The sequence below is a fragment of the Miscanthus floridulus genome, chromosome 3 (genome assembly GCF_019320115.1).
Source record: "Miscanthus floridulus cultivar M001 chromosome 3, ASM1932011v1, whole genome shotgun sequence".
Taxonomy (NCBI): Eukaryota; Viridiplantae; Streptophyta; class Magnoliopsida; order Poales; family Poaceae; genus Miscanthus; species Miscanthus floridulus.
Window position 1 is genome coordinate 41,491,185 of NC_089582.1, and position 72,089 is coordinate 41,563,273.

The 72,089-nt window shown below is 42.5% G+C and overlaps 2 protein-coding genes across 2 annotated transcripts; both read left to right on the forward strand.

Annotated features, from left to right (window-relative positions):
• Window positions 1-19,777: 19,777 nt before the first annotated feature.
• LOC136543606 (agamous-like MADS-box protein AGL29) lies at window positions 19,778-22,346 on the forward strand. Its single transcript, XM_066536001.1, has 2 exons — window positions 19,778-20,078; window positions 21,883-22,346. Exons 1-2 carry the CDS (start codon window positions 19,778-19,780, stop codon window positions 22,344-22,346), a joined length of 765 nt encoding a protein of 254 aa, XP_066392098.1.
• Window positions 22,347-37,472: 15,126 nt separating this feature from the next.
• Window positions 37,473-38,213, forward strand: LOC136543608 (agamous-like MADS-box protein AGL29). Its single transcript, XM_066536002.1, has one exon. The coding sequence runs from the start codon at window positions 37,473-37,475 to the stop codon at window positions 38,211-38,213; it is 741 nt and encodes a 246-aa protein (XP_066392099.1).
• The last annotated feature ends 33,876 nt before the right edge of the window (window positions 38,214-72,089 follow it).

A 72,089-nucleotide genomic window follows, 5' to 3' on the forward strand; every position in this document is an offset into this window, starting at 1 on the left:
CGCCGGCGGCCACGGGTGTTACAGTGGTATCAGAGACGGTCTATCCTCGGCCTCCTTTCTCAATTCTGCTCAACTTCGATCTTCGATTCGTAATTCCGGTCGATGGGTTGATCTCCACCCTGCATCCTTGTGGTGTGGGCGAGAGGTCCCGTAAATCCCTCCTTTGGTTGAATCGGGTCAGCTAGCGGCATTGAATTTGTCTAATCCGAGATCCACAAATTTCCCATCCACCCACCCCACCTCCTCCATAGATACCTGGATCCGCCACAGTTCCTGCCCTTCATCTATGTGGTGGCACTGCAATGGGTTTCTCTTCGTCAACAATCGACTTTGAGCGGGCATCATCACCAGCAGCTCATCGGCGGTTCCATCCTCTATGGCACGATTCTCGACTGGGGGACTACATCAACAAATTTGGTTCGATGGCGTGAACCCTTTGTGAGAATTTCTCCAACTTCTCACTCGATTTCCTTCTAGCACGCTTGAATCAGTGGTGAGGGTTGCGAGGCGCTTGTTCTCGTGTAAAATTCCATAGCCAATTGGTTCAATTGCGATGTGGCGGCGTTCGGAGGGGAAGTGTCCATAGACTTGGGTTGCGGGGCACCTGTTCCCATGTAAAATTCCTTGGTCAAGCCTCACTTCTAGGCGGCGGTGATTAGTTGTTGTGTGGAGCAGACAATAGGGGAGGTGTGATCCAAACCTGTTGCTTCACCAGTTTTAGTCACGGCTCCGTCTAAGCCTTCCAATCCTAAACCATCCAAGCAAACCCAAATTCTATTGGATCAGATGACTAAGAGCGCTGATGATGACCAGTCCAAGTGGGACCAGGTGATGGATCATTTCAATCTCTTGTTAAATCGTATGACGGATATGGGTATTGTCTAGCAGGAGATGAAAACTCAAATTGAGTTGAACAACGCAAAAGTTGACAAGTGTTCTGCAGATCAATAGATCATTGCTCAGCAAGTTAGAGCTAATGGCTAGGTAGTAGCTCAACTGACACTGCGGCAGTTTGAAGAGGATAACAGATCTGTCAGTCATGGTTCATCGTCCCTGGTGTACGAAGATGAAGAAGAACATTTCCAGAACATGTTTGCTAAGGACAAGAGCATTAAGAAACCTGAGCAGTCCAAGTATCACAGGTCCAAAATGGAGCATGACAAGGGAGAAGGGGTACCTCATCATGCTCTGCCTAAAATGCTTTTTTCCAAGTTTGATGGCATTCATCCCAAAATCTGGATTGACAATTGCTGCAATTATTTCTCTATCTATAATGTGCCTATGAGACTTTGGGTGTCTTCTGCCACAATGCATCTAGAGGGCAATGCTACCAAGTGGTACCAGGCCTATAAATAGACACATACTAAGATCTCTTGGGTCACCTTTTGCTTGGCTGTGGAATAGCAATTTGGAGCTGATGATTATAGAAATGCTCTAACTGAGTTGATTGATCTCAAGCAGTCAGGCACTGTGGAGGACTATACTACTAAGTTTGAGCAATTGCAGTTTGATATCACTATGCATAGCTATCATTATGATAACCTTTTCTTCACCTCCCATTATATCAGTGGCCTGAAAGATGAAATTAGGGCAGTGGTTGAGCCTCAGGTACCAACAACTGTACACAGAGCTGCTATTATAGCCAGAATTCAGCAAAAGGTGCTTGATAGAGGGAAACACAAGTACCAGAAGGCTCCTATTCTTCCCAAGCCAAACACACAACACAGAACTAAGACCAAGCCAAACCTAGTTTCTGGTACTCTATGGAGGGATAGGCAGCTGAGGGACTACAGGAAGGCCAATGGGTTGTGCTACACCTATGGGGAGAAATTTGAACCCGGACATACTGAGGTCTGCCCCAAGAGAACCAAACCACACAGCAATGCTCTGGTGGTCAATGACTTGGATAGAGAACTCAGTGATGATGTTCTCAATCAACTAGCTATCGAGGATGCTTTACCAGACCAATTTTGTCAATTGTCCCTCAATGCATTGACCAGCAGTGATACAAGCAACAATATTAAACTGAAAACCAGGTCAAGAATAAGATTATGCTTACTCTATTGGACAGTGGCAGTTCTCATAGCTTTGTAAGTGCCCAGTTCACCCAACTAGCTGGCCTGCCAACTATGCCTATGTCCCCTCGCAGAGTAAAACTTGCAAATGGTGAGTGGATAGTGGCTGATAAAATGGTCAAGCAATTGGAATGGTATTGTCAAGGTCATACACTGGTTGCTGATATGATAGTACTGGATATGCACCCCTATGACGCTATCCTGGGTTTTTATTGGTTGCAGCGCCATAGTCCAATGTAGTGTGATTGGCAACTTAAAACTCTTGAATTCAAGGTGAATGGACAGCCAGTGAAATTGCAAGCCATCAATCCACCACCTCTGCAGCTGACAGCCATATCTACAACTAAAGTCTACAATTCCACCAAAGGCAATGATGTTTGGGACTTTGTATTTGTGGACCAGATCCCACAACACCAGACCCAGCCTACCAATTCCACTATCATTCCATCACCTATACAACATGTGTTGACATAGTATGATGATGTCTTTTCTAACCCACAGACCTTACCACCACAAAGGACTTATGATCACTCCATTCCATTGCTTCCTGGTTCCATTCCTGTGAATTCAAAACCCTATCATTACTCTCCCCACCATAAATCAGAGATAGAAAGGCAGGTTCAACAGTTACTCCAAGCTGGATTAATTTGCCATATCCACAGTCCATTTGCTTCTCCAGTCCTACTTGTCAAGAAGAAAGATGGAACATGGAGGTTTTGTGTAGATTACAGGAAACTCGATGCCCTCACTATAAAGAATAGATTTTCAATGCCTATAATTGAGGAGATATTGGATGAGTTGGTTGGTTCCAAATTCTTCACAAAATTGGATATGAGGTCTGGTTACCATCAGGTCAGAATGCTCTTAGAGGATGAGCACAAGACAACATTTAAGACACATCATGGCCGCTACCAGTTTAAAGTGATGCCTTTTGGACTCACTAATGCACCAGCCTCTTTCCAATGTATCATGAATCAAATACTTCAGCCTTTTCTTAGGGAATTTGTGTTGGTATTTCTAGATGATATATTGATATATATCAACACTTTAGAAGATCATGCTAGTCATCTTGAGCAAGTGTTGGCCACCCTTAGACAGCATCAGTTGTACTTGAAATCTTCTAAATATACTTTTGCTCAAGATAGTCTGGAATATTTGGGTCACATAATCTCTTCTAAAGATGTGGCCACTGATAAAAACAAGATAACTGCTATGCTACATTGGCCAGTACCTACTACAGTCACTGAGCTGAGAGCTTTTCTAGGACTCACTAGATATTATAGGAGGTTTGTTAAACATTATGGACTGCTTACTAAACCTCTTATTCAGTTGCTCAAATATAAGCAGTTTTCCTGGTCTGAAACAGCTCAGAAGGACTTTGATGAGGTCAAAATAACCATGACCAGAACCCCTGTATTGGGTCTTCCAGATTTCACTCATCCATTTACTATAGAAACTGATGCTTGTAATGATGGTATTGGAGCTGTTTTGATACAGCAGGGACAACCCATTGCTTATCTTAGTAAGGCTCTTGGGGAGAAGCACAAATCACTTTCCATTTATGAGAAGGAGTTCTTGGCCTTGATTATGGCAGTTGAGAAATGGAGACCATACTTACAAAAGCAAGAATTCACAATTCTCACAGACCACAAGTCTTTAAGCTTTCTCAATGAACAGAACCTACATTCTGAACTGCAGAGAAAAGCTATGACTAGGCTCATGGGTCTCCACTTTAAGATTGTGTATAAGAAAGGCAAAGAAAATGTAGCTGCAGATGCTTTATCCAGAGTAGCTCACCTCATGGCTGTTCAAGCAGTCTCTACTGTTCAACCAGTTTGGATTCAAGAGGTCTTGAATTCCTACACCACAGATCCCAAAGCTCAACTGCTGTTGAAGCAATTAGCTGTGTCTAGTCCTGATGCTAATGGTTTCAGTCTCGAGCAGGGTCTCATTAGACACAATGGCAACATTTGGATTGGCCAAAATTCATCTTTACAAACGAAGATCATTGCTGCTTTTCATTCAAGTGCTTTGGGAGGCCATTCAGGTATTACACCCACCTACTACAAACTAAGGAAGCATTTTGCTTGGAAGGGTATGAGACAGGATGTCGAGAGTTATATTAAGCAATGTTCAGTCTGTCAACATGCTAAACATCCATTACAACATCTAGCTGGCCTATTGCAACCTTTGCATGTGCCAGGAGTTTGGAGAGATGTTTCTATGGACTTCATAGAAGGTTTACCCAAATCTGATGGGTACAGTGTCATTTTAGTAGTTGTGGACAGGCTGACTAAGTATGCCCATTTTATTCCAGTCAAGCATCCTTAAACTGCCAGCACTATTGCTCAGGCATTCCTGGATAATGTGGTGAAGTTGCATGGCTTACCAAATTCTATTGTCAGTGACAGAGACACAGTGTTTGTCAGTCACTTCTGGACACAACTGTTTAAGTTGTACAAAGTCAATTTAACCTTGAGCACCTATCATCCTCAAATGGATGGACAAACTGAGAGAGTAAATCAATGTTTGGAAATGTTTCTCAGATGTTCAGTGTAAGACTCTTCCAAGGCCTGGAAATCTTGGTTTTCCCTAGCTGAATTGTGGTATAACTCCTATCACAGTTCACTAGGTTGCTCCCCTTTCAATGCTCTTTATGGGTATGAACCAAATGTGGGTGCAGTACCTCAACTACCAGAAAATACTTGCCCATCAGTAGTTGAGGTCATTCAGAACAGGGAACTTCATTTGCAATCCATCAAGCAAAATCTGGCAAGAGCTCAGAATAGGATGAAGTTGCTGGCTGACAGAAAACGCACTGACTGTCATTTCACTGTGGGTGATCAGGTATTGTTGAAATTACAGCCCTACACTCAATCTACAGTGGCCAACCGCCCCTTTCCCAAGCTAGCATACAAGTATTTCGGTCCTTATACAGTTCTGGAATGCATGGGTTCAGTTGCCTATAAATTGGACTTACCGGAGAGCCATATGATTCATCCGAGCCATATGATTCATCCAGTCTTCCACATATCCCAGCTAAAGCCATTTGTGCCAGACTGCACTCCGGTGTTTGATACACTACCAGTCACTATAGACTTGGAAGCTGCAGCAGCTGTACCGGACAAGATCATTGACCGGCGTCTGGTCAAGAATGGAAATACAGCAATTCCTCAAGTCAAGGTTCTCTGGACTGGTCTGCATCAATCCACCGCGACATGGGAGGATTATCATGTTCTGCGGCAACGTTTTCCTGATGCTCCAGCTTTGGGACAAGCTTCATTTTTGGCGGGGGAAGTGTCACAGGTGACACAGCGGGACACTAAGGTGTCTTCCTATTAGCTTGGCGTATTTTTATTGTTTGCTTTGTTACTCAGTGTCTGTCATGTGGGCCCTGGGCCAGTGTCTTTCCGGCATACATATGCCTGAACTTTGTAAGCAAACGCTATCGAAGAAAAAGTGAAACATGAACATGCTAAGGCAGGGGCTTCCCTCGCTGGCATTTCCTCCCCAATCTGTGCCTCTTGTAGTGCTCACGTCGACGGCCTGACACCGGCTGCCACGGGTGTTACAGTGGCTTAGGAGCGGGCGGTGCAGACCCCGCTATCTCCTTCAGCAGACCGGTGTCCCAATCCAGTGACCCTGCACGTGATTCTTTCAGCAAGCTAAACACCGGTGGGGGTCAGTGCCTCAGTGGATCCATCGCTGGAAATCGCAGGTGTCAGTGTTCCTGCTGTCCAGTGGTTTCGATCTCTCTCTCTCTGCGTGATTTTCTCGGTTCGTGCTAGCAGCGTTCACTGCTCCTCCAGCAGAGGCTCTCGCGTTTGAACAGCAGGCAGCTGTTTCTTTGCTCGGCAAATTGTTTGCAGCCACATGAATTATTTTTCCAAATACTGTGTAGTCTCCTTCAAGCTAAGGAAGTAATCATTGCATGCTCATTTAAATCCAGTCATGTGCACGCAACAGAGTTGCTCGTGGCTAAATTTTCAGCAGCTATTTCAGTTCGTCAGTTTGTGTGCTGCTATCTTCGTCTAGGGAATTTCCTGTTCAATGCCATAGAATTTCCGGCCCTACAATTTGTTTCGTCAGTGGTTTGCACGATTGTGATCCGATTTGAGTTCCGTCTTTTGTGTCGGCTTTGTAGTGTCCCACTGTGTTCCTAGGGAACATCTCCCCACTCATTTGAGTCGTGGACATCACATTGGTTGCTTTGCGTGGTTGGTGGTGAATTTGAGACAGCAGTCGAATATTTCGCGAGAAATTTTACGGCTCCCATTCACCTCCTCCCCCCCCCCCCCCCCCCCCCCCCTCTGGTCGCCGTTTTCGGTCATTCTAGTTGTCTCTAGCGAGTCTTAATAATTATGTGGAGCTTCCTGCTGCCGGGGCATGGTGGAATTCTTGTTGCTTGGCGCCGTGGCCTTGGTCTGGCCAATGCAACCATGCTCAACTCTCATTGTGTGTCTGTCCAGTTCCATCTCAGTAATGGACAACTGTAGTGGCTCAGATGTGTATACGGCTCCACATGGGGACACCAACAACAAAGTCCAGTTTTTAGAGGAATTAAGAGAAGTCAGGGCTGTTTGTCAAGGTCCATGGATCATAGGTCATTTCAACCTCATATATACAAGGATGAAGATAAGAACAACTGGAATTTGATCCCTGCTATGATGGGCAGATTTAGTAATGTTGATCAATGATTTATCGTAAATGGAAATACCATTGCATGGTCGCAAAATTCACATGGTCTAATTTGCAAGATTGCCGGACATTGGTTAATCTGGATAGGGTTCTATATTCTGGGAGCATCTTTTCCCAGATTGTCTTTTGCAAAGTGCAGGTTCACATGACTCTGACCATTGTCCTTTGGTTTTTGGTTGCTGGATAATAAAACAGGGAAGCCAAGATTCCACTTTGAATCCTTTTGGCCTAAGAAAGATGATTTCCAGGGGGTTTCTGAGACGTCATGGAATTCCACTCCTGCAACTTGATGCCCCTTCAATAATCTGGCAAGAAAAATCAGGGCCATGGGCAAAGGATTGCAGAGCTGGGAGCAAAAGAAAATTGGTCATGTTAACAATCAGCTGGGGATGGCAAGGGAAATCGTTCATAACACCTAGAAATTCCCCAGGATATTTGTGATTTATCACCCATTGAGACATGGTTGCACATCCAACTAAAGAAGCATTTATCAGCATTGTCGTTTCCTCCACACCCCCCCCCCCCCCCCCCCCCCCACGCCCCACCCTCCCCCACCCACCCCAAAAAAAAAGCATTGTCCTTTCTTCAACGTACAATTGCATGTTGCCATTTCCGGATAGGCTGGCTTGGGGATGGGGATGCCAATACCTCCTTGTTCCATTCTCCATGCTCGTCACCGCAAGCATAAGAATGTCATTGGTCACTCGACTTGGGATCATCAAGTCTTCACAGATCATGATGACAATTGACAAGGCAGCAGTGATTCATCACTTGTACAGTGAGGCAGTGAGCTGATAGGTACAAATATATATAGCTAGATAGAGTGATGGAATTAACCTTGATGAACTGGGAATCGCAACCCATGAACTTGCTGATCTGGATGTCCCTTTCTCTGAAGAAGTGTGGAAGACTATTATCGGTCAATTGCCTAGAGATAAAAGTGAAAGGACTTCTCAAGTTGGACAACATGAAAGCGTTTGACTTCTCATGATGGACACCCTGGGGCACATGGTGTCTTTAGCCTCAAATGAGGGGCTCCTAACCCCTTTCTGCTAAGGCCTTGCAGCATAGGGTTTCTCTATATGAAGATGGCATTGTCCTTTTCCTTCATCCCACCTCTAGTGAGATTGAAATAACCCTGGACATACTCCATTTATTTGGTGAAGCTTCGGATCTCAGAACCAATGTGCAAAAGAGCAATGTGTACCATTATTCAGTGCTTGGTGTAGACACTCTGATTGTGCAAGAGAAGCTACCCTATGAGGGTACTGAATTTCCCCTATAGGTATCTCAGTATCGCTCTCTCATTGAGGAAATTAACTAGTGCCCAAATCCAGCCTATAATTGATAGAATTGCTAACCTATTGCTGGGCTGGAAAGCTGAAATTTTGGCACGTTTTTTTTCTGAAAGAACTGGAGGGGCCGAAGCCCCTACATAGAAAAGCTTATATTAAAACAAGAACAAAGTATAGAAGCAAGTTACAACAGGGGCTAATTTTAGGAGACAAAAAAAAAGAAATAAAGAAAATGAGTATAGTAAGAAAGAAACACTTTAAGCCAGATTTAAGATCCATTGATCAAACAAAGAGCTTAGGCTAGGCTTCACTCTATGGCTAACCATTATGGTTTCCTTGTTGCAGAACGTTCTGCAATCTTGGCTACTCATCTACACACCCTTTTTTTAAAGAACTGGAGGGGCCGAAGCCCCTACAGGAACACTTTATTAACAAAGGGAAAAACAGGAGAGGTTACAGAGAGTTATAAGGAGAACAATAACAGGGTGGAGGAGACAAGCTCAGGAAACAAAGAAAATAAGCAAAGAAAGAACGTCGCACATAGAGCAGATTTGAGATCTATTGCTCAAACAGAAGACTTGAACTGGACTTCACTCTATGGCTTACCATAAGCATCTCCTTGTTGAAGTATAGGTTCTGCACTCTTGAATGCCCATGCTGCAATCTTGGCTACTCATCTACACACCCTCAATGATTACTTTGTTTCTTGCTGTCCAAATTGTCCAGCTCATTAATTCATTGGGATAACAACAACATGACTTGTCGGCCCTTGAAATTCCTTTTACCCAAGAGGAGATCAAAACACTATTGACTCGATGCCAGGGGATAAATCCCCTGGGCCAGATGGATTCACATGAGCCTTTTTTAAGCAGTGCTGGGACATTATTCAACAAATGATCTTACAAGTTCCTTAAATCAGTTATACAACACATGAATAGACAAAATCTCAATCTCCTCAACTCGGCCAACATTATCCTCATCCCAAAAAAACCAGATGCTATTAAAGTAAGCGACTGCAAGTTTGGTGAATGCAGTTTTATTGAGGGCTCACTGATTTGCAATCCATGTGTACTGGCTGATTTTCTCTGTCTTAGTCCAAAATTGACAACATATGCCCCATGTTTTTAGGTGAGGTTTATGCAAGTCTAAAAACACATGACAATAGTAGAGCCTGATGCTAGATTCATCGGCTATTTTGTTCGCAATATTTGTACATCGGTCATTTTTGCTTTAAGGCCAATATATGTATATCAGCCATTTTTGCTCTAAGGGTGATATATGTATATTGACTATTTTAGTTCTTGTTAGCTTTTGTCCTACATCGAAAATTGATGTTGGGGAGCACAACATATAAGGCAGGGACAGTCTTTTGGGTTGAGTTAGGCACAATGCCTTGGTATGTTGAGGGCTCTGATGGACCTGGGCTTGAGGAGCGCTGGCTCGTGGGTATAGCGAGCTGGGTCGATATCCGTTGTGCACTCTAACAAGTGATATCGGAGCCCATGGTCGGAAAAACCTAGAAAATCTTTGGGGTCACATGAATGGTGACATGGGAGCCTGTTAACGTCTCGAAGGTCACACGGATTGTGTGTGATATGAGGCGTTGGACTCAAGGCCTAGATAACGTCTTCCGATGATCACACGGGGTTGTATGATGTGAAGAGTTGGGTCTGATGTGTGACGGGAGAGATTGTTAGCTTTAGTCCTACATCGAAAATTGATGTTGGGGGAGCACAATATATAAGGAGGGGGCAACCCTCACCTATTAGGCTAGTCTTTTGGGTTGAGTTAGGCCCAATGCCTTGGTATGTTGTGGGCTCCAGTGGACCTAGGCCCGAAGAGCGCTGGCTCGTGGGTATAGCGAGCTAGGCCGGTATCTACTATGCACTGTAACAGTTCTAAGGGCAATATGTGTATATCGGTCTTGTTTGGCTTTTCATGCCTCTAGAAAAATACTCGGGAAGTATTCTTCTAGTATATTAAGCGGTCTCGGAAGACGATCACCTTACAAAGTCTCAAACACATAAGAATTCCCATATATAGCTTTAATCACTTTATATGGACCGTCCCAACTTGGAGACCACTTTGCTAAACTTGCTGCTCTTCACCCCAAGTGGTAGAACGTTCATCCAAACCAAATCTCCAACTTGAAACAATTTGCCTTTGACTTTCTTGTTGTATGCCCAAACAACATGAGCTTTGTCTCTTTCTATCTCCCTCAGAGTTTGAATTCTTCTATCAGACACCACATCGTTGTTGTCAATCATTAGCTCATAATACATAGTGGAGGTAATTCATTCTACTTAGCTAACCTATATGCATCCAAATTCACCCCAATGGGCAAATATTTGATCACTGGGAGCAAGCTCCTTGAGCTTTGAAATGTTCTATAGCAAGGTGGCATATTTGATTAGGTCTGCTTCCTTCACTTTCAACAGTTTATCAAGTTTTTAGTTGGAAAAATCTGCCATGGTCCAGCGAGTCAAGTTAAGTTGGTTTGTGACACTTGACATAAAGGGTATGAGTCATCATTTGCCTTACTAAAAGTCACTTGATACTTCTTCTATTTCTTTGGACTTGCATTCCTTGCTGCTCCTAATTCTATTGGCAGGAAAGAAAATACTAGGTTCACTTTATAGATAACTACAATAAATTCAATTAGCTTTATTTAATCTAACACATCTCTAATTTATTTTAGAAATTTTATGGAATCTTGTTGAGAGATCCTTTAGATGAAACATATTTCCATGCGATTGAATTTGGGAGGTGATGAAGTACGAGAGAATTCTTTATTTACAAAAGTTGGCATCTCCTATCATGTATCTTATCCACATATTTGCTGAGAGAATAGGTAAGCTCAGCACAAACATCAACACATAATTGAACTAGGCCTTGCTATTCTTTGTCATGCATAATTTCTTATTAGGTTTTGGGATGAAACAATCCTTGGCATTATGTATCTTATGAACAATACACCAAACAAAGTCATAATTGACTAGTTCCTTGCTAGACTTGTTTCGTAATAAACCTTCTATATGTCTCTTCATTTCTTTGGTTGTTCTTGTTGGCCTAACCTTTGTACTTATAATCCTTGCAAATTTCATTTCTATTCCAAACAATGTGCCTTTCTTGGTTATATCAACCTTCACAAAAATATTTATAATTTGGAATTGGTTGTGTTTATATAAATCTAGATATGTGATATTTGGTGAAGAAGTTTTTTGCTTGATAAATTACATGAAAATGTTGGTGCTATTCTTGGGTCACAAATCATCCTTCTACCATCTCCCGTCTTTCAAATCCATAGAGTATTGATCCAAAGGACAGTAACTAGATAAATTGGCAAATACTCCATGTAACCTGTGACAAATAATGAAAAATCTACTATTTCATTCAAAGCCAGCTTTAGAAGAAGTCTTCACAGGTAACATAGCTCACAAGTTTGATACACATGTGCTTATTGACCTAGAATTCTTTGATGTGCTAGGCACATCAATATAAAATCAGCCACCTGATGTTGTTGTGCTTAGAATAGACTGTGTGTCGTATCCACTTCATGCCCCGTATCACGCCATGCTTTACAATGCTGGCACATCACATTCATATAAGTGTCTATTGACCTCATCTAATGTTTGGTCAAGTTTTGGCATGAATTTCCTTCCATAGAGAAAACTTTAGGAACTTTGAGTGTCTTTCATGCTTGTTGGTGCTTCACAAGCACACAAATTCTTACACTACAAGTGCATGGTGTAGTTGTATTGGTCATTAATATCTAATGAAATGGATTAGCAAACACTATTAGGTATCAACTAGAGGGAATTAGAAAGAACATGACTAAACTAAGGTTCTACTGAGATGGTAAACAAAGTACCTAATCTAAGATTAACTTGCAAGCGATGATAAAAAAACATGATAACAAGGAGAAGAGCTATTAGAAGATTATAGGATGTTTAGAACCATTCAAGCTCTACCTTTGCCACATAATGATAGGGTCATCTATGAAATAATGATCATGCACTACTATGATTTATATATCAAGGGGAAACACTAAGAACAAATGTTTGCAACCATATGAGAAAAAAAGAATGCATCAAAACAAACCATGAATATATTAACATGTTCATCAACATCTATTATGAGAGCCCATAATCCAAGCACATATTGATCAATATAAACAAGAAGATACCTCTAGTTGTATTGAATTTGAACATCGAATGACTACAATGATCTATATAACTCGAACATCAACCATTTGGTGTCCACTAGAGCTTCTTCACAGCCATCAACCATCTATTGTTACTTGTCCCTCATATCTTTGACCTTATGATCTTGTTCAGAGATTTTAGATAGCATCGTTGTATGCTTATACTTTGTGAACAAAATATGTGGTTAATTAAAAGGATTGCTAAAACCAAACTCAAAGAGTCCTAGGCCGACCCATTCGCGAGGGCAAAGGGTTCGCGAAACATATTATGCCTTTTTGGCACCTCTTGGTTCTAACTTTTGAAGTGTTGACTCTCATCCTATTTAGAGTACAAATTTGTATGCATGTGGTTCATTAGCTATGGAGGAATTCGAGAACACATGAATCTTCCTAGCTCTAAACTTATCAAAGTTGATGAATCCAAAGATGCTTTGTGTAAAACCTTCAATACCTAATCAAGTCTTTGTGAATTATTGTCTTGAAGCTTCCGAACACAAGGCGCATCATTAGGCTTAATGGGATTTGCGTTGACATGGCTTAACTTAAGTTTGTCTAAGGATTTTTAATCCAAATCTTGACATCTTGCATTCCTATGACTTGTTTTGGCCCAAAAACCTAAGAATCAAGCATAATGCGCAGAATGCATAGACTTTCATGTATAAACAGTGTTAGCGGCACTCATTTTATGCATTGAGAGATATAGGGCATAAAGGTCATTCATAGTGAGTGCCAACAATGCTACTACCCTCATATCAGTGGATAGTTGTTGTTTTTTTCTGTTGGCACAACACTTACTCATGCCAACAAGAACAGAGATACTCTTGAAGAGTTTTTTTTTAATCTTGGAAACAAACATTGATGGATGGAAAAGCTAGAACCACTCTCAAAAGTCCAAAGTCATGCATGTATTTATAGTTTTTAGTATTGTACATGTTATGCGGATTCCTATGAGGGCCACGTACATGGAATAGTACTTCCACTAACAAGCGGATCTCATATGTGGCAACATGGCCCTCACCCCAAGGGTCCTGAGTTAACTATGCACTTCCTACTCGAGAGGTCATGATGGTGCAATAGCCTTCACAATGGGCACAGTGCAGCCATTACATGATGCCCTAGTGTCACCTTTGTAACCTGTCCTATTCCATCGGAGTTTTTAAATAGATTAGATTTGACCAAATAGTTTGTAAGAAATCATATGAGAGTCCTTGCTGGCTCTAGAGGCCCAGTTTGGGGCCCACTAATTTGAAGCTATGAGCGATCAGTTAGAGGGTCTTAAACCCATATCCAGTTCTGTTCATCAGAAGCAAAGCCCTCTAGGTGGACCCTTCGACCCATGCATGTCTCGGCTTCGAGTGATGCCCTGTGCTAGCAAGAACATACAAGTTCTATAAATCATGTTGGCAAATTATCAAGATGGATTTCATGGAAGCGATCACTTCTATTCAGTAAGGAGACGCCAGAAAGTTATGCCTCTTGAATTCAGGTTATCTCACTTTAGTCCCAAAGAAGGCAGAGGCGAACATGGCTAAGGATTTTAGACCGATCAGTCTAATCCATAGTTTCGCCAAGCTGATTGCAAAGATTTTGGCAAATAGACTTGTCCCATTTCTAGATTCTTTGGTGGCCACCAACCAAAGTGCTTTCATCCGCGGCAGATGTATTCATGATAATTATATGTTGGTGCAGCAGACTATCATGATTCTTTTCCGGTAAAAAGGTACCGAGCATATTCCTAAAGCTTGATATTTCCAAAGCCTTTGATTCGGTCTCGTGGTCCTTTCTCTTGGAAGCTTTGTCACATTTGGGTTTCAGTCCTGTTTGGTGCAACATGATTTCTAGCCTCTTACGCACGGCCTCTACTCATCTATTAGTTAATGGTCAGCCTGGGGATGTTTTAAGACACCAGCGTGGCCTATGGCAGGGCGATCCTTTATCCCCAATGCTTTTTATATTGGTCATGGACGTTCTGAACAGCATGTTTACAAAAGCTTGTGCTCTTGGTCTTTTGCAACCGTTGTCGCGTCAGAATGCTGATTAGCACATATCCTTGTACGCAGACGATGTTGCTCTTTTCGTTCGACCAGTCCAGGAGGAAATTCATCTCACAATGGGGTTACTTACTAAATTTGGGGAAGCTACGAGATTATTGACCAACATGCAGAAAAGTTGTGCCATCCCCATACGATGTGAACATCCTGAGTTAGAGAGAATTGAGCAAAATCTCCCTTGCACTATAGCTGCATTCCCGCGTACTTATCTGGGGCTTCCGATTTCACATAGAAAGCTCCGAAAATCTGACCTTTTACCATGGATTGAGAAGTTGGGGGACAAGCTGCCGGGCTGGAAGGCATCGTTAATGAACATGGCTGGTAGAGTGACCTGGCCGGGTCCGCTTTGTTCTCTCAGCCATCCCAATTTATGTGCTGATTGAGATCAACGTGCCTAAGTGGTTTATCAAGGCCATAGACAAACTTCGGCGAACATTCACTTGGAAGGGGCGTGAACAGGTCAATGGGGGTGTTGGGGTTTAGTCCCAGGGGGTTCCTGTTTAGTGGCATGGGAACAGGTGAAAAGACCAGTGATCTTGGAGGTCTAGGCGTGCTCAACCTTGAGCTCATGGGCTGGTCTTTTCAAATTAGATGACTGTGGTTTATGAAAACAGAACCCAGCAGGCCATGGAGAGGATTGGAGATAAAGGTCCATCCCAATGCGGCTGCTATATATGTTCAATATCGGACTGGTCTCTCATGTTGCTAATGGAAATAACTCCTTGTTTTGGTCGGATAGATGGCTAATGGGGTGTTGCATAAGTGATCTCGCGCCAACTGTTGTGGAGGCTGTGCCTTTGAAAACTCGTCAGCAACGTACGGTGGCTGGGCGCTCCTAGAGCAAGCCTGGCCAGCAGATATCCAAGGATGTTTGTCCTTGTCCATGATTGATCTCGAATACTTTCAACTTTGGGATATGATGCAAGACATCCTGCTTTCTCAGGAGGACGATCAGCACTCATGCAAGACATCCTACTGTCTCAAGACATCCTGGCAGTTCACTTCCATGTCTGCCTACCGAGCTTTAATGGCTCCACTACATTTGAACCATGGCTGCGAATCTGGAAGACCTGGGATCCTGGAAAGTGCAAGGTATTCTTGTGGCTGGCCATCCGCAACAGATGTTGGACGGCAGACCGTCTACAGAAGAGAGGACTCCCTCACCCGGATAAATGTGTCTTATGAGACCAGGAAGTGGAGACTGTGCAACACATTCTCACTTCATGTGTGTTTGCGCGCGATTTCTGGTTCAAGATCTTGGCTCCACTGGACCTCTTTTTGATGAATACAGGAGGGGTTTCCCCCTACTGGCTTTTATTAATTTGAGAACAATTCTTTACAACAGAGTTCACGATACAAACAAGGTTAAAAAGAAAATGAGCAAAATTACACATAGCCTTCTAACCATTGACTAATATGGGGTTCATAACTAGCTTTTGCTCTAAGAATAACTTGAGCAAATTCCTTCTTGAAGATGGCCTTGCATCAATTCAGAGATGGCTGAATGCCCCTGAAGATGAGGTCATTTCTCACTGACCAAATACTCCAACACATTGTGATGAGAATTTCCAAAGCAAATGGACAGTGAAGCTGAGTTCTGTACATAGTGATTACCACAAATGGGTCATCAGACTGGGGAGGCAGCAGACACAAACTTGCCCAACAGATTTGTGCAAAAGGACATCTGAGGAACAAATGCAGAACAGTTTCCTTGACTGGTGCTGAAACACAATGAACACAGTTGTAATCTTCTAAGAACATATGCCTCCTTCGCAAGAGCTGCCTAGTACTCAACCTGTCCTTAAGAAGAAGCCAGAAGAAGATTTTACGCTTATTCTGACAGCAGGTCTTCCATAACCATCTAAACACTTTCGCACTTTCGCGACTTGGTGGAAGAAGGCCAGCAAACGTGTTGGGAAAAGCTAAAAGGAAAGGTTTTAACTCTTCGGTCGTACGTTCTTGGGGCCTGGTTGTTATGAAACAACGCAACTCGTGTGTCTTCAAAGGAGAGCAGCCAAATGTAATCGCTCTGGTCCGGCAATTCAGCGAGGAACAGCATCTCTGGTGCCTCGCTGGTGCGTGCGGCCTGACAGCTCTTGGTCATGGGGACACTTTTGTGCTAGTTTGGTCAGGTCCTATCTTTCTCGGTTTTTTCTTTAGTGCTCTTCTATTCATGTTTCACAGCCCACCCCCCCCCCCCCCCCCAGCTCGGTCTGGAGTGAGGTGGTGAAGCTTGTAAGGGGGGGGGGCGATCTTTTCTCTCTTTAAATGCAATGATGTGCAGCTCTCCAGCGTATTCGAGAGAAAAAAAAAAGAACATGCAAGTTATAATTGAGGAGGTTTATAGATAAACATCCAATATAGCTGGTCGAGGTACGTACACGGCTCTAGTTTAGTCAAGTATGAGAAATATTCTATGGTGAACCGATGGTGGTAACAAAGGTCTGCGACATGGGCCTAAGATGGTACATGCAGGCCGTTGTTTTTGGCCATACATTCACAAATGCATGGGCCTGAGTGGGTTCAATAGTTTCCAATAGACAATGATAGACCATCATTGTCGGTTTTTGGCTAAAACCGATAGTGATAGGACCAACCGACACTGATATTCGGGTATTCACTGTCGGTTCATATCACTGTCGGTTTTAGCTAAGAACCGGCAGTGATGACGTTTTAGCCAAGAACCGACACTGATACTATCACTGTCGGTTCGTGGCTTGAACCGACAGTGATATGCTGTAAGAAAACTTCATAAGTTTCTCATATGATGTCCGATAAATACGAACTTTATATCAAAGTTGTAGTACTCGACGAGATCTACAACTTTGTAGTTCAAACTTTTTTAATTTAAGATCGTTTGGATGTCCAAATATTTTCATTTGAAATAATCTATCTAACGAAAATTACATTTGATTTATAAAATTTAAAATTTAAAATTTTCAAACAGCCTCAATTGGAGAAACGCCCAAAACAAAGGTTGTAGATCTCAAAAAGTTATGCAACTTTATAGTTGAAAACTTTTTTATTTCAGATCATTTACTACTTGAAAATACTGTTTTAAATGAAAATTTAAAATTGTTGAAGAACTATAATTTCTCTTTTTAATCTCTCGCTAAAACTTCTAACTAGTCTTCCTCCCTCATACTAACTTCAAATTAGATGATTTTTTTTCTAAAAATTTCTAAAATCATGCTCTATCAATTTATTGTGTTCTTACTGCTATTATTTTAAACATCTTTTCATGTGACTGTGTTTTATCTATTTGAATTTTGAATTTCAAAAAAATGGCAACTTCAAACGTCATTTTGGAACACTAAATGATTTCAGCTGAAAAAATCATAAACATAGAAGGTGTAGAACTTATCATTATCTACAACTTTTATTTTGGTCATTTCTTCATCCGATAAAGTGGTAATAACATTGTTCATAAAATTTACATCTCTCTTATAGTTTCATAAACAATAAGAGGGATATGTAACATTTGTGAACAATGTTACTACCACTATGTTGGATGAATAAATGATCAAATGACCAAAATAGAAGTTGTAGATCTCGAAAAGTTATGAAACTCTATAGTTGACAACTTTTTGATTTGAAATTATCTTGTCAAGGAAAATTAAGTTTGAATTAATAAATTTGAAATTTAAATTTTATAAACGACCTCGGATGAAGAAACTACCAAAATGAAAGTTGTAGATCCCAAAAAATTATGAAACTTTGTAGTTGACAACTTTATGATTTGAAACCATCTTCTCAAGGAAAACTATGTTTGAATGTCAAAAAATTTGAAATTTGAATTTTTTAAACGACCTTAAATGGACAAACAACAAAAACGAAATTTGTAGATCTCAAAAAGTTATGAAACTTTGTAGTTGATAACTTTTTTATTTGAAATCATCTTGTCATAGAAAACTACGTTTGAATTTCTCAAATTTGAAATTTAAATTTTGTAAACGACCTCGGATGGAGAAACTATCAAAATGAAAAGTTGTAGATCTCGAAAAGTTATAAAACTTTATAGTTGATAATTTTTTCATTTGAATTCATTTAGGATCCAAAATACTCATTTCAAAATTAGATGAACCTAAAATGGCTAGGACGAAAATCTTATTTGGACACAAATAGCTTGCAGGTAGAGTGGTTAGGGACCGAAGACGCGAAGTAAGACGACAGGGTTCGAACGCTGGTGGCCGCAAAGCACGTGTTTTTCGGGCGAAAAATCGCTTGACTTGTGACTTGCGACGCGCGACCATGTGGCTGTCCAGTGAGGCCTCTCCCGGTATTAAAAAAAATTCCCTATTTTTTCAATGAATTTTTTGGCTTTTCTAGAAACCACATCACTACCGGTTCACATCATGTCAATTCCACATCACTGCCGGTATACCACTGCTGGTTCAAAATTTGACAGTGAAGAGGTTTTTTGAACCGACAGTGATGTTAAAATGTGGGGTAGTGAAACCTGATTTCCTCAAAGCATGAGCTAATCCTTTGAATTCCCCCCACAGCTAGCGTTCAAGTCATTTCTAAACCTGATTTCCAAACCTGTCAGGCTGTCACTGTAATAATGAGGCCAGCCAAAACCCACTGCATCATTTCAATAAAAGGAAACACCCGCTGCTTCATAATTAGCTAAGGAAACTTCGTAGATGCTCCAGTACTTGACTATATACAGCTATATAGCATGCAGTAATTTGGCCACACATGCTGGTACACGTCTCCAAATGCATCACCAACCATTTCATATATGAAAATATACCTTGTTATGCTTTTGAAGTGCGACTCAGTTGTCCACTTCCTCGGGTCCTCGTTATATATCAAATCACATCAATAACAAAATAGTAGACTTCAGATTTTTCAAATATTGTCCATCGAATATATATGCATACCTGTACTTACTTACTGTGCCGGCAATGCAAGGAAAAGACTCCTCTGCTTGTATATATATGGAGTATGAGTTTATGACACAACTTGGCTGCATAGGATCTTGACCCACCTAACTATGCTAACTACCACATTGCATATTTGATCATATCTCGCATTTAATTATGGAATAATTACAATCAGCATACATACATTAGACCTTCCAATATTTTTTAATGTCAATGCCAGTTATAACTTGGCTGTGTTCCAGAACGTTGTAATCGAAAAATTCCCTCGCAAAAAGAATCCAAAATTAATTATATTCCATGTTAACAACACCATAAGGGCTAAATATTTACACATGCCTTCCAAATATAAGTGGAATCCAGGTATAAAATAGCTCACAGTAACATTGAATATAACCCAGCTGTAAAATATCACAGAATTACATATATTCAAATCTTTGCTGATCTTAGTTTCCACTTTGATCCTATGTATGTGCCTATATAAACGCTTCTGTACCAATCCTGCATACTATCTCCATCAGCATATACTCTAAGACTTAGCAAGAAACCAAATATTGGCATCTTGACAATGGTGAAGGGTAGTAAGGCAGCCATGCCAAGGAGAAAAATTGAGATCAAGCGCATCGAGAATGAGGGCGCACGTAAGGTTTGCTTCTCCAAGCGCCGCCAGGGCCTGTTCAAGAAGGCTAGTGAGCTCTCCATTCTGTGTGGAGCAACGGTTGGTTCTGTTGTCTTCTCAAACTCTGGTAGGTCCTTTTCTTTTGGACATCCGTCCATTAATGATGTTGCGGACCGATTCCTCAATTCAGTTGCTCCTAGTGACCTTGCTTCGGGTGGTGCAAGCCATGATAACAGTGGGGCAGTAATGGATACTGTCTGTCAACAGAATTTCGTCCCGTGTCGAGGACACACGCAGCAAGCCGGAAGGGTCCGCTCGATGGAGCAGATCCGCCTGGCTTCAGCGCAGGGGTGGTCGATCCTGCGCAATCCTCCCGAGGCGTACCAGTCAATTTGACCATGCAATTGACAAGGAGAGAAAGTTCATCAGTAATTAAGGGCGAAACTTTCCGGTGTTGCCAGACAGTTCCGAAAGTACGGTTGTGAGAGCCGATATGGAAGGAAATCGGCTAAATAGCCGATCCCAGTATACTCATGAGAATAAGTCAGTTAGAGCTCGTGGGGTCATGTGAAGAGAATCGGTTATCATTCAGAATAAGTATCATTTAAGCAAACATTAATCAATGGCAATAAGATATCGATGATGGTCGGTTTACACTGAGCCAATGATTACAAGTAACCGAACTCCTGTTTATGTAAAGAAACAATTCAACACCACTCAACCATCTAATAAAGATAAATTTAATGAACATGTTAGATCTCATCTATCACCATGACCAGTGGGGCATGAGGCAGAATCATGCATGCCGTAGAAACAACAATAGATTCGACGACCCTAACTCATTACTAATATCAGTGGGGCATGAGGCAGAATCATGCAGGCCGTAATACAATAACAAGATCATGGGGCTAACACATCTTTCGACTTATCTCTACTTCAACGATCTCATGATGTGAGCTGTTCGTGAAAGCGCTCGATATCGGCTAAACAGACGATTCAAGCATAGCACACAGTTAAGGTCATGCCTTCTCAGGAACGGATCTATCAACTAACGATCCCCGCTTCACAGTGCTAACAGTGGGGTGAGAGGCAGAATCCCACAGACCGTGATAACGGGCCATGAAACGGTTCTCGCTAACCGGTAGATCTACTCAAGATCGAACATGCCTTAACCGTATGCTATGCACGATTAAGATTGATATAAAACAGCCAATAAAAATATAACTCATCGTTTAAGATGTAGATTAGATCAATTTAAGATTAGTAAACGATGGGTTAAATAAGATATAAGGCCGATCCAGATCAATCTCAATCGGGCAGAGTGATATTGTTGTAATTAGATAAACAATAAAAGCAATAAGCAATATCGGTAACTTAATAAATCTACCAAAGACTGCCATTCAAAGATAGAGCCGATAACTTAACCTTGATCTAGTTCAAGTAGTGGGGTGTGAGGCAGAACCACACAGGCCATACTTGAACTAGGCAAGAGTCGATAACTAGCCTATACCAGAGTCACAGTGGGGGTTGACCGGATCGATGCAGCTATACGAACAGAGGTATAAACCATGACGGTACTTACAGACAAGCAGTGGAGGTTGACTGGATCGATGCAGCCGTACTCACTGAAGAACTCGCCGAGATCTACTCTACTCCTACTCCTAAGGGGTGGCCGGAGCCGAAAAAAATAAATTGACTCGTATTTGATTGATTGGTTGTCCCTTACAATAGCCGGGGTTTGGTATTTATACCCGGAGCCTAAACATGAATCCTATTTGAGAACGATTTGTTATAGACTTTGGCATAAAAATGAAAATATTCCTAATTTAAGATAACTTGGACTCTAATCTTTCCCTTTTTGTAGAGTCCAACATGTTTTCGTCTTGGCGTCGAGCGTAGCCTTGTCGTTATCTGCTGGCGTTGTCCGAAGAAAGCCGATTCCTAGATTTCATGTCTGAATCAGCTGTTTCTAATCCGCCCGCAACTGATCCCTTGATGGTACGATCCTGGGAGCTCCTGGGTCCTTGTGACTTTCCTTCCAAATTTTGGTATAAACACTGTTCATAGGCTGAACATGGAGTTATCAGAGCTGCAACAGGCTCTAGACTCTGAAAACAAGAAAAAGGAGAGGTTGCAAGAGGCTATTGAGAAGGAAAAGGGCAAACACATGATGCAGTGGTTGAATGCTAATGTCTTGGAATTGGCTCTAGCTGAGCTGCAGGAATTCCAAAAGTGTATGGAAGCAGTGGACAGTGCAGTCAAAGAGAAGACGAGCCAGATAATAGTTGAAGCAAGGCAAACAACTCAAGGGTCAGTGCCACAACCACCTATGGAGATAGCTTCAACTTCGCGGTACCAGTTTGGTCAGCACATCAGCGCCAATTCAATGGCTTTCACAGGTCCTAGTTCGAGCAATGGATTCACTGATGGATTTGAACTCAACGATCCCTTGCGTAGTGGTGGTCTCCAAGATGTTTGTGGCCTGGGGAATTTCCCAAACAACCAGAATCATGGTTGATTGCTACAAATTCAATATATATGTTATGAATAATATGATCAGTCACAGATGCATGAACTGATCATTCACAACATTGCATGTCACAAGTGTTGTAGTACCTTTATTTTTTGATGTTAGATGGTTGTCACCAAAATATACCCATGACTTGTTGTCAAGATATAGGCTAGGAGTTGTTACCATGAATTCTATGTAAAACTTCATATGTATGGTATATTTGGTACTAGAGATGGATTCAAGTGATGTGATGATGTACCTTGCCAAAATGAGATAGCAACTGCTCAGAGATATTCCCATATTTTCAATGCGTCTCTGCACATAATTCCTAGTAGTTTATGTACTAATTGTTGTACTGCTACAGGTGTCCTGAAAGAAATTAAAATAAATAGGGATGAATCATACTGACCCACGCTCCAGACTTTTGGTTAAAAATTTCAGAGAAGTCTTGCATCCAGTGGGAGGACAACGTCCTGGTTAATGACCACTAAATGTTTTTCTTGAATAAAAACTTATTGAGATTATTGAATATGCTTTCCTGAGAATTATAGTGAAACATCTGTAGTGAATGTATAGGTATAATGGTAATATCATTACATACAACTCTTGTAGACTTCGGATATAAACAAAAAATAGTAAATAAGAATCAACTATATTATTTCTGAGCTCTAAATTATAAATGCAACAAGCAATTAGTATTTTCAATATGCTGAAATAAATAATACTTTTGTTTTCGCAATATAGTAGTCTTGCATAGCACGAGAATTTTGTGAAACAAGAATGATTCATAAGTCATTATTAGTTTATAAACATATTGGTTTCTCAGTATATTGCTAATTACAGAATGCAGCTTATTGTCAGCATACATAAACAAAACAATCACCAGCAGATTGCTTCTAGAGAGCCTGGTCAGGCTTGGTGCGGGCAACCAATCAGGCTCCTTATGGTAGAGGTGGATCACATGATTATCGCCAACAAGAGCCTGATGGAAGAGAACCGTCGAGTGAATGCGGAAAGGCTTGACGTCGACAGAGTCATGGGTGGCTGCTGATGAGCCCGCCTAAAAAAAATTGGAAGAGAAATATGGCAATGCTTGTTGCTCCATGATGAATCTCAAGAAGGAAATGAACTCCACTGATAGTAATTTCTTTTATTCTTTTTCTTTTTGCTCATTGTATGCTGCGACTGCCTGGGTGTATTGACTGATTGACTTGCACCCCCGTATCATGGTTGTAGAATTGCAGGAAGAGTATTGTGCTCATGCTGATCGGTTGGTGGTCGTGGCACTTGTGATGCTGTTTTGCCTTGCAAGATGACTCCATGAGATTTTGAAGCCATGGTGAACCGTCTCCATGAGATCTAAAGTCGTGTATGTAGATCGACTGATGTTGGAGGTTGTTGATCGAGGGAGTCAAATGTCATGCAGATCTTCAAGCAGTTGATGGCATTACTCTCGATTTCCCTGAGGAGGGCATGCCCACGTTGTAGGTGAGACTGATGGTCTCTATCTTAGCAGAACAGGTAAACCTAGAGGTCATAAACAAAAAATGTGGTGTAAAACTATGTTTGAGAGTATATACACTAAGCAGTCGAACTGACAGAGTTGTATATACTTTATCAGTATTAAAAAATTTCCTTTCTAAGATTGGCCTGTTTTTCGTTTGAGTCTCCCTTGCTTTGTGCACTCTGTGACTAAGCCATATGTAACACCCTAAAATTTGCACTCTATTAAAATAGCTAACTTAATTTATTTATGCAAATATGTGTGCATTAAAATATAAGAAAATAATAAATTTTGTGGCATTAAAATTAAATATAAGGTTAGAAACTTCTTGATGCATACATGCTGCTGCATATCTAATTTTGTGATGATTGATCTTGATTCAAAGTTCAAATGAATTCAAAACCTATTTGAAAATGTTTTTGGGAATCTATTTGGAAAAAGAAAAAAAGAAAATCCTTCTCACTCTCTCCTCTCTCTCAATTCGGCCCGTTGGCCCAGCTCCTTCGGCCCGCTGGTCCTTTCCTCCGCGCCAGCCGCCAGCCCAACCGCCTCGGCCGCTCGGCCCAGCAAGCCGCGCCAGCCCAACTCGCGAGCAACCGCTGGCCCAGCACTGCGCGCTTAACCGCACCGCGCGCCTGCTCCCCGCGCCCTGCAGCTGATGGCTCGGGCCCGCGTGTCAGCGCCGCCCCCGACCTCCCGCCCCGCGCGCGCCTGGCCCAACCACCGCCGCGCCCACGCCTTCGATCGTGGGAGCGCCTCTCCCCCGCTCCTCGGCCTCGATAAAAAGGAGCCGAGCCCCCCCCCCCCCCCCCCCCCCCCGCGCGCCCCCTGCTGTTCCCCGCTCCGTTTTCTCTCGCTCTCGCCTCGGAAGCCCCAGCAACCGTGCACGGAGGAGCACCGCCGACCGAAGATCGCCGTCCGCATCGCCGTCTTCCCCGAGCCGACTCCGTCATCGTTTTTCCCCACTATGAGCCTCCCCTCGCTCTCCTCTTTCTTCCCGACCTTTTTCCCTTGGCTTTTGGCGGCCTGTTTGGCCATTACTGCATGCGCCCGCGAGCTTCGGCCGGCCACCGCGCCACCCGCGTCCTCCGGCCGCCGTATCGGCATGTCCGAGGTACCCTTCACCCCCTCGCTCTCCCGGTGCCTTCGGTTCTTCGAACCGTGGCCCATAGGCCTCTATCCGTGGCCATGGAGTTTGCCGCCGGCGTCACTGTGTCGGCCGGGTCTCCCTTCTCTTCTCTCCCCCAGATTTGATTCTAGACGTCCGTTTTCTGATCTGCGGTCAAGATTAGAAGATACCTCTTCGGAGGTCAATTAGCTTAAGAGCCCATCGGTTTTCATCTATTTGAACCCGCAATCCATAGCGTAAATCCCCGAATACGCATTCTCATTTTGAAAGCGTAAAGTTCACTGCTTTAGTCTAAAATACGTTTTCAGTATTTACAGAAATGCCATTTGAATTGTTTTGCTTATAAAATTGTCGTTTTAGCTCCGAATTGATCCGTTCAAATCGCGTTAGCTTCGTAATTTCATAATCTACATGTTAGAATCACTGTTAGTCAAGTTTAGAACATTTTAATTTCCTGGTTAGATTTAATTAAATATATTGCTATGGGAAATCCCATTTAAATCATAACTTTCGCATTTTAGCTCCGTTTTTCGTGAACTTCACGTTGACGTGATCGTAGCGAGGCGTAGATTATTTTCACAAACATTTTATCTTATTTTCTATACTATTGGTGTACTGTTCTAATGATAGGAATGTTTGCTTTGCATGAATGCTTTTGGAATGTTGTATGTTGTCGTGTTGGTCGCGTTCAGACGGTGAAGAGAACGTTGGAGACCAAGAATCCTTCGACAACCAACAGGACTAGCAAGAGTTTGTGAACCAAGGCAAATATAGCATGGGCCTATCTTGATGTCCTATTTCACTTTAATCAATTACTTATTTGCATGTGTCTAATTTTTATACCCGTAAGGACATCCTAGTGATTGATTATCCTGTTCCTTGTCTCCTATGGGTTAAATGCATATGGGTAGATTGCTAGTGCTCTAACTGAACTTGATCTACATGATGATGAATGATTTTATGGAACTAAGAGTTTAACATGATTTATAACAACTGTTTCATAGGGCGAAGGTGCAAATGACTCTTGATCATGTTGCTCCCAGCCCTCCATAAAGACTTATCTGTCGGCAAAAGCTAGGACTGACAGTGCAACCGCGAGAGTCATATGGCTCTGACTTTAGCTCAGTAATAGAACATTTTCTAGCTAGTTAGAGGTTACCTTTTTGGCGCAAATGGGGCTTGCCACGTTGGGTATATGGCTGCCTCTGTTCCTATGAGTATAGCCACGATGGATATGTGCCATAGGAAAGGGGGGTTCCTACACCTGCCTGCTAAGGAAACCTAGCGGCCCTAACTTATTAGAGAAACCTATGAAATGGCTTCATAGTGTACCCTGCCCGCTCACCTTGGCAGTGACATGGGAGTAATTAACCCGGACATATGGGGATCACGACTCGCGGTGAATGTGCACCACCTCTGCAGAGGGTCACAAACTGTTATAACAGCCGTGCTCACGGTCACGAGCGGCCCGGAAAACTCACAGAATAACTGGATACTTGTTGATGATCATTTAAGATATTCTATGATGTTATATGATACACTTGACCCTGATATCGGTTCATATGGGATTAAATGGGAGCTTAAGCATAATTTGATAATACCTGAGAATAAAAGCTTGACTTACTAAAAATGCTAACTGCAGTAAACCAGAGTCAACCTTTTTTAGCTTCATAACCCCATGTTAACTTGTTAAGTACGGGATGTACTTACGCTTGTTTATTTTCTTTATTTGGATAAAAATCCCGGATGGGTAACAGATGACAACGGGTATGAGGATTTCCCTGAGGATTTTTAGGCTTGTGGTCAACCAGTTGACTTTCCCTGTGATGAAGCCCCACGAGAGAGTTACCTTTTATTTTCCACTGTGATGTGTAAGACTAAGTTATATTATGATTCTGATGTATGAGACACCGTGATGATACTTTATGTAATTTGTCAGCTTGTGTGTGTGATTGATTCCTGGGCACACACGAGTTTTGTGCATTCAATTTTATCCTTAAAATTGGGTGTGACAAATTGATATCAGAGCCGTGTTGACTGTAGGACGCAAGCCTAGTTAGAAAATGATCGTTTTAGCATCTTTGCTCCTCTGATTTCTTGCTTACTGTCTTATTCTTGTTATTTTATTAAAACATTTATGATTTTCATACCTTAATGTATTATTTAAAATTGTTGATTCTAATTCTATCTCACTTTAAATTCTATAGATGTCTCATAACCCGAAGACTGCTCGCCTCAGCACTGCCGGCTATCGTGCCCTGTTCACCCCGCGTGCCCCACAGGCGGAGAAGGAGATTGTGATCATCTCCGACGACGAGGAGATGGCTACCCCAACGCTTGCACCTGCTCCTACTCCAGTTGTCGCGCTAGTCTATCCTGTTGTAGCTACACCTGAGGAGTTGACGGCTACTTCCCCTACACCTGCACCATCCCCAGCTGTTCCCGTGGTGGATGAGGAGATTGGTTGGAAGTGCAAGTACTACTTCAAGCCAGCTCCAGAGACGGCCTACTACCACACACTCCTCACTAACATGCTGGACGACTACTAACCCGACTTGCACGCCTCCATCAGCTACCACTGTGCTGAGTACCAGCATCCATTGGAGGCTACCTTCTAGAAGGTAGAGCTGGTGGTCACCGCCTGGAACGACATCAAGAATGGACATGAGGTGGAGACTATCCACTGTGCCTCTGCCAGGAGAGCCCATGCCTTGGATGGTATGGAGGATGCAGCACAGAACGCCTACATCCACTACCATGATCGTCGCTTTGAGGCCATGAGAGAGGATCGCTTCAGGTTCCTTCCTCGAAATGATCATGAGGGTGTTTGGCAGGTTTTGGCTCCACCAGAGAGTGACCCAACTCTGGAAGCAATGGTGCAGCATGTCCACGCTATGCAGGGAGTGGATGAAGAAGTCAAAGGAGAACTGCGTGCATCTCAGAGGGCTTAGAGACGCCTCCAGAAGCAAGTGGATGAACTTCAAGCACAACTTGGGCAGCCTTTGATCTACAAGAAGAAGCGCCGGTCCTTCACCATGATTGACACCGCTCCATAGATGTTAGGTGCCTTGATATAGATTACCACGTCGTTAGTTCATGTTTCATATTTAGTTTTGTTTGGTCTTGTGAACTTAGATGATTAGATGTTTTAATTTGTGAACTTGGTTGATTTGGTATTTGTTTGATTGCTGAAGGTTTGTGGGCATGTCCACAACTTCCTTAGATTGGAATCTTAAGTTTAGAATAAAATCTTAATGCAGATGTTTCGCTTTATCTTATCTCTGCTGTGCTGATTTCTAGAGCAGCTTGTGTTCTTTATCTGGTATCTCGAAATCTGGGCTGTCAAAAATTCTAAAATTTTTGTGGAGATAACTAGACTTCTGTATCTTTCAAATGTCTCTAGAATCGCATCAATAGCTGTTCAAGTTTGTAAGATCTAGCTGACACAAGTGGATGTTCCGGCGCTGTCTGGAACCCGGAACAGTTTCGGTTTAACTCTATTTTTGACCATGTGTGTGTCAGAATCTGTAAAAGTGATCTAAATAAAAGTTGTAGCTGATCTCCTAAGATTTCTAACAAATCTTGGTGCACCTCTGTTGGATTTCTGAAACTCGAGTTATAACAGTTTTACTGAACTGCTGAATTTGAATCTTGTCCAGAAAATTCTCAGCATTGTTTCTTATCTTTTGTAAGCTCTCTATAATTTGGAAAATCTCTAAATTTTACACATTTGTTGGAAAACAGATGGCCGCAAGAGGAGGAAGAGGCAGAGGCCGTGGTCGTGGACGTGATGCTCTCATGAATCCACCACCACCGCCACCTGTGACCATGGAACAAATATTGGGAATGCAAGCGCAACTGATGCAAGCTATGATGCAGTGCTTGGACAATGAACCTACAAGAGGACCATCGCCTATTCAGGTCAGAGATAAGCGTGGAGAGTTCATGAAAGGTCATCCACCGGTGTTCACCCATGCCTCAGACCCTATGGAGGCAGATGATTGGTTGCGTGCTGTGGAGAAACAACTAAATATAGCACAATACAACGACCTTGAGAAGGTGTTGTACGCTTCTGGGCAACTCCAAGGAGCTGCTCAGGATTAGTGGGAATCATTCTAGTTTGGACGTCCCAACAATGCTCCTGCTATCACCTGGCAGGAATTCAAGGACAATTTCCGGTCATACCATATTCCCGATGGACTAGTGGAACTGAAGCAAGAAGAATTTAGGTCCCTCAAGCAAGGATCTATGACTGTGGCGGAGTATCGGGACAAGTTCACACAACTATCATGCTATGCTCCAAATGATGTAGCGGACGACAAGGATAAGCAATGTCGTTTCCTCAAGGGACACTATGATGGACTGCAGCTCCAGCTGATGTCTAATACCTACCCTAACTTCTAGTCTTTGGTGAATCGCGCTATCGTGATTGACGATAAGCGCAAGGAGATGGAAGCTAAGAAGAGAAGGCTCCAAGGGCAAGCTTCTAGAAGCAACACTCACCCACATGCTTATCCCCAGCAAGGTTTCCAGCAGAGGAATCAAGGACCAACTCACCAGAGAAACCATGGTCAGTATCCTCAGAGGAACCAGTTCCAGCAACGCCCTCACTACCAGCAATAGTTTAGAAATCAGCATCCCCCGCAACAGACCAGCAATCCTGCAACACGCCAGGGAGTGCCCAACAATGCTCCTGTGAAGAGTGGTGCACCCAACAATCCCAACGCCTGCTATTGCTATGGAGAAGTAGGTCACTATGCTCATCAGTGTCCTAAGAAGCAGAACCAACAAGCACCTCAGAACCAGACCAGCAATTAGAAGTTCAACGCCCGACCACCTCACACTACGAAGGTGAACTATGTGTCATTTGATGCAGCTCAGGAGATGCCTGAGGTCATGTTGGGCACGTTCAGCGTCAACTCTATCTCTGCTACCGTACTTTTTTATTCTGGTGCTTCGCATTCTTTTATCTCCCAAGCTTTTGTTAGAATGCATAGCATACCTTTGTGTGCCATGAAAAACCCCATACTAGTAAATTCCCTAGGAGGTAGTATGCCCGCTTCTTATTGGAGCCCCTCAACTAGCATTTCCTTAAGGGGGTAGACTTCAAAGTGAAGCCTATTGTGTTGAGAACAGCGGGAATTGATCTTATTCTGAGAATGGATTGGATGAAACAACACCGGGCAGTGATTCAGTGTCAGGAGAAATCTATGGTCGTGACATCACTCAATGGAGATAGAATCTGTGTAGAAGTGGTAGTGCAAGCTCAGCCTACAGCCACAGTGAACTAGCTAGATGGAGAAGTCAATGAACAAGATCGTGTCGTGGAGGAGTTCCCGAATGTCTTCCCCGATGACTTGCCAGGTAGCCACCTGACCGAGACATTGAATTCATTATTGAATTATTACCTAGAACTGCACCAATAGCTAAACGTCCATATAGAATGGGAGTTAATGAATTAGAAGAGCTTAAGAAACAACTAAAAGAGTTGCAAAAAAAAGGTTTCATACGCCCTAGTTCTTCCCCATGGGGGGCACCTATGATCTTTGTGGATAAGAAGGATGGTAGTCAATAGATGTGTGTGGATTACCGCTCACTTAATGAGGTTACAATCAAGAATAAATACCCTTTGCCTAGGATTGATGATTTGTTTGATCAGTTAAGAGGAGCCCATGTGTTCTTAAAGATTGATCTCCGCTCAGGGTATCATCAACTTAAGATTCAAAACTCGGACATACCCAAGACAGCATTCACTACACTATATAGATTATATGAGTACACCGTTATGTCTTTTGGATTGACCAATGCACCTACATACTTCATGTATCTAATGAATAAGGTGTTAATGGAGTTTTTTGATAAATTTGTGGTGGTATTCATAGATGACATACTGATATTCTCCAAGACTGAAGAGGAACATGCTGAACATATAAGGTTAGTCTTGCAAAAGCTTAGAGAGCATAAGTTGTACGCTAAGCGGAGCAAGTGTGAGTTTTGGTTGAAGGAAGTCTCTTTTCTGGGTCATGTTGTCTCCAATGGTGGAATAGCAGTGGATCCAGGCAAAGTGCAAGATGTACTGAATTGGAAACTACCAACAACTGTAAGTGAGATTCGAAGCTTTTTGGGATTGGCTGGATACTACAGAAGGTTCATTGAAGGTTTTTCCAAGCTAGCCAAGCCTATGACAGCTCTATTGGAAAAGAATGCTAAGTATGTATGGTCGGATAAATGCCAGACAAACTTTGAAGAGCTAAATAAGAGATTGACTACAGCTCTAGTATTAATCTTGCCCGATTTAAGCAAGAACTTCTCTATATATTGTGATGCATCCTATTTGGGCCTTGGATGTGTGCTTATGCAAGAAGGAAGAGTGGTGGCATATGCATCTAGACAACTAAGGAAGCATGAGTTGAATTATCCTACTCATGACTTGGAATTGGCAGCTGTGGTTCATGCTTTGAAGATCTGGAGACATTATCTAATTGGACATAAGAGTGATATCTATACTGATCATAAGAGTTTGAAGTATATCTTTACCCAATCAGATCTGAATCTAAGACAACGTCGTTGGTTGAAATTGATCAAAGATTATGATTTGGAAGTGCATTATCACCCGGGAAAGGCAAACGTCGTAGCAGATGCACTTAGCAGAAAGAGCTATGCCAATGGACTTTAGATGACATCTATGTCAGCAGAGTTGTGTGCTGAAATGGAGTATCTCAACTTGAGCCTTGACACTAATGCAATGGAATTGGTGATAGAGCCTACATTGGAGCAAGAGATACGCAAAGGTCAATTGGAGGATGAAAAACTTAAGGAGATAGCAGAGAATGTAGTGCTTGGAAAGGCACCCGGATTCAGAATGGATGAGAATGGTACTCTTTGGTTCGGAAAAAGGATATGTGTACCTAAAGTGAAGGCTATCTGTGATGCAATTCTGCAAGAGGCCTATGAGTCTGCCTATTCTATACATCCCGGAAGTACCAAGATGTACTTGGATCTCGAGAAGTATTGGTGGTATGGTTTGAAGAGAGATGTGGCAGAGTATGTGGCTTTATGTGACACTTGTCAAAGAGTGAAAGTTGAGCATCAAAGACCTGCAGGGTTACTACAACCAATGAAGATTCCTGAATGGAAATGGGAAGAAGTTGGTATGGATTTTATCGTAGGATTGCCCCGCACTCAAAGAGGCTATGATTCAATATGGGTAATAGTGGATCGACTCACCAAGGTTGCCCACTTTTTACCAGTCAACACTATCTATACGGGTGCAAGACTAGCAGAGTTGTACATGGAAAGAATAGTGTGCTTACATGGTGTTCCCAAGAAAATTGTGTCAGATAGAGGCACTCAGTTTACATCGCAATTCTGGCATAAAGTACATAGATCTTTGGGGACAAAGTTGAATTTCAGTTCTGCTTACCACCCACAAACTGATGGACAGACCGAAAGGATCAACCAGATTTTGGAAGATATGTTGAGAGCCTATGCATTATAGTATGGTGATAGTTGGGATAAGAGTCTGCCATACGTAGAGTTCTCGTACAACAATAGTTATCAGAAGAGTCTCAAGATGGTACCTTTCGAGGCGTTGTATGGACGTAAATGTAGAACGCCTTTGTTTTGGAATCAGACTGGAGAAACTCAAGTGTTTGGACCCGATGTCCTTAGAGACGCGGAAGAACAAGTGAGAATGATTAGAGACAATTTGAGAGTAGCTCAGTCCCGACAGAAGAGTTACGCTGATATTCGCAGAAGAGAGCTGACTTTCGAAATTGGTGATTATGTGTACTTGAAGGTGTCACCAATGAGAAGTGTGAGAAGATTCAATATGAAGGGAAAGTTAGCACCAAGGTATATAGGACCTTTTAAGATCCTAGAGAGACGTGGAGAAGTAGCTTATCAGTTGGAACTGCTATATATTGGCCAATAAAAACCCCTATCAGAAGGCCCCACTAACCAAAGATTATGGGCCTACATGATGGCCATAAACACTCGAGTAGATGTCATCGATAAGTTGCTTACCTTCTTCCCGAGCTATGAATCATGGGAGGATTCTAGATGTGCTTCGCTTGTATAGTTCATCAAGGACTACGAAAAAGACATTGCATGCCATGAGAGTCGCCTCATTTTTGTTAACTCTTGTGGGAGGATAGCCCTAAAAAGGTAGTAGAGGTGTGGTTGTGTGCACTCGAGTTTATTACCATGACATGTTGATTGGGTTCTTGTATGTTGCCATTTGACTATTGCAGTGATGCTTCATTGTTGGTTCTCAGTCAAATGGAGGGCTTGTGTTGTTTGTCGAGAAAGATCCCAGTTCGGACTCGCTGTCACTCAGACCCAATCTTTCCTAAGGTGTTCACAATGTCATTATCCCTTTGTAAGATGTGATGCATTTCAAGTCCATCTAACTTGTCTTTCGAGCTTAGAAATCTCTTGGTAGTATGCCTCCATCCTAAGATCTTTTTGCATAAAGATTCCTCATCACATGGTTAATCACTGGCTTGGAGTCTTCACGAATGTAGAGTCATCATATCCCTAGTACTGATATGGCAAGGCGGAGGCCATATGCACTACGGCCTCGTATTCAGCAACATTGTTAGTTGCTTTAAAGTGTAATTGTAGAACATATTTGAGTCAATCTCCCTTCGACGAAGATGAGCATGATGTCATCCCTGCATCATTATGCGTTATATATAGACACATTGAAATACATTGTCCAGTATACGAGGTGAACGGCTGTGCGGATTGTTTGGGCTTTGGTCCATTTGGCCACAAAGTCGGCCAGAACTTTCAATTAATTGTCATGCGAGGGACATATGCAATACTATATACCATGAGTTCTAGTTCCCAATTTGTGATCCTACCAGTAGCATCCTTGTTGTTGAAGACCTCAGTCTAAGGGAAGGATATTACAATGAGATTAAATGCCCTTCAAAGTAATGTAGCAACTTCCTCTTAGTGATAAGAATGGTATAGAAGAATTTTTGTATCTGCGAGTATCAAGTTTTTTGACTCAGATAATACTTTGCTGATAAAGTAAAATACTTTGCTAATAAAGTAAATTAGCTTTTGCATCTTCTCAATGTCCTTGGCTTGTTGGCGCTTAACTATCAATGCTGCACCAACCACCAGCGTGGTTGCTATGATTTAGAGTAGCAATGGCTCTTTAGGCTTTGGGAAACCAACATGGTGGATGTGGTGAGGAACTTATTAAGGTGATCGAGGGCTTCTTGCACCTCCTAAGTCCACTAAACTTTGTCCAAGTTCTTCAATAGCTTGTTTAGGGCCCCTCATTTTCCAAGCCTAGATATAAATTGGCTCAGCGTCGCCGTACATCCTGTTAACTTCTGGGCATCCTTCAAGTTTTTTAATGAGGCCCATCTTCATCATGATTGTTGTAGTATTTTCTAAGTTAACTTTTATACCTCATTTAGAGACAATGTAACCAAGCAACTTACCAGAAGGGACTTCAAAGACACACTTCTCTGAGTTACGCTTCATGTCAAACTATCAGAGGTTCAAAAATGTCTCTTTGAGGTCGCTAATTAGATGATCAACCTTCTTGGATTTGACTATGATGCCATCCATGTAGGATTCCAGATTTGGACCTATTTGGTCATGAAGACATCGTTACATGCACCTCTGATAGGTAGTGCCGACATTCTTTAAACCAAAAGGCATAGGGATGTAGCAGAATGAGTTGAAAGGAGTGATGAATGGAGTTGTTGGTTGATCTAACTCATTCACCCTGATCTGGTGATTGCCAGAGTAAGTGTCGAGGAGCTTGAAAGTGAGAATGTTGGATGCTTTGGAGAAGGAGATGATATATTATTTATTGTTGCATTACCTGCATTCTATAGGCACAAACTATAGTCAAACTTCTCCAATCACTATATCCCATTTTTATTTTATATTTTTACAAAGCTCATTGGTGCTAACCATGGCCTACACACATCTGGTGGTGTATAGATGTTGAGATTGGTAGTTGGGTACATCCACGCTTAAGGATGCTGCTAGTTTCATCAAACTTTGCTAGTATATTTAGATCATCAATGTTTTATTTTTGATTTAGCACAAAGGGCTTGTATTCAAATGAAGTTTAATAATAATATTATGTACTCTGGAATGCTTGCATGGATTTGTAATCAGTTGAGAGATGGTTGCCCATGATAGTTGAGGTATCCAAGGACTTTCACAGGGAAGCAAATGCGTCATTTTTTTTTTTTTGTTTGGAAACTCTTGTTTGTTTCAAATACATATAGACAGAGATACAACTCTATTATGTTCATACCATGTATATAAAGATATGTATTCTAATATAAACCCATGGTTCTAGAGGTATGTGCCACTAGTGCATTGTTGCCATATATTAACAAAGGCACAGTTAAAGAGGGTTCAGTAATTTACAGACCCGGTTTCCTCAAAGTATGAGCTAATCATTAGGATTCCCCTAGCATTCAAGACATCTCAACCCATTACTCTCAACACACCTATCATTATAACAATGAGGCCAGCTACACCAAACTAACATCATATCCTACCTCAAAATTAACAAGGAAACTTTGTAGATACTCCTTACCTTTTTTATATAATGGGATGAATTTGGTTCATCCTCAAAATAGAGGAATCAGGCCACACTCATTACAAAAGAGTTGCGCACTTAAGCGACCATACAGCCAAACTCTTAACAGTTCACTTGGCAATCCAAAAACAAAAGGCAATACATGAGAGGAAAAAAAGGTAATTACCATTGACTCCAAGGTGGCACACTGAAAGGTGATGAGAGCCTTAGAGGCATCACTGTGTTGCAACTCACTTCATAAGTGGAGCCATTGTGTCCCTCTAAATAAGACCTAAAAAATATGTTTGCCATTATCAAACGCATTATCATTTCTTGATAGCAAAATAGACTAACAGAAATATGTACCATAGCGACACTCTGAAAAGAGATGCCTGATAGTCTCTATCTTACTACAAAAATAACAATGAGTACTCCCACTCCAATTCCATCTAGCTAAGTTAGAGCCTGTTCGTATCCATTAGTACTAAAAATTAGCTAACTAATAGCTAATAGCTGCTAATTTTTAACAGGGGTCTGTTTAGATCCACCTACTAATAAGTGGTTGGATAGTGAGTTCAAGCTGCATATGAGCTATTAGCACCTATTAGCAACTCCAAACCTGTAAATGGAACTAATAGTTAGCAACCATCCGAGTACTCATTTTTAGTGCTAATGGATCTTAGGGTCTGTTTGGATCCATTAGTACTAAAAATTACCTATCTAATAGCTAATAGCTGCTAATTTTTAACAGGTCTGTTTGGATCCACCTGCTAATAGGTGGTTGAATAGTGAGTTCAAGCTGTATATGAGCTATTAACACCTATTAGCAACTGCAAACCTGCTAATGGAACTAATAGTTAGCAACCCTCCAGCTAATAAATAGCAGGTATTAGCAGGTCCGTTTGGATCCACTAGCACTAATTTTAGCTGGCAATTTTTAGTGCTAATGTATCCAAACAGGCCCTTATTGATTGTTAGTCTCATTCCTTTTAATTTTGAGAAACCACATGAATTTTTATTTTTAAAGGAAGTTTTATCTTTTGAATTTCTGTGAGACATTGATGTCATTGTTAATACATTGACCTAACTATGGAAGAACAATCCTTACTCAAAGACCAAATGACTATTTCATATACAGCCGTATAACATGCACTAATTTGGCCGCAAACAAAATGCATCACAGATTATATTATTTTATACAATATATGAAAACATACTTGCTATGCTTTTAATTTTTAAAGGGGGCATCATTTGCCCACTTTCTTATATATTAAGCCACATTATATTAACAACAAAACAATATGCTTCAAATTTGTTTTACCAACGGAAATATTTGCCAGTGAATACATACATATACCAGTTGTGATTAATATCTACCTATCAACAACAATTGATTTACTGTGTGCCAGCAAGGAAATAATATACTATGTCTCTACTTATTGATTATATAAGCATTTATGACGCATTTTGGCTACATATAATCTTGACACACCTCACTACGCTAACTACCACAGTGTATACATATTTGATCATATCTGAGTTGTTCAAAATCATTAATTTATTTGTGGTAGAATTAACAATCCGCACACATCTAATATAGGCGCTCCATTATTTTTTTTATGGCAGTGCCAGCTATAACATGGCTGTCTTCCAGAACGTTGTGGTCCAAAATTTATAAATTATATTTTAACACAATAAATGCTAAATATTTACAAATGCCATCTAAAGATAAGTGGAATCCAGCTGTAAACTAGCACAGAATAATTAACTGGAATCCTGCTGTAAACTAGCTCAGAATTATTATATACTTTATTCAAATCTATGAAGATCTTAGTTGCACTTGGATCCTATATATATGTACCTACATAAACGCTTGCATCAACACATACTACTCTAAGACTTAGCAAGAAAGCACATATTGACTACTTGCCAACAATGGTGAAGGGTGAAATCAAGCCCATCGAGAATGAGGAAACCCGCCAGATATGCTTCACCAAGCGTCGCCAAAGCCTGTTCAATAAGGCTAGTGAGCTCTCCATTTTGTGTGGAGCAATGGTTGGCTCTGTTGTCTTCTCAACCGCTGGTACGCCATTTTCTTTTGGGCATCCATCCATTGATGATGTTGCAAACCGATTCCTCAACTATTCGGTTACTTCTGATGGTCCTGCTTCGGGTGGTGAAAGCAATGATAACAGCTGGGCTGTAACGGATACTATACATGGGCTGAATATAGAGTACTCAAAGCTGCAACAGTCTCTGAACTCTGAAAAAAAGAAGAAAGAGATGTTGCTAGAGGCTACTCAGAAGGAAATGGGTGGACGTATGATGCAGTTGTTGAACACTAATGTCTCGGAATTAAGTCTAGATGAGCTGCAAGAGTTTCAGAAGTATTTGGAAGCCATACATGGTGTTGTCGAAGAGAAGGACAATAACAAGCTTGAAACGAGCCAAACTCAAGGGTTAGTGCCACAGCCACCTATGGAGACAGCTCCAGACCTGCAGTACCAGTTTGGTGATGAGCACATCAGTGCCAATCCTATGGCGTCCACAGCTCCTAGTTCGAGCAATAATGAATTCATTGATGGATTATTTGAAGTCAACGATCCCATGCTTAATGGTGATCTCTATGATGTTTGTGGCCTGAGGAATTTCCCCGACAACCAGAATCATGGTTGATTGCTACAAATTCAATATATATGTTATGAATAATAAGATCAGTCACAGATGCAAGCGCTGATCATTCACAATATGCATGTCACAAGTGTTCTAGTAGTGTACCTTCATTCTGATGGTAGATAGTTCATGGTTGTCACCAAGATATATCTATGACTTGTTGTCTACTAGATACAGGCTAGGAGTTGTTACCATTGGAATTCTATGTAAAACTTCACATGTATATGGTATATTTGGTACTATAGAGTCCAATGATGTGGTGATGTACCTTCCCCAGAATGAGATAGCAACTACTCAGAGATATTCCAATATTTTCAATGTGCATCTACACATAATTCCTAGTAGTTTATGTACTAATATAATGTAGTTCACTGCTGGCTACCTCTGTGTTGTTATTCTTTGTCACAGATTTCGGTCTGCTGAGGCTTTTGAGGCCCTGCATCTCTGTGCCGTTCTGCTCTTGCTTTTTCTTTTACAGCTGTGTGTGTCTTTGGGACTGCTGTGGTAATCCTTGGATTACTTTCGGGTCCTTGTAATGTAATGAAATACGTACCTCAGCCGTACGATCGTGAAAAAAAAAGTTGTACTGCTATAGGTATCCTGAACTCATGCTCCTGACTTTTTGGTTAAAATTTTTGAAAAATCTTTCATCTAGTGGGATGACAAGTTCCTGGTTAGTGACCACTACTAAATACTTCTCATGAATAAAAATTTATATAGATTCTTGAATATGCTTTCCTCAAAATGGTAGTAACAAATATGTACTGAATGTATAAGACAATGGTACAGCTTTCACACAATTCTTTCAAGCTTATCTGACATAAACCAAAAATTAGTAACAATCAACAATATTATCCCTGAACTCAAAATATAAATGCAAGGATAAATGACTATGTTGAATATGCTAAAAATAATATATCGACTTAATAAAATAGTATTTGCAATAATAATCTTGTGTAGCACCAAAGTATTTGAGAAACAAGAATGATTCATAAACTATTATTATTTTTTAAAACGTATTAATTTTCTCACACTACTACAGAAAGGGTTCGTAGCAACAGGACATTTTTTTGGTAGGGGCGGCTGGTGATGGAGCCGCCCCTACAGTGTGGTGTCTCGCAACCCATGAGCCCAGCCGCACCTACAAATGGCACAGTAGAGGCGGCTGGTGATACGAGCCGTCCCTACAAATAGGTCGATTTGTAGGGGCGGCTCACTCACCAGGCGTCCCTACTGTTCCATTTGTAGGAACGGCTCAATCACCAGCTGGCCCTATAAATGCTCCACATATAAAGGCCTGCAGCTCCTTTTTCCTCCTCGGGTCACTCACTCCTACCTGAGAAAAAATGCTTGGGAGGCCTTGGGCACCTTCCAAAAATTGCTCTACTAAGGGGGAGGTTTTGGTCTCAAATCCTTTGGTGGAGAGCTTGTAGAAGGTAAGAAAATGATATTCCAAATATTTTTTTAAAGTTTTAGTGGTTGGTTAGTGAGTAATTAGAGTTTTACTTTTCTCTCTCTTCTATGGTGCTTGAGCCATGTATGATGCAAATTAGACCCTAGTTTTGAAGGTACTAGGGTAAATTAGTTAGAGGAATAAGATTACACCCTTTATTAGTCGATCTTTCTTGATTTTAGTGGACTATTAGTGCATAATTAGTGTCATGTACATCTTGATCTAGATCTAGATCTAGGGTTTGTTTTTTTTTTGTAAATTTTTGTTTATCGAAAAGGGACTAAGTTTGCATGAAGGTTAGTGGGTAAAATATTAATTGTTGCTAATTGTTGTATTTGAATTTGTTTATTGTAATCAAGAAATGTATATTTTTAATTAGTTATGAATAAATAGGTCATTAATTAATTATTTTCTAGCATGGTGTTTGATATGCATCATATCATTATATTTGCTAATAGGGACAATAATAATTATTGATTTCAATGAATTATTAATTTGATTCATGTATATACATTAATATATATCCGAATAATTAGTCCTTTAATGTATTTTCTTTGATTGTTGTCATAAAGATGGAGTATAGGAAGTCTTGGATGTATGGTTCTTTTAGGTGGAAGCCAAGTTTCCGTGAGGAGGTAGATAAATTTATTAAAGCCGCAAAGAACCATGCAATGACATTGACATAGAATAAGGATTTAATTATTTATCCGTGTCACGATTGCAAGAACCATATAGCGTGGAGAGATGTGGATATCATCATATCACATTTGATTATGCGAGGATTTGTTGAGGACTACACTATGTGGATTCATCATGGTGAAACGGTTGTTGTTAACGACGACGATGATCCAGAAGACAACGACAAAACCCTAGAAACTTTGTCCCAATATTCAGCAGAGCCAGATGCACGAATGGATCCCGAGTTTGGCAATGAACAAGGTGGTCATGCTGGTGGTTGGGATGGTAACGATGAAGGTGGTGCCAATAATGATGGCAGAGCACGTGTCGGGGATGAAGATGATTTTGATGATTTAGAGGACATGATTCAAGCCCTTGGACCAGAGATTTTACTCAAGAGCCCGAAAGGTCTAGAAAATTTGGAAAGGGTGAAAAAGCATCGAAGGAGATTGTGTATGGTGTTGAAAAGGGTTTTCCGACACACTGGACAGTGCTACGTTTTGTGCTTGAGCTACTCATCCTGAAGGCTAAGTACAGCTGGTCAGACTATAGTTTCAATGATCTATTGCGTCTCCTATCATGGTTGCTACCACAGCCAAACTCCGTTCCCAAAAACACATACCAAGCGAAGAAGGTCATAAGTCCATTAACAATGGGGATTGAAAAATCCATGCATGCCCCAACCACTGTATCTTTTCCTGTGGTGACACATTCAAGTCACTAGATAAATGTCCTAGGTGTAGGGCCAGTCGGTACAAGAACAACGACCTTTACGACGGGGATCAAGCCTCCATAGGGAACAAGAGGAAGAAGGGTGGGAAAAAGGTGGTATAAGATTCTCAACCCCCAGAAGAAACTCCATTAGGCAATGATGCAAAGCAGAGAAGAATTCCTACCTTGGTAATGTGGTACTTGCCAGTGGTCGACCGCTTGAGGCGTATCTTCCTAAACCCTAAGGAAGCTGCACTCATGACATGTTGGGATGATGAGCGCAAGGTAGTTGATGATGTGATTGCACACCCGACCGATGGTACTCAATGACAATGCTACAATGGCAAGCACAAAAAATTCAGCGTTGATCCAAAGAATGTATGGTTTGGCTTGAGCACCGATGAAATGAATCCCTTCAATGAGGGAAGAAGCGACTACAGCACATGGCTAGTGATCTTGACCATGTACAACATCCCGATGTGGCTATGTCAGAAGAGAAAGTACCTTCTCCTCACTATTCTCATTTTAGGTCCAAAACAACCAGGCATTGATATAGATATGTTCCTTGAGCCTTTGATGCAAGAAATGGAGAGGCTATGGAGGCATGGGGAGCCGATGTACGATGCGTTCCGAAAGGAGGACTTCATATGTAGAGCCATGATCTTTGTTACAACCAATGATTACCCCGCGTTGTTTGCTTTGTCTGGACAGATCAAAGGGAAGACGGGATGCTTAGTCTGCTTGGATGGTACTACATGGGTATACCTGGATGCATCCAAGAAGATAGTTTACCTAAGGTACCGATGCTTCTTAAAGACAAATCACAAATATCGTAGCAAGATATACTTTAGATATTATGACAACAAGGCAGAGAATAAACCCCCTCTAAAGAGACGTAAAAATGGGCAACACGTGTTCGAAATGGTGAAAAACATATGTGTCATCCTTGGAAAGAAAAATCCGGATGGGACGAAGAAAGATAGAAGCATACCTCCTGTCGCTGGTGTACCTTTCAAGAAATAGTCGATCTTCTTTCAGTCTATACATTATGTCCAGACTTGGAGGTCCCCCATGCCATTGATGCTATGCACATGTAGAAGAATGTCTTTGAGAGTCTCATTGCTACCTTGATGGACACAGGCAAGACAAAGGATGGTCTGAAATCACAGAAAGACATGGTGCAGCTAAATATGAAGGCAGAGCTTCACCCGGTACCTGAGGGTAATGGAAAATACACTCTTCCCATGGCTAGCTTCAACCTGACCCAGAAGAGAGGAGGGCGATATGCACTTTCCTTAGGGGGATCAAAGTTTCGACTGGGTTTTCATCGAACGTGAAGAGGCTAGTGTCAATGAAGGACCTATCAATAAAAAAAACTTCAAGGCTCACGATTGTCATGTGATGATGACAGTGTTCCTACCCATTGCAGTCAGGGCTATAAAGCCAGAGTTCTTGAAAATGACCATCACCCGCATGTGCTACTTCTTTACGAAGATCTCATAGAAGACAATTGGCAAGAAAGAGCTGAGTGACCTACATGATTTCGTGGTGGAGACACAAAACCAACTAGAAATGTGTTAACCTCCCGCTTTTTTGATATAATGCCATATTTCATGATTCACAGGTTCATCAAATACATGCCCTAGGCCCTTGCCACTTGCATGAAATGTGGTCCTACGAGCATTTCATGTCGATTCTAAGCCAATACGTGCATAATCGAGCATACCCAGAGGGCTTCATGATAGAAGGTTATAGTACTGAAGAAGTCGTCGAGTGCTGTCAAGAGTACCTAAAAGTACAGAGAGGGATTGGTGAACTTGATTCTCATCACAAGGGTAGGCTAGCTAGGAAGGGCGCCAATGGGAGAAAAGTGTTCATCGACAATGATTACAAAGAGGTGAGTCGGGCGCATTACAATGCCTTGCAGAGTACAGAACTGATACAACCATACATTGATGAATACTTGGCTATCAATAATGATGAGAGAATTGGTCATACAGATGAGTGGGTTATGAAACAACACAAGCAATGATTAACTACATGGTTGAAGGACCAAAACATACCGAGAGAAACCACAGATGATATTACCATCAGTAGGTTGGCGGCGGGATCATCGAGACAAGTAACATCTTGGAAACCTTACGAGATCAATGGGTACACGTACTATACCCACGAAAAGGATAGTACATGTGTGAACCAAAATAGCGGCGTTCGAATAGAAGCTCTCGATGGAATGGGGCGAAAGATCCAATTCTTTGGCATCATTGAAGATATATGGGAACTTGACTATGGAAGGGATATATATAGGTGGCCATGTTTCGATGCCACTGGATCAAACAACACCAAGTGAACGAGGTCGGGTTGACAGCCGTGGACCTCGACAATGTAGGCTACCAAGATGACCCTTGGGTGCTCGCTTCATGTGTCGCACAAGTTTTCTATATGCCTGACCTATAAACTAACCTTCCCCAAAAAAAAAAGAAGACAAAGCACGTGGTTGCCTCCGGAAAATAGCACATTATCGGAGTTGATGGCGTGGACGATGTTGATGAGTACAATAAGTACGCAAAAATGCAACTATTCACAGACTTCCCTAAGAAGATCAGTGTTGTGGAAAAGAACCTACCTAAAGACATATTGCCATGGGAATGAAAAGGTGTAAGGGAAAAGTTGTTACGAGCTAGTTGTTCAACATGGAGTGTTTGTGTAAGTGTGTATCTGTATGTGTGTGAGATTACATTTATGTATGTGTGTGAGGCTACATGACAGATATGTCAATTTGTGAACAATGTTTACTATCACTTTGTTGGATGAAGAAATGACAAAAATAAAAGTTGTAGATCTTGATGAATTCTACAACTTTGGTATCTATCACTTTTTCAGCTGAAATCATTTGGTGCTTCAAAATCTAGTTTGAAGTTGACATTTTTTGAAATTCAAAATTTAAATTGTCCAAATTTTGTCACATGAAAAGATGACCAAACTAAAATGAAAGAGCATGATTTTAGAAAATTTTACGAAAAAAATCATCACATTTGGAGTTAGTATGAGGGAGAAATACTTATTATAAATTTTACCCAGAGATTAAAAAGAGAAATCATAATTTTTCGAGAACTTGTAACAAAACATTTTACACACTATAGCGGCCCAAACCTGTCGTTCAAGTATCTGCCGTTTTGTTATCGTTCCTGACAGCAGCATTGCCCCTTCTCTTTTTCATACACATTAAACCAAATATTCAAAAATTCTCAAAATCTACCCGATGCTAGAACACTCCATTATCTACAACTTTTGTATTATAAAATTCGGCATAAGAGATCTCTAAGATAGTATAAACATCCTCTTAACCCAACTAAACTTTTCTGATGACCAAAATAGGACAGAAAGCTTATAAAATTCATAACTGGAGATATACTTATCCAAAAAAGGTATTCTATAACAATATGGAAAGAGTAACAAAAACCCTACAATTGTTGTTTTGATCAAAAGTTAAAATTCGTTAACTATGATGGCCAAAAACTGATTAGATCTGTAACTATATATATTCTCATTACTCAAAAAAAACCTTCTTATAACAATTATATCTCCCGAACTACATGGGCTATGGGGGTGATCTTAGTGTCGAAACAAAGGTATTGACGTCCTCTACAACTTTTTCTACAGTGACAAAATTTATTAAGGCCATCAATATTCTCTAAAACAATGATGAACAGAAACTGCATAGTCTGATAGAATTTCAGAACATGGACAAGATTAATTTTGAGAATTTCGGTAATTAGTCCAACTAAACCTCTTCTAATTAGCTGATTCGATCCGCAAAATTTGATCCAAAGAAGTGGATTAGGATCGACATCTCACCTAGTGCAGCCACTCCGAGTACGACAATAATCCTCCGATGATATACTCCTTCCTTCCTTCCTCTTCTCCTCCTCATGGTGATCTACGGTGCTATGACCGTCTCACCGTTCTGATCTACGGCCATCATGACTAGAAATGAACCAAGAATTGAGGGCAAAAACAGGAAGAGAAGATGATGTCTAACCAACATTCCAAGGAAGAACGGCACTTCGGACGACGATGATGGTGGACGACGACAGCGGCGGCGGCAAGTTGTAAGACCTCTCTTCCTCTCCCTTCTCCATCTTTCTCTCTTTTTCAGTGTGGTAGAAAAACGACGAGCGCTTAGGAAGAAAAGAAAATGCACATCTTCTGGTCCCTAACAGGTACGTGGGGTTTTTTATTATTTTATAATTTTTTCTTCTTAAAATTAAGAATAAGGGAATTGCTTAAGCATAGGTGCCTGTTTTTTAAGTGTTTTTTCAGGCGACGTATCAGGGACCATTAGATTTAGATTGGAGGGTTGTTGTTCATCTTTTACCGAGTACTTATTCTATTTCTATTTCACGTGTTCACGTTCTGAAGTTAGGCATTTGAGATATAGGAAATGTGTAAGAATAAACATAAGTCCACCATCCAAAGTTTGATTAATACAATTAAGTAGTGAAACAAAAAGTATTTAGCGAGCTCTACGCATTAGTGGTCTCTATTAATCCATCCGAGCAACGGATTAAAAAGTTAATTGTTTTTTGTCTCTCCTTAAATCCAATCAACCTTCGTTAAAAAACACTTGATCCATATTAAAATTCATGTTTATGGCATTCACTCCGGGGTATTACATTTTGGCGATAGATATTTGGTCCCAGATACATTTTCCTGTCCTCATGTTTGTGAACTTTCTTTTATATTTGACCTGTTGAATAAGATGCAATGAGGTGGCTTGCTAGAAAACAGTGTCATGTTGGGTTGGCCACGGTTAGCAGATAGACTAGGGATGCTTTTTACATCAAGCAGCCGATATTCATTTACCAACATGTGAACATTACCCTGTTCAAGCTACTTGTCTGAAACCTGTTGGTAAGGCTGTTTTCCTATTCGTGCGACTGAACCTCCCAAAAATCAACTCACACGGATATACTTTGGAGTTCGATGAATGTGATCAGACATACACGGTGCTTCATACTTCTTCATCACCTTTACAAATGATGATTAATTATACGCTGGAGTATGCAGGATCATGCTTTCTACTTGACGCCCATAATTCAGATGCATTAATTGTTTCAAATAGTATATGATTATGGTGGAAAATCAACAGTAGTATAAAGTCTCTTAGAACAAATCAAAGGCTTGAATATATATATATACCTCCTGGAGCAGTTTAAGAATATTGTATGATTGAAAGCGAATATTTATACAGCTAGCAATCTCCTCAAACACTCCATAATTAATGAAATGGTGTTCCAGAGAACATTGTAACATGATCTTCAAAGACATGGTTACATCCAAGATGGAGCAAGCAAGTCTTCCAATTTTCTTTTGGGGAGATGTGCTATTAACTGCATCTCATGAAATGAACCGTGCGCCCTATAAATCTGTGACATCCACAACATACGAACTATGGATCGGTAGAAAGACAAGTTTGGAATATTCACTTCCATGGTGTTCAATGGCATGCATTCATATTTTGTCTCATAAATATGGTAAAAGCTTGGACCTCTTAGGGAAAAGTGCATCTTTATTAGATACTCTGACATTTCTTCCAAGGGTTATTTATTTATTCAGAGGGTTTAAGTGGAACTGTTACAGAAATTGAATTAAGAGATGCCACTTTCATATGGAAAATGAATTCCCTAGCAAATGCAATGTATTGATGGACTTGTAGCTTTTATGAAATTGTTCCTACTTTAGACAAATTAAATCCAAGCATTAAGGATGATAAAGTGCTGGGGTCAACTTTCGGGGCCTTCGCCCCCCTTCGCATGAAGGAGCTTAGGAGACACTCCCACTGTGCTTCTGCGAAGCTGTGTGTGCATGGAACCTATCAGGGACAAATAGGCATCTTTGATCACACCATGCCTAGAAGCATAACCACAGGTCAAAGCCCACAGACGCTGGACAACTACTCGATCCAAAGTGTACTCTAGATGGACTAACATGAAAGCCCGGATCGGAGGACAAAGGTCTCTTTAGGCAGTCGGAGCTAAGGACTCCCAAGACTACTCACAGGAGGCCCCACTATACTGACAGTCAAGCTAAGGTTTCATGCGGCTCCGGGTGAAGTGATGGAAAAGCCCCTTGTGGGGATTTAAAGACATGTTTGCCCTCATATATTTATGAATATGATGATTATGACATGGGTGTGTTGTAATACTATCATACTCTAATCCACTCCCCTATAAATACGCCACGGCTGGAACTATACTTGACATGACGTGTAATTTTATTCAAACACAATGAATTGAGCATGAATTAATAAAGAGCACCATTGGGATTCATGGTAAAAGTCTGAAAGATCCTATACTTTCTTTACCCTTTGTTTGTGTTCAATTCCCAAAGCTTCGATAGAGTTTTCATACACTATCTAATCTTCTACCTCAAATGAACCATTGAGTCTTACCTTTACATTCGTCCTATGCAGGTCTAAGCACAAGACTGAGATCTCAACATAAAGCAGGAACCGAAACTTTGTCTTCACATCATAGATAAATAACACTCAAAGCAGAGCAGTTTCACAAGCTGTAGAAGTATCTAGGGCATGCTTGTTTTCCAGCAAAATTCTGCCATGTGTACCTATGGCGGCACCGAAGCTGCTGCGCCAAAATTCAGTGCTACACCTGTGGCAAAAAATCCTACTGCAAACAAGTATAAAAGATGTGTCACGCCAACGATTACTGACCAACCAAACAGCAGCCTTGATGGGTGTGGCAGCCTTATTATGGTGGTGTGGGCAACCAAGCACACCCTAATCCTCATAGGAGGATGCAAACTAGAGTACATCATTAGCATTTCGAGATTGAAGGAGGTATTTTCTTGGATGCTCAAGATTACTTAGATGAACAAAGGACTGTAATAGAGGAACTTTCTGGTTCATATTCTAAGGAATGGGTTAGCACTATGCAGGATGAGATTGAATCAATAATGAATTTACTGCCGGGGCAAATCTGTGGGACATATATATTGGTTCTCAAGATAAAGCACAAAGCTGGTGGGTCAATTGAGAGACCATATAACACATCCTTGGTTGCTAAGGGGTTTACACAAATATAGGGAGTGGATTATGAGGAAACTTCTCACTGGTTGTTAGTATTGCCTCTATCTGTATCATTCTTGCAACTGTGTGGCATCCAATCATGTACATAGAAATATATCAAGAGGCCAGGAAAACAGCTTTTCTCAATGGAGAACTAAATAAGGCAATATATACAGAACAATCATAGGATTTTGTGGTAATAGGGGTCGGGATGAGCAAAGTGCGTAAACTCCACCGATCAATATATGTTCTAAAGTAATCTTCACGCATACGGTAGTGGAACCTCAAATTTAATCAAGCTAATCCTTTCATTTATATCAATGACATAATGTTGGCTAGGAATTATAAATTTATGATTCAATCAAATAATTAATGATTGACTGCTAATAAAGATGCAGGTCAATACCCAATGGTGTTTTCTTGGGACAGCTAACTAGTTATTGTCAAATGTCATTCTAGTTCATTTGATCAAGTTTCTGGGCCGGTCGACCCAATAACTGAAATTAATTAGAACTTGCATCCCTAACTGCTAAGATATGTTGGCCCAGTTGAGGCTAGCTTTCTTCTTTGTGTAAATTTTCAAAGGATCGGTATAAAGATTTTTTATCTCTTACAAGAAACTTACATTAAGAAGGTTCTTAAAAAGTTTCAGATGCATTTATGCAACTATGCAAGCCAATTATTTTTCTTCAAATAATCGAGGGTGCCCCCATTTGCATTAACAATCATCTCATGTTTCCTTTTCCCTTTGACTTTTCGTCCAGATCTCCTTTGCGCCGCTGCTAAGGTTATTATCAATGACCTACACTCAAGTACGCTCACCAATTCCCGATTGAATGTGCACCAAGTGGTCCTCTAATGATCCTCTCCAAGCTTTACGGTACAAGCCTTTGTTCTAACCTCATCTTCATCAGAGCATCAGCCTAGCCTAGCTGATCGTCATCAGCTGCCCCTTGTCTCTATCGATATCGCGCCAGCCAAGGGCCACTATCATCGTCACGTTCTCTGGGCAACCACCGGCATGATCTCATCGATGTGGGAAGGACCACCCACAAAGTAACGTTGAATCGGTTTTCATAGGTTTTACAATTGCTCGTGTGAGATGACGATCTCATAAGTTACAATAGCACTAGGTCGGTGCCCGTGCATTATTGCAACAGGAGAAAAAACATGCCAATGCAACACAATGTAGCATGACAACATATAACAAAATAGAAGAAATGATTAAAAAAACATTTAGCTAAATGGTCCATGTGACATGTAAGACTATTGGTACAAATTGACATACCTATGTTATTGCATCACATGGTAGCATATGAAAAAATAATTATAGCTCCAATATGTTGAGAACAAAGGTTGTGACACAACAATAGAGTATTTTCATGAATGACTTGGAGTAGGAATAGGATAGTGGCCTATCAAAACTTCGAAAGTGATCACATAAGAAAGGATCGGACAATAGTTATAATGTGTATAACTGCATAGAAAATTACCTTGAGTGCTCTCAGTAAAATCTTATAGCCTTTAGATTTCATACCAACAATGTACACATTAATTTATATGTAGGTCAGATTAAACCACTCTCTCTACATTTCTATCTAGGCCCCACCTGTTACCTTATGTAGTACTAGTATATTGCCCGTGCTAACGCTACGGCGACAAACCATGTTGACATCTTAAAAGAATGCAGCACCATGTAAATAACAATATAGTCTCAGTTTAGTTCCTAAAATATTTCCAAAAACAGTGCAAAAAATTCAATATTATTGATACAATCTTGAATCCTACAGTGTCTATGTGTCAGCTCTTATATAATATGTGGAGGTGAAAAAGTTGTAGTTTCTAGTTGTTCTAGAATTGCTAAACCATACAGAAAAAAAAAATCTTGCCTCATTAGCAGGTGTGTTGCTCCTGATCCATGTCCTCAACAGCTGAAAAAAGAGACGACGACGACGACAACCAAGCATGTTGCTCAACCTCGAATGTGATCCTCTCAGTGCCTGCCTCCAACGATTGATATGTCATGAAAACGTGTGGATTTTTGACCTTGGGCATGGTTGCCCCACCCACTTGGCGTCACCTATAGGTGTGAAAAAAGGGAAATCTTTAGTAACATACTAACATTCCACAATTGAGGCATGGACTATCTAGCACACATGAGAATCCCAAATCACCGCATCTCCACTACCAGGAAGGAGTTAATGAAACAAAGTGACTACCAGAACTGTGCGACGCTCTCATATTGCTGATTGTAGACATTTATTATCTAATAACACAATCAAACAAGACTCAAATCAGACAACTTATTCAAAATCATTTGAATACCCCCAGTGGGTTTGACGATCAGTAAACTCTCAAGAGCGGTTCCGTACCTGGTGGCGGAAGACAACATATGTGAACCCACAAAGAATACCAATATGAAAGGAAGCAAGAATAGTGTCACCGCAGCATAAACAAGGCCAAGCAAGAAGTATAGTTGTATTCTAGGTTCGCTTGAGTCAAAGCAGATACTGCTGGATCCATTGCCTCTTCTCTGTCCTTTTCAGTTTTGACCAGGAAAAAGTTCTTCAGATGGAAGAATAACAATGGCGTCAGTCTCAATATTTCATCAGCTATTCCAGTCCAACCATCAGTATGGAGTCAACAATGATCCTTGGTATGCTGCAGAAATAAGCAATTTAGACATTCCGGAAATCATGAACGCCATTTATAATTTCATTAAGAGAATGAAAGGAATAGATTATCATAAACATATAATGCCGTGCTATCTCCATACGTCAGCAAATGAGTCTGTTCTGTGCCACCTGATATGCTCAAATAATTAAGCTGGTAGCATACATACTTCTTCTTCCAACTGGTCAAGTATCTCCAGAACTCTCTGATGGTAAGCTCTCTCAGCCTCAACCTTAAAGCCAAATAGTGATAGTAAGAACCACTATAGCTCACATAGCTCCTGAGTCCTGACTGACAGTTGCTATCGACTCTGAGAATAAAGTTTCATCTTTGCAAGGAACTTTGCTTAAGCTAGCAAAGATGCTCACCTGTGCTTCAGCTTCTTGCCTCATTCTATCATATCTCTGGGCCAGATGTCTGGCATCCTCTAAAGGTGCACCCATTACCATTGCCTACAACCTAGAATCTGAATAGAACTTTTAGTCAGTTTGTCAGAAAATTATATGTCAAAATCCGACTTGCCCATTGCGACTGCTGATCCTTCCCTCCTCGCTCGCTCTCGCTTGCTTGCTGGAATTCCTTACTTACTTCCACACAGCTTCTCCAATCCTCTCGACCATTCTCATCGGCGCGGTGAGAGTTCCTTAATTACAATGCCACGTCGTTTAATTATTGCGACGCGCGAGCGCACGGGATTTTCACCAATGTGTGGTTTGTTGACTTTTGGATTTCAAAGGAAACTGAATGTCGCAAGTTTTTGTAAGGTGTGTGTGTGCGCGCGCGCTTTTCCTGTCAGTGAATCTTCAGAGAAGTTTTCTGCTAACTTCAATGAGTTGCTCAGATTAGTAGATATTTACAAAAATTCTATGTTTATGTACAAGACAATTATGGCTTAATAGTCAAGATATTAGCAACTGCAAACAACAAAGAAAATCAGCGGACTATGGAAAATCTATGTTGAAGTGTCAAACGAAATAATTTCAATCTTGCAATTAGTAACTAACTAATAGGAAAGGATGCAAATAGAGTGTAGAAATTTATCAAATTACAAGAGATGATGCAACAACTCGCTTGGCCAGAGACGCATTTCGTAGGACACATGAAAAGCAAAAACTATGATGACACAGACATACTACGCATGGGACCTGGCATCACCAATCACCATAACTATAGCAAGCGATTAGCTGCTGATCCATGAGTGGCAGACTGGCATCACTCTATGCTCTATTTAACAAAACCAATAATTAATCGACACAATTGCCAAAGCATGCATATATCTGATTATCACGCACCAGATTAGAACTTGGACGGGGCGGTGATACTTGCCTGTCCAGTCCAGTCCAGATTACTCGCGGCAGAATGGAGCCATCATCGCCAGTTTTTTCCACCAATCAAAGCACGGCAAGGCAAATCTTGCCGCTAGAGCAACAATCGCCGCTCGCGGGCTAATCAGATCAGGACCAAACGACTACTCGATTGGGAATACCAAAACCTAACCCGAGCCAGGTCATCCTAGAAAACCAACTCACCAGATTCCTTTTCTCGTTTCTCGGGGAAGTAATCCATCTCGGCCTTGGGCTTGGGCGGCGCCTTGACGCGCTTTGCCCGCCCCCTAGTTGCAAGCTTCGTTGTCGCCGCCTTCGGCTTGGTCGAAGCACCAGCGGTGGCCTCCGGCGAGTGCCTGTTCGCGAGTGCCTGCCGCCGGTTGCCGCGCCGTGCCGCGTCTGTCGCCGAAGGAGGCCGCCGAAGCTGGAGAGGTTGCCGTCGCCGGGAACCAGGAGGCGGCGGAAGTCGCGGTGTTTTTTTCCTTTCCGCGGTCGGTTGAGGGCAGACACACTAAACATGAGCCGTCGGATTTGGATGAGTAATGAGAGAAAATGGCTAAGAGATAATCTGGTGCATCCGTTTTGATGGTGTTATATTTTCTGGATACATTCATATGTGTGGATGTAGCATAGGTCATGACTGTGGAGCAGACATTTGTTGTGTGGTTGTAGATTTATTCTAACTGGTGTATTATAGGGGATAGATAGATGTTTGGATCACCTCAATTATAGGCACATGCCAAAGCGGGCATTTGATGACCCCAGGGAGCAAGAGCAACTCACTTTGCGCACTTTGAGCAAGTGCACACATTCCCACATCTGATGTTAAGTAGCAAACAATGCAAGCTGTTATTGTTTAGTGTCTTTGTGAAATATACATTGCAACTGCAAATATGTGTTTTTATATGAAGCATGACCATGGTCTTCTAAAATTTGGGCTATCGTATTATATGACGACATGATTGATTGTTTCTTATTGCTTTATTAAATAAGGTGACATGATTGACTTTTTTGTGCATTATGAGGAATGGATCGAATGGGTTTTATGGAGTAAAGCAACATAGCATGACAGTCATAAACACACTGTAGTATGGACAAACTTCTTCAGAAGAAAATACTTGCCCGATCTACTTTTGCTCAGCAGACCTTTCATTTCATTCCCAACTTTTTTTCTGCATTTTCCGTGGGTTCGCTGGCACAAATGTCTGGTGCCTAGCTAGATGATATAGAGGTAAACTGAGAGGGAAGGTTCTGGATTATATGCACATAAGTAAATATAAATATGCCACTATACTAAACAACAGTTTCGACCATAAGGAATACTGATTATCAATGAATGAACAGTTGTGCCTGTCAAACACGGTACAACCTCGCTCATTCGTGTCGGTCTGCACAGTTCATAATTAACATTGGCGCAAATGATCGGCTGGGGCTGGCTGGCTGGGCTGGCCGGCCCCCTCACATGGACACTGTTTTAATGAACCAGCCAGCAGTACTTCTCTCTCAAATAAATGAACCAGCAACGATACGAACCAGCCAACCGAACAGGCTGATGAAGCATTCACTGACCATTTGGACTTATTCATGGTTGTATGCTCCAGCACCCTTCAGATGCAGCTTACAAGAAAGGAAGTGACTACCTATCATTTGACTGATTTTTGTGTCAGATGATTTTTTTAAACCAATCAAAACAGGACACGTGCACATGGAACAAATAATTACGAACAACAAAAAAAAACAAGAAATAAAAATGATCTTTCCGATCGGGGAAAGACAATTTCTGGAAAAAAAATGCCAACTTTCTAGAAAAAAAAAACTAAAAAGAGCCATAGGACATCAGAAGCCAAAAACCGTTATCATAGTGGGTCAAGATGTAAAAATCCAATAATAGAACATTCTTGAACGACAAGAAAGAGAAGAACTGGAACAAAGACTGGAACGAAGGATAGACCAAAGAGAAACAAAAAGAGATCCAAAATATCTACAGCTGTCAGATCTGAAAGAAGAGAAGGGAAAAGATGCGGACGAAAGGAAAAGCAAAACCAAAACCAAAACCAGCTGTCAGATCTAAAATATCTATACCCTGTTCACTTGATCGTATCAGCCATGCTTATCAACCATGATACGGTGTTTTTCTCTCACGACAAAACAGCATCAGCCGGCTTATAAGCCACAGAAACAATCAAGCGAACAGGTTGGCAATGAAACACCTGAAAAAAAAAAGTAGTACTTAGCCTATTTCATCACTGTCTGGTACCCCCAATCTTTGGACTTGAAAAATTGCATACCATCAAATGAATCATTCTTACAAACTTGGAAAAAAAATCAGATTCAAGATTTCACCAAATTTTGTACAAGACAAACCTATTATTTTGGGATCAACTCCTAGTAAAACAAATTTACAACAAACAATCTGCAAGCAGTATTTTGGCTAGACCTCTACAATGGCATCCCCACCTGCAGTATCTCTAGGACATGTGATTGGTATCCTTATGCAACTAGCTGCCTTGGGGTGACAAGCAACGACATCTGCAGACTCCATTTGCCTCTCTGGATTTTCCTCCTGAACAACCCCTGATAGATCACAAAACACTAACAAAGCTAGCTTACAGGTTTTGATATCATTCTCCAGGAAAAGATTCGTCCATGTCAAAGTTAATTAGTCTTCAGGAGATCGGATCTTGTGCATGCCAGGAGGCAGCACCATGCACTTTGGCTTGTTCTTCAATTATGAAATTATGAATGCAGGGGTGTTGTTGCTTGGTCTTTTGAACAAAGAAGCTAGCTGAGTGTCCATGTCATTGACACTATTGACTTGTTCTTCACCAGCATTTACTTACTTTGTTTCTTTCATTCATCCTACAACGCCAAAGCAAGCCGTGGTCAAGATGTGCTGTATTACTACGAATGAAGCCGAGTATTCCAGAGAACCGAAGCAGTAGATGTGTTGGAATGTCTTCCAAATTCATCGATCAGCTGCAAACATCTCTTGACAAATTTTCACTTGGTCAAGAAGCAGTGGTCCCCATCCTCTGGATCTCCAAATGCAGTTCAGCACCTGTTGTTCTACTATTGTCTACTATAAATCAAAACACTATGAACCAATCAGCAGGCTGCTATACCTGACTGCTATTGAAACTCTATAACTGAAAAACTAAAAAAACACCTAGTTGCTGTGAAATAATTCAGATTAAAGCCAAAACAATATATATGTAAGTTGAGCAAAGCAAGCTATTGTGAACTGATAAATATGTGTCAAGTGATGCACAGACTGACTGAACTAACTAAAAAAATTGAAAAACTGAAATACTTAACAACCAAACTCTTCTACAAAAATGAACCTGAACTTAAACTGAAAATAGATTCTAATGGACTGAACTGAACCTAGATTTAACATGGTTTTACTGGACTACACTGAACCTAGATTCTACAAGACTGAACCTGAAATTAAACTGAAAATAGATTCTACTGGATTTGAACTGAACTTAAACTGAAAATAGGATCTACTAAACTTAACCTGAAATTGAACTGAACCACTATCAACTGAGTTGCAAATAAAAGGGGCGCCAAACACAATACACCAAAACCAAACCTAGTAGACTTTAAATTATACAAGATTGAAAGACAAAATGCAACGACAAAATGAACTAACTCAACAAAATTCAGATACTGAAACTCTGAATATGGACTGAACTATCAGCAAAAATTCTGAAATCTGAAACAATTTTCAGAACAAAAATTCAAAAACTGAAGATGAACCATAGCTGTAAAAGACTGAACACAATAGATCAGCAAATCTAAACCACCATTGAGACTAATAAAGGGAAGCCAAGTATATAGGAGGAAAAGTTTCATTCTTCACTTTCCTACTTGCTAATAAATGTATACTAGCTCTCGAGAGGCTATGCATCATCTTGGAATCTCGTTTTGTAAGTAGAAAATCATACAGAGAGATAGACATGGCTATTCCAAGTTTCTAATTTACTGCCAGTAAGTAATAGATCGGATGCTCTTGAAAGCCAAGAAAGTTTATCAGAATGGCAGTGCAAACCCACTGGCTTCACATATATCACCTTATATCAATGCCACTCCTAGTCCTAGACTTGTGTAATCCCTTCACAACTGCAATATGAAATGTGTTCTAAGTACAGTAATGTGACAACCTGACACCCCAACCATATAAAGAACAAATTTGACAATCCAACACATCTCCATTCCGACATGAACAAAACAAACATTTTCATAACTGAAACTCTGAATATTGACTGCTAAAATCCTGAAAACTAAAACAATTTGCAGAACAAAAATTAACAGACTGAAGGTGAACCATAGCTGCAAACGACTGACTTCCTTAATGTCGTACCAGTGCATCCAGCATCATGATAATATCAGCAGACTCTAGAGGCTGCAGCATGATATCAAAAAAGTTCTTCATTGATTCGCTATAGGCCCAACTCTCAACTGACCTTCTCTGAATATTTTAGGTACATACGGACAGTTCCTCTCAAATGGCAAAGACCTGCCAGGCTGCCACACAATTACCGTTAAACTGGCAGACCAAAAGCGCACACATCATATAGCAAAAGAGAACCGATGAACTATGCCAACCAAAGTAGTTCTCAGCCACTGTAAAACACAATGCCATTGCTCAGAGTCACCTCACCACAGCAACACCCACATATATACAGTCATACAGAAACAGCAGCAGGCAAAACACACCATCACCTAGGCCAATGGCCATGGCCGTGGACAGAGCCAACAGATCCAAATTAACTTAGAGCACACCACAAAGATTAGGGATCTGACCATCAGATTTTTTTTGCATGATTCAGGGAGACAGAGAAGGCATGAGATTTTAGAATCTGATGAACCAAGACCAAATATCTGCAGAAACAATTATCTGATTGATAGACGACTGAAGAAATTGAAGAAAACGGTGCCTGCATATGGGGAAAAAAAACAAAATCCATTCAGAAAACAAAAAAATCGAACGGAGGCAAACAACCTGCACATAGGATTCGGGTAAGGGAAGAGTACCTGCGTCGCGACAACAGCAACACGAACTAACTCTCCCCCGGACGGTTGGGGGAGGCAAATGAGCCCTCCCATCGGACGATTTGGGGAGGCGACAAAACACAAATAGAGAAAATGAAAACGACAAAAACCAAAACTCGAATCAGTGGCTAGGGGAGAGGCGCTACAGCATAGGCGTCCTGTGGCTGCGAAAAAGCAGCGCCTCCCCCTGCTCCCCGCTTTTGGAAGACGAACAGGAAGCCGCAAGGGGAAGGAGTGCGTAGGATATTTCAGAGGAAGATAGAGGAAAGGTTTGGAGGAAAAAAGAGCTGTCGTGCCGAAGACAATAGAGGCGCGGAGTTTGAAAAAATAATTGTTTGTCGAGCGTAGGTTCAGACCAGAAACATTAAAAAAAAACTTCGTCTTGCCAAAAACAAAAAATGGGCTGAACAAGAAGGCAGCCCACAAACACGATAGATGATTAGAAATCCTGTACAAGAAATCGATTTTTAAATCTACAAGGGTGAAATACATTGGAACTTTTGGTGCAAGGGCAGGAGTGGGCCTAGCATTAGGGCAGCTAGGGTCATGGCCCAAGTTGCACAGGAGCAACGCTTCAGTTTTTGGCCCATCAATGGATCAGCCCAACAACACGGTCGACGAAGCCTTCACCCGACGTAGCCCTCGCTCGTTCTCTCGAGTCGCCAAAGCCATATTCAAACTAGAAGAAAATATGGTAAAGCATGGGACGCCTACTCTTTCTGGTTATTGTCTCGTGAGGGCATATATGTGCCTCTATATTTCAATTCTCCCCCATCCTGGCGGAGCTAGAGAATTGTGGAGGGGGGTGCGGCTTGCGGTCTAATGATAGAACACTAATGCAACTCAATAGCACCAAGCACTATAGACATAATTTTAGCATGAATAGTTAAAAACAAGCAATATTGATGTAGATCAACAATGAAGTAGCGGTAATAATATATTTGTGCTTACCATTTATCAAAATACAGTGAGCAAATCCCACAATTATAACAACAAAAGATTGTCGGCGTTGGCAAAATACAATCCTTAACCACAAAATCCTTACTGAAAAAGAAATAAACCATTCATTGTAAGAAACAATGTATATAATGTATCATTGAAAAATTGAAAAATCTACGCCATTTTCCTTCCATGTTCATGAAGCGATGAACCACTGCATCATTGGCAACATTATTTTCTTTCTCCACATAGCAAATAAGTCTATTACTCAAGTGTGCATCACGCATGCGGTTACTAAGAGTTGTTTACACAATCTTCATCCCCGAAAATATTCTCTCCACCATTGCAGTAGCAATCGGCGATACCAGCACACGTTTCAAAAGTCGATAAACCAATGGATAACAAAGATTTTTTTTTGTCTCCATCATTCTTTGTGAAAGCTCACCGATAGTATTTATGTTGGAGAATCGATTGTCTTCTCTCACATCAGCAATGTAGAGGCCAAGGTAGTGGCTAAGATCCCTCACATCATCAAAAACCTTTCCATGTTTTTCCTAGCATCCACAAGAGTATTTAAATTTTAGTTAATTTGATTGCTTTTATAAATATCAATAATCAAATATCATAGGAAGAACAAAAAAATCATAACCCTAGAATCTGAACAAAGTACCAAGACTGCAAGAGAAAAGACAGGAATTACAAAATTAAGATCATTGGATGGTCAATTTGATGGAAACTGAAACTCTGAAAGAATGAAGAATATTTGAAGTTGCTTACTCTGTGAAAGGATGGACACAAAGAGGAGAGAGGCGTGCTGACTGCTGAGTACGCTGCTGCTTGCTGCCTTGCTGCGCTCCTGGTGGCTGCCTGGGCGCAGGGCGCTGCCGCACTGGCCGCTGGGCGCTGGCCGATGCGCCTTGCTGCTTGCGACGGCCAGCCGCGATCGTCAGATTCGGAGAAGCCGAGAACACGGAGCGACGAACGACACAGAAGGCCGCGGGAGGCGGGATTATAAATGTCCACGCAACCCGAGACACGACGGCACAGCACGAAACATGCTTTTTTAGCCCGACACGAGCACGGCATGACCCGGTGACATGCGTGCCTGAGCTGACCCGGCCCGAGATAACAGGCCGTGCCTGGGCCGCTGCTCAGGCCCGTGGGCCGGCACGGCACGGCCCGGCCTGCGTCAGCCGGCCCGGCAGCGGCCCGGCCACCCCCCCTCCCCCTCCTCACTCCACTCCTCTCCCCGCGGCCCAGCGCGGCCGCCCCACCATCCCCGCCTCCCCCCTCCTCATATATAAGTCGCACGCCCGCATGCCCAACAGCCAGCGCGGTCGCGGCTCTCCCCCGCGGAGCCCCACGCTCGAACGCTCCGTCGTTCCTCCCACCCCCGAACCCTAACTCCTTTCCCCTCCCCTTCCCCGCCGTCGGCGCCCCGCGCAGTCCCCTCCGCCGCGCCGCAAGCCCAGTGGCCAGTGCGGCCGCGGCTCTCCCCCGCGGAGCCCCACGCTCCGTCGCTCCTCTCACCCCCGAACCCTAACTCATTTCCCTTTCCCCTTCCCCTGCCCGCCGTCGGCGCCCCGCGCAGTCCCCTCCACCGCGCCACAAGCCCGCAACCGCAGGCCTCGTCTTCCTCCCGCGACGCGGCGCGGATGGCCTCTCCCTCCCTCAAGGCCTCCCAACGGCGGCAGTGACGCAGTGTCGAGCGCTGTTGCGGTGACGTCGAGCTCGGTAGCAGCAGTAGCGTCGAGCGGGCGGCCTCATCCATCCTCCACGGATCCCGCCTCATCCATCCTCCTCCTGGCTCCTACCGTCGGATCCGGTGGTCGCCGCCAGCCCGCTACCTCCCGCGACTCGAGCAGCTCGCGCCGACGGCCTCCCCTCCCCAGCCTTGCTCTCTCTCTCCTCCTCTTGGCCACCCGCTGTCGCCGCCGCCGCTGTTGGAGCACGCGGCCGATCTGAGGACCTCGTCTCCTCCGTCATTTCTTCCTTCCCCTGCTGATGCGGGCCTCAGGCCGGCCTGGCCTGTAAAAAAGGCCGGCCCGGTAAGGAAAGTGGCCCGACGGGCCGTGCCTGGACTGTCGGCTAGGCACGGTGGACTGGGGAGGCACGGCCCGGCGGCCCATCGTGCTCTGCCGTGCCGTGCCTGGCACGGGCCCGTGCCGGGCCGGATCGGGCGGCCCGAATGGCCATCTTTAGCCGGGATAGGAGTAGGAGGCGTGCAGTCGAAGCGTCCGCAAGCCTGTTACATACAATTGGGCGGGCGGCCGAGGTGCGTGCGTTGCTGCTGCTGGCTACTGGCTGCTGGCTGCTGGGCTGCCGAGTTGCAAGGAGCTGTGGCTGTGGGCTCTTTCCAGTTGGGCTATGGGTGCAGGCATTTGGGCCAGGGGGTGCGAATACAGAAAAAAATTGCACCCAGTAAACAAAACATGGATCCGCCCGCGGGACTGAAGAAAGGCTCAAGAGGATGATGCGCTCTAGCGTTTCTCGTCCGGTTCGCTTGGCTTATAAGTCGTACTTTTTATTCAATAAATAGTATTTTTCTCTCGTAACAAATCAGTCAACAGTACTTTCAGTTATGACTTATCAGCCAAGCGAACAGGGTGTCTGTTTCTGGTGACAGATGTTTCACTTTCACCATCCGTATTGAACTCCCCATCTAGCCATCAAACAGCCTGTTCGCTTGGTCGTATTTGGCTTATAAGCCATGACTTATCAGCCAACGAACAATATTTTTCTCTCACACCAAATCAGCCAACAGTACTTTCAGTCATAACTTATAAGCTAAACAAGCCCAAACGAATATGACGCCAAATTCCAAGCTATTCCATTTAGAAAATGATCCCGTTAATCTTTAGAAATTTTATTTATTTATTATATCCATTGTCCATCTCCATCTGCATCATTCTGTACGTCCTGGACCATCTGGTGCTCACATGGTGCTATGGGCTAGATGGGCCCTTCAAAATATTCCTAGGTCAAGGGTCTAAAGCCCATCTGTGATTCGTTGATGTTTTTTCTTATTTTTTTTTCTTTTGGAGATGATTTGCTGATGTGCTATGTCACCGCTAATGACCATTTTCAGAGCTACGAATGAAAAAAAAAATTAGAGCAAGATGATGTGACAACCTTAAATGAAATGTTGTGTTCACTTATATAACTAATTAGTACAACATTTGACTTAACCTACATATGTTAGGTTTTTTTTAAATACTTCAACACGGGTGTCCGTCCGCCCACGTCCATTCGAACGCAGCTTCCCACTCCGCCTCACCCGCCACTCTCCAGAAAATAAAATCCTCCCACTCTGTCTCTCGCCCTCCCCATCTCTTGGTCTCTTCTCGCGTCCGCTGGCAGCAGCAGAGCCCCGCGCGCGCCACCGCTGCTACCTTCCTGCACCCAAGCCAACCACGCCGCCTCCTCCCCCGGTTTGTGTAGTGCCTCCCCGACCTATCCCCCAACCTAGCACCATCGGGATGCCTCGTCGCTGCGGGTCGCCGTCGCTGCCCCTGCTGGTGGCGACTGGGCGCATGTGCTGGGGCGCGTCAAGTCATCCCTGGCCGAGCCAAGGGCACCCACGAGCGCAGGCGGTGTTGGTGGTGCTCACGCGCCACCACTCGTCGCCGGCTCTCACCATGACAGCCAGAATCGACCAACTCCTGCCTCTCTCCCTCTATGTTGCAAATGCTTGTTTCATATGTTTCAGATATATGTTGCAAGTGGTTCATATAGATATTGCAAAAGTAGATCGGGATGTTGCAAATGTTTCAAAGACATGTTGCAAGCGTTGGTTCAAAATGCTTCATCTGTTTTCAAACTATGTTGCAAGCATTTTGATCTGGATGTTGCATATGTTTCACACATATGTTCGAAATGTTTTAGCTGTTTCAGTCTTATGTTACAGCAAGTATTTTCACGTTGCAAGATGCAAGCGTTTTATCTAGATGTTGCATATGTTTTCACACATATATTTCAAGTGTATGCTATAAATGTTTCATATGCTTTAGATATATGTTGCATTCAAGTGTTTTATGTTTAGAGAGAGTTATGGGGGATGTCGATGTTTCACCACCGATAGCCTGCCACGGGGATACCCGGGGCAGTATGTTCGGGCTTCGGCGTATGCAGAACTCGACGGTTAACGCAAGAGACAGTCGATTTATCCTGGTTCAAGCCCTCGATCGTGGATCGAGTAATAACCCTATGTCTAGTCGGTGTTAGCCTTTGCGTTGGATTGATTGTCAAGTGTTGTGTTATACAATTGTTGTCCTCTTCGTCCAGGAGCCCTGCCCTCCTTTATATAGTCAGGAGGCCAGAGTCCTAGTCGATTTATAATGAGAGTTATTAGTAGGATTACTGAATAGTACTACTACTAGGATTACAAGGGAAGAATCCTAGTTAGACTAGATCTTCTCTTTCCTTTGTGGGGTATCCTATGGGTCCCGTATCGACAAGCCCCCGAGCACTTCATGGTTGAGCTCTAAAAGTCTCGTTTTGCTCTTTCAGGTCTTGATGAGTAGTAACAAACGTCATCCGAGTGCTTTCTAGAGTGAAACCTTGTAGCGCTTCTTAGGACCTTCGAGTGGTAAGTGCTTTTTTGAAGAAAAAGTATATCCATCTGGTTGTAGCCCCCGAGCCTCTTGCTATTTGAAACAAGTAGCTGGAGGATCTTGTCTTGAAGTTGCTCTGTTTGTTCGTTGAAGTTTTATCAAAAAGAACTCGAATATGGCTCGTTCCAGGTTCTTTTTGTCATAATGTCTTGAAGTGGTCTGCGTTGAGGAAGTCTTTTGGTGACGTGCGCTTTTTTGAAGGAAAAGTGCACTCACTAAGTGTAGCCCCCGAGCCTCTTGCTATTTGGAACAAAAAGTTGGAGGGTCTTGAATCTTTATGTTGTTTGAAAATTTATGTTCTAAAGTAGTTCCTGAGAGTTGGGTTATGTCATCATTTGAGTAGTTTTGCGGCATCTTTTCGAAGCAGCCCTTTAGTCTTGGATTAAACCATCATCCGAGTAGTTTCGTAGCATGCAGCCTCCGAGCGTATATCCTTGTTGTTTTGTTCAGGAAGAACTCGGATGCGAGGTCTTGGCATATTCTTTGATAGTCTGCTGTTGTCAGAGGTAGTTGTATGGTGGTGGTTGAGTGTAAATGCCTTTTGTTCATGGGTTGTACTGTGCTGGTATATTCTTCCGAATATGCCAGTCTTCGAGTACTGTTCCCTCTCGCCTGAGTCATCTATTATTGAGTCCTGTCTTTTCACTGTGTCCTTTGTTAGGCTTATTTCGTTGGTACTCCTAGTCCATGTGCGCCGCTCCTTTGATCTATAAATACTATCCCGGAGTGCTTGTTTTCATCCATTGGACATTCTGTTTAAACCTTCATGGTCATGAACATGGTAGTTTGTGAAGTAGAGCAGCCCCCGGGCATATTTTGTAGTTCCTTTGCGTCTTGTCATAGTTGGAGGAAGTCTTGTGATAGGGATTAGAGGTAGGCTAATTCCGCGACAGCATTGTACCAGGATGTACATGGCGGTAGTTGGAGGAAGTCTTGTGATGTGGGCTTCGTTCCTTCATCTGGTAGTTCTGGGTTGATCCTCGTCGCCTGTCTTGAGACTGTCCGGTGCAGATCAACACCATATCCAGCATCACATCGGTCTTGGGTAGACAGATGCCCGCCGGCCTTCTCTGCTCCATGTTGCCCTGCCGTGCTGCCGATTTCCACCTTAGATGCACTGCGTCCGTCCTTTGAAGAAAACAGTGTAGCTGATGGCGCTTTGTCCTTCCGAGTAGCAATTTGGGACACGTAGTCGTTTCAGAGCCTAGCCGTGTCCGTGTTCCTCTTTGCTACTTTGCTTTTCATGGTACCGAGTTCGTTGGGTCTTGTAAGATTTGTAATCTTCTATTTTTGAAGCCGCTTGTAATGGAACGAATCTTGTCTTCTGAGTTGTCTTTTACTTTTCTACTGTGATCCCTGTTCGTTCATGAGATTACCGAGTTCTTTCTTAAATAACTGGGTTCCTTTGTTCCTTGTGAGGTAGCCCTTTCTTTCTTCTTGGTTTGACGAGTTGTTCTTGTAGCGATCTGATAGCCCTGCCATGGTGTTGGACGGATAAGTCTAAAATCTACCCGTTGGTATGTACCGTTGTGTGGATTTGTGCCCTCCGTCGTTTTAGCTGCGTCGGTAAATGGACCGTTGCATTCTCACACTGTGTTTTAACGGGCCTTGTGGGCCGTTTTTATTACTGAAAAATCTATTTAAAGACCTTTTATCTTCCTTTCTTTTGCTACCCAGCTCTTGCCTTTAAACCCTAGCTTTCAGAAATCCGCCGCCGTCATCGTCGCTGTCACCCGAGCACCATCATCCTAGCTTCATCTTCCCTAGTGCCTTTTTGCTTCCGCCAATTCATGGGAAAGAAGAAAACCGCAAGCAAGTCCCAGGCGACCTTCGTAGATGAGGAGTCATCCCTTTCTTTGATCGAAAATCAGGAGTTTGTGGCCATGAGGGCTGCTCAGAAGGTTTGGTCGGCTCCAACAACAAGCGAAGACCAGCTGCGCGAGCTCATCGGCGATGGCTTGATCCAAAGCAAAGTCATCGCTGAATGGAGAGTTCCGGGCAAGCATCGGGTTCCAGCTCTGGGTCCTGGTGAGATTGTCCTCTTCGTTTCCTTTGTCCGCGCCGGACTTTGCCTTCCTGCTTCCACCTTCCTTCATTAGTTTCTTGGTTATTTCAGGGTTAGTCTGAACCATCTAACCCCTAATATCGTTCTCCATCTTTCTATTTTCATTCATCTTTGTGAAGCTTTCCTTGGAATCCCTCCTTCTCTATCTCTTTTTCGCTTTTTCTTTCGTCTGAAACCTCAACCCCGCCGCGAAGAAACCAGCGTTCTTGGCGGTTGCGGGATTCAGTTTTGCCAGGGTCTCAAGATTAAGTTTTTTGACTATGACCTGGTCAATTCTATAAAAGATTGGCGTGCCGAGTGGTTTTACGCTGCCAATTTGATCCCTTCCCTTGTCGTCCACTCTAGATCTGGTCCTGTGGTGAATGACCGATGGGACAAGAAACTTGAGTCACCTGCTGAGATTCAAGTGATCCAGCCACTCCTTGATAGGATTAGTATGCTGAAACAGCAGAGTTTGACCGGCTTTGGTATTGTTTCAAGCTTTCTTCGTCGCCGGGTTTAGCCTTTGAAAGAGCGGGAGCACCTTGGCTTCGAGTATTCTAGGGCCGAGGATCCTTCACGCATGGTCCTAGCTCTTGAGCTGACCGGTGAGGAGGTACTCAAGCGTCTCTAGAAGATGCTGAAAGGAGTGAGCATCATTCCTCCTGCTATCTCTAAGTTCTCAGCCAACAACCCACCCCCAGTTGTGAGTTGTCTATCCCTTTGTTTGGGTACTTTATGTACTCTTGCTGCATCCGTTTTTGCTTAGCTTTTCTTTGTTTCGGTGTTTTATCCTTTTTCGCAGGAGCTTGGGCAGAACTTTGTCGACCCGATCCCTCTTGATCTTCTCCCTGCCGTGGCGGAGACTAGGGATAAACTTGCTGGAACTTCTGCAACTAGTAAATCCCAAACCTCTACAACCCTTCCTAGGGTTTCTTCCAGATTTGTTGATGTATATGAAGAATATGTTCCTCGTCTAGTCCCTCATGGTCCTCGTAGTGTCCCAAAGAGGGGGCGAACGGATAGGTCTTCATCTGGCCTGCCTGTCTCCAAGAAGCCTCGCAAACCAAGTACTCCCTCAGGTACTCCAGTTGTTGCTAGCATGCTCTTAGGTGAGCACATTTAATACTCTTTGTTCCTTTGTTTTCCTGTTTCTCTCTTGAACCGAGTACTTTTTATTCTTTTTTCAGTAGGTGCTCTGGTTTCCTTGGCTGAGGGAGACGAGGATGATGAAGTACCCCTCATCATGCGGTAGTGAGTTGTTTTTTATATTCCTGTTGCATTGAATTTTTCTTCTTTGTCTTGACTTTTAGTCTTGAACTTTTTGAAGTAATTGAACGTCGGGTGTGAGTTCTTCTGAGGCTCCCGCGCCGACTTCTTCTGAAGCTCCGGTGTCGAGTTCTTTGGTAGCCTCGGTATCGATCTCAACCGCTCCTCCAGTGCAAAGTTCTTCCACGGCTCCAGCCCCGACTTCTTCCGCGGCTCCGTTATCGGCTATCCCGCTCCCGTCACCGGGTGGCAGGGGCATTTTCACCGTCGTGGTTCCCCTACGAGGCCTTCTTTTGGCTTCGTGAAGAAGAAAGTGGTTGGGTGAGTAGATTCTGGCTTTATCTTTTTGGCTTCTATCTTCCTTCTTCTGGTTCTCATCGGTGCTTCCTTTTATCAATTTTTAGTGTTTCGTCTTCTCTCATTTCTTCATTGACTTCTTCTCTGCCTTCCGCCATGCCAACGAGTTCCGAGCCTCAAGACTCACAACATACTGTTGATGAAGTTGCTGTAGAGGCTTCGGAGCTACCTGGCGAAGTTGTGGACTTGGCCGCTCCGGAGGTGACTGTGGCCGTCGCGCCGGGTCCTTCTGAGGGTTTGGCTTCGGCTTCCATGGAGGTTGCTTTGGTCGTTCCTTCTTCGCCCCAGCCGGCCTCTCCTTCCCCTTCTCTTGCTTCCGGCGGTCTCTCTTTTTCCGGTGACGTGGTGCAACAGTTCGATGCCACCCATCGGTTATCGGAGCTGACCGCAGCCTGGGGGAGCTTGTCGACCCTCGTGACTTCTTTTAGTGAAAAGCTCCAGGTAAGCTTTACTGCCACTCCTCTTTTGCATGCTCATTTTTCTTCTGCCCTTATGCCTTGTTTTCTCTTTGTCTCTTTTTGCTCAATCTTTCTCTCGTGATCATTCTGGCTTCTTTTTCTCATCTGAAAATGAGAGAAAGTTGTCTTCTGAGGTGAACGCTCCGAAAGCCGATCTCGACCTCCTCCAGGCTAAGTTGGAGACAGAGCGTCAAATGTACCAAAAGGAGGAGAAGACCCTTCATGCCCGGGTAGTAGAGACAGAGAAACAGAGGGATGCCGCGGTGGAATCTGCGAAGAAAGAATGCAAAGGTGCCACGGGTTCTGCTTGTTTCTTCTTGTATTTTGACTCCTTTTTTCGCTGACTTGTTTTTCGGTGTCTTGTCTAGTTCTCCGAGCTGAAAAGCAGAAGCTCTCGGAGAGTATCGATGAAATGAAGGCTCTTGTCCGCTCTAGTCATAACAAGGTTGAGGAGGTAATTACTCATGCTGAGGAAGAACTCGCCCTTGCTAAGCTGATTAGGCGTGGAGCTGATAGAGATCTTGTGCAGGCCAAAAAAACTATTGAAGGCTTGTCCGGGAAGCTGGCGACGGCTACTGAAAATTGGAACATTTTGTGGAAATCTTTCCGTTCAGTAGCTGATGTTCTCCGGACTCCAGCGGATGACGGGCAATCTTGGGCTCAGTTCATTCCTCGGATTCTGGCTCGTTTTCAAGAGTTCACGAAGAAGTGCGCTCAAGTATGTACCAAGAATGTGCTGGCCCAGGTCCAGGTTCTTGCTCCAGAGGCGCCTCTGTCCAAGATAGCGGAGGAAGCTGATAGTCAAGAATACCTTGATGCCGTTGAGAGGATGGAGCCTGAAGTCGAAGATTTAGCCAGTAGGGTTGTAGACAGTCTTAATATTGATATTTCCCTTCCTGATGATAATGCCTGATCCAATTAACTAGTCTCTTGTAATATTACACTCCTCCTTAAATGAAGATTCTTTATTTTCGTTGATGTATTCTTTGCCTGGGTGTGGTCGGAGTTACTTGACTTGCTGAGTACTTTGTCCCATTTTCGTCTCTGCTCCGTAAACAACTCTATGCGTTATCCTGACGAAATCCCTCGATTTGTCGAGTACTTTTCTTTTCTTTCTCTTTTGTGATCCGTCGAGTGCTTTGTCCACACTATAACTTGTTAGATGTAAATCTTTGTGTTGACAACCTTTCGTCCGCGCTATGTAAAAACGACTCGGCATAGAATGTTGCCTTAACGAACTTCAGCATCCGAATGTTTGCTTGTGCTTTTCTGAGGAAAAAGTATTCCTATCTGGATGTAGCCCCTGAGCCTCTTGCTTTTCGGAACGAAGAGCTGGAGGGTCTTTTGAAGCTCAATTTCGGTCGACTAGTTTTAGGTGTTAGCTTTTAGCTACCCTCATCGGCGGGCTCAAGCGTGTTTTCAGCTATTTTGCTCTCGGCCGGGATGCTCAGGCATGTTTTCAGCCATTTTGCTTTTTGTTTCGGGTGTTAGCTTTTAGCTACCCTCATCGGTGGGCTCAAGCGTGTTTTTAGCTATTTTGCTCTCGGCCGGGATGCTCAGGCATGTTTTCAGCCATTTTGCTTTTTATTTCGGGTGTTAGCTTTTAACTACCCTCATCGGCGGGCTCAAGCATGTTTTTAGCTATTTTGCTCTCGGCCGGGATGCTCAAGCATGTTTTCAGCCATTTTGCTTTTTGTTTCGTGAAAACAACTCGTTGAAAGTCATGACAAGACATGCTGTGGATGAATATCATCTTTATTGATCATGAATATAAACTAATACATATGTTGTCGAAGAATATTGTCCTTTGTCGATTGTGAACGTTGGTCCCTTGTGGCTTGCATAGCTGTTTTTCTTGAGTTGTTTTTACGCATAGAATCTTCTTAGCTGGCTGATGTGCCATGTATTGCTGACTTCTCTTCCATCTTCAGTAATTAACTTGTATATGCCTGGTCCGGTGACTTTTGTGACAATGAACGGACCTTCCCATGGACTGAGCAGCTTATGTCGTCCATCAGTCTTTTGTATCCTTCTTAGCACTAAGTCTCCAACTTGTAATGATCGAGGATGGGTACTCTTGTTGTAGTGTCGTCTTAAACGTTGTAGGTATCTGGCTGATTGGAGGGTAGCGTTTATTCTAACTTCTTCTAAGCTGTCGAGTTCTAATCTTCTTGTGTGTTCTGCTTCTCCTTCATCGTATTGTTCTATCTTGAGTGATGTCCAGATCAAGTCAGCAGGCAGTACGGCCTTTGACCCGTAAACTAGGAAGAAGGGTGAGTAGCCTATTGCTCTGCTTATTTGAGTTCGTAGGCCCCATACTACTTTCGGTAATTCTTCAATCCATTTGGACCCATAGTCCACTAGTTCTTCGTATAACCTTGGTTTTAATCCGGCTAGTATGAGTCCATTAGCCCTTTCTACTTGTCTGTTGGCTTCTGGATGTGCAACAGACGCATAGTCTATACTAAAACCATAGTCTTGTGCCTAGCTTTTGAATTCTGTAGCTATGAAGGGGGAGCCTAGATCTGTGATGATTCAATTGGGCATGCTGAAGCGGTGCGTAATGTCTTGGATGAACTCGACTGCTTTGGTTGCGCTGTACTTCGCGAGTGGTTTGTATTCAATCCACTTGGTGAACTTGTCGATTGCTACAAAGATGTACTCAAAGCCGCCTTTTGCTTTCTTCAGGGGTCCTACTTGATCCAGCCCCCAGCAGGAAAAAGGCCAAGTGGGTGGGATGCAGATAAGATTGTGAGCTGGTACATGGGCTTGTCTTGCAAACATTTGGCAACCTTTGCATTTTCTGACAAGTTCTTCTGCGTCTTTCAAAGCAGTTGGCCAGTAGAATCCGGTGCGAAATGCTTTGCCAACCAGTGTCCTTGAGGCGGCATGATTTCCACAGCAACCTGAGTGTATTTTGTCTAGGATCTCTTTGCCTTCTTCAAATGAGACACATTTTAGGAGTACTCCTGATGATGCTGCTCTTCTGTAAAGTCTATCTCCTACTAGAACGTAGTTTTTGCTTCTGCAAACAACTTGGGTGGCTTCTGCTTTATCTGCTGGCAATTTATTTTCTTTGATATAGTCGATGAAAACTTGGCTCCATGAAGTGTTGATTACCAAGATCTGAACGCCTTTAGCCTGAATTTCATGGGTTGTTTCACCGGTTTGTTTGATAGAGGGAACTGATAGCTCTTCTATGAATACGCCGGGTGGAACCTTCGCTCTATCTAATCCGAGCTTGGTAAGGACATCTGCTGCAATGTTGGAATCGCGCAGGACGTGTAAAATTTCTAATCTTTGGAAATGTTTTTTAAGTTTCTGTATTTCAGCACAGTAAGCACCCATGTTTTCTTTGGTGCAATCCCAATCTTTGTTGACTTGGTTGATGACTACTGCTGAATCGCCGTATATGAGTAATCTTTTTATTCTGAGGGTAATTGCCACTCGTAGCCCGTGGATGAGGGCTTCATATTCTGCTTCGTTATTTGTAGCTTGCCATAATATCTGAAGGACGTACTTGAGTTGTTTTCCTTCTGGAGAAATGAGGAGGACGCCTGCACCGGCTCCGCCTAGTTTGAGTGACCCATCAAAGTACATCTTCCAGTGGTCAAGGATTGTATCTGATAAAGGCTGTTGAATCTCTATCCACTCGGCCACAAAATCGACAAGGGCTTGAGATTTGATTGCTTCCCGTGGGGTGAAATTGATGTTAAGAGCTTCGAGCTCGAGTGCCCACTTTGATATGCGTCCCATCGCATCTCTGTTGTGTAAGATGTCTCCGAGCAGGAAGTTTGTCACCACTGTGATCTGGTGGCTTTCAAAATAGTGGCGAAGCTTGCGTGAAGTGATCAATAGGGCGTAGAGTAGTTTTTGTACATGCGGGTACCATATTTTTGATTCAGATAATACTTTGCTGATGTAGTATACGGGTCATTGTACTTTATACACGCGTTCTTCTTCTTCTCTTTCTACGACTATTGCCGTGCTGACCACAGCAGTAGTCGCCGCAATGTATAGTATCATATCTTCGTCTTTCCTTGGGGGTGTGAGAATTGGTGAGGATGTGAGGTATGCCTTAAGTTTCTTGAAGGCTTCGTCGGCTTCCTTTGTCCACTCAAACTTGTCTGTCTTCTTTAGTAGTTTAAAGAAAGGTAACCCCTTTTCGCCGAGTCTTGATATGAAACGGTTGAGGGCCGCCATGCATCCTGTTAGTTTCTGCATATCTTTGATACTTCTAGGTGGGCCCATTTCTGTTATAGCTCAAATTTGTTTAGTGCTGGCTTCAATCCCGCGCTGACTGACCAAAAATCCGAGTAGTTGTCCTGAAGGAACTCCGAATACACATTTATTTGGGTTCAACTTCCATCTCCATCTCTTCAAGTTTTCGAATGTTTGCTTTAAATCTTCAATTATAGTGTTTGGGTTCTTTGTTTTCACCACTACATCATCCACGTATGCCTCCACATTTTCACCGATTTGATCCCAAGGCAAGTTTGGATAGCTCTTTGGTATGTGGCGCCGGCGTTCTTTAGTCCAAACGACATGGTCTTGTAACAGTAAGCACCGAACGGAGTAATGAAAGATGTCTTGCTCTGGTCTTGTTCTTTTAATGCGATCTGGTGATACCCTGAATAGCAATCGAGAAAGGATAATAGTGCAGACCCTGCTATTGAGTCGACTATCTGGTCAATGCGTGGTAGCCCGAATGGATCTTTTGGGCAATGTTTGTTGAGATCTGTGTAGTCGACGCACATACGCCACTTGTCCGTGTTCTTCTTCTGCACAAGGACCGGGTTTGCTAGCCAGTCTGGATGAAGGATTTCTCTAATGAATCTGGTTGCCATCAGTTTTGTGATTTCCTTTTTAATCGCTGCCTTTTTGTCGGGTGAGAATCGTTGTAGCCGTTGCTTTATAGGCTTAGAGCTTTCACTAACATCAATTCTGTGCTCAGCCAACTCTCTTGGGACACCTAGCATGTCGGCCGGCTTTCAAGCGAAGATATCTTTGTTGTCCCGAAGAAAGTTGGTGAGTGCGAGTTCCTATTTTGCCGAGAGGTGAGCACTGATGGTTGCTGTCTTGGAGGTATCGCCAGTACCCAGATCGATCTGCTTGACGTCGGCTTCTTTTGGTGGCGTGATGATGCTGGGCTTTTTAGCCGGTATTTCTAATTCTTCTTTGCTTATCTCTGCAGCAATTGTGGCTATTTCTTTTCTA

Excerpts from the sequence above, each read along its gene's own strand:
- LOC136543606 (XM_066536001.1), top strand. The coding sequence starts at position 19,778 with ATGGTGAAGGGTAGTAAGGCAGCCATGCCAAGGAGAAAAATTGAGATC. Across the intron at positions 20,079-21,882 it reads TAACAGTGGGGCAGTAATGG|ACACTGTTCATAGGCTGAAC; the intron begins ATACTGTCTGTC and ends ATTTTGGTATAA.
- LOC136543608 (XM_066536002.1), top strand. The coding sequence starts at position 37,473 with ATGGTGAAGGGTGAAATCAAGCCCATCGAGAATGAGGAAACCCGCCAG.